The sequence below is a fragment of the Diadema antillarum genome, unplaced genomic scaffold, assembly GCF_040938485.1.
Source record: "Diadema antillarum isolate AM-2024a unplaced genomic scaffold, OU_Dant_1.0 seq00001208_RagTag, whole genome shotgun sequence".
Classification (NCBI taxonomy): domain Eukaryota; kingdom Metazoa; phylum Echinodermata; class Echinoidea; order Diadematoida; family Diadematidae; genus Diadema; species Diadema antillarum.
The window spans coordinates 292452-364540 of NW_027272001.1; the positions used below are offsets into that span (position 1 = coordinate 292452).

The window sequence follows — 72089 nt, forward strand, 5'->3', positions numbered from 1 at the left end:
CTTCTATAAAAAGTTACATGGCTTTTAAAAACAGGATGTTCTCTAAAAGCACTCAAATGTGTAGCTGTCTCAGAATCATGAGGAACATTTGGGGGTTACATCCTGACATGCAGAGTTGATGATCTTGAATGTTTGGAGACAACCTCATACTTCAACAAGTATTGAGGCTCGTTGCCAGTCGCTATCGACAAACGTAATGTCGGCGAAAAAGATGCAGACTGTCTGCGAGTTCTGTACCTTATACGCTACCAAGAGAGTTCCCGCTAACTTGCTGATTGGAGTGGACTCACGCCACCTCCTGTGAAGCCATGGAGGGCTCGGACCTGTCGACAGTGGTGCTGGTGCTGGTGCTGCTCCGACGGATGAATGTCTCCAGGAAGTTGACCAGACCCGCCATCCTCTCCCGACGCAGAAATTCCATGTACACGGTCTTGTGGGCGCTCTTGATCATACGGGGCTCCACCTGCTTGTCGGATGGCTGCGTCTGTAAGACAAAAACAAAACAAAACAAAGACTACCATAACTACCTCATTGGTTGAATCATTTAAGTCATTTTCTTAACTACACTGAAATGTCTGCTTAAAAGGAGGGTTTAGCTTTGGTTGAGATAGGGCTTCAGGTTCCAACTTTTTTGTGTGAGATAATGAGAAACCTCTTATGAAATATGAAAGAGCATATAACTCTAAGAAGAATTCAAAGTTTAATGAAAATTGGTTTTAAAAATGGCCGAGATATCCAAACACAAATAGATCCTACTAAAAGGAGGGACTCACCGTTAATCAGAACCACTTAGTTTTACTTTGTTTTGAATATCTAACCATTTTAAAAACCAATTTTCATCACATAAACTTTGAATTCCTCTTTGAAGTGGATGCTCTTTAATATGTTATAAGGGGTTTCTAAATAGCTTGCAAAGAGTTAAAATCTGAATCCCCCACCTCAACCAAAGCTATACCATCTCTCCAAACATCAACTCCCAGAAAACACATTATTGTGGTTGGGTGCAGTTACCTTCCTACTACAGTCAAACCTGTCTATAGTACGCCACGCAAGGGAGACAAAGAGTGGTCTTTGCAGAGAGGTGGTTGCTATAGACAGGTTCTCCAACATGTGTGTATCACATGCATGTAATATCATGGTACTTACATGTAAGGATGTATGTTGTACAGTGCACTCCCGTTACAACGAACACGGTTATAACGAAGTAAATCTTCTGGTCCCCAAATTATCACCTCTTTTCTTTTCTTTTCTTTTCTTTTATGTTCAACTACTCCCTGATGTGCTTCCTTAAGTTGGTTGGAGAGGCCCAAGGGTCATAGTGATTTTGATTGCTTTTTTCCAACCCGGCTCCTTGGGGAAGCTCAACAGGGAGAGTCCGACACTTTGTTTTCTTGTGTTTTGTTTGTTTATTTTGTTTCTCTGTTATCACTTGTATTGTTTTGCAAATGCCGAATAAATAATAATAATAATAATAATAATAACAACAAAATTCGCTTATAACGAACACGGTTATAGCGAAATTTCCGTTATAACGAAGTCTTTTCCGAGCGCCACAGACAAAGAAAAACAAAAGAAATGTGCTCCGTTATAACGAAATGCGAATTGCTTTCAAAAATAAGTAGCGGAACAAGCATTTATAGCGTCTCTGCACGGGTGAACGCTTCACACCACTGTGTGTGTTCGCTCCATGTGTCACGCACAGTTTCTGAGGGGAACTTGCGTTTATTATTGTAATACAGTTATCCCATCAAATTTCTCATAGCTTATCAGTGTATGATGAGTATTCAGCAAACAGAATATGATATATATACGTGGTTTCCTTGTTTTTGTTATATATTGTGTTTGTTCGGTTATAACGAAAGAAAACTGCCGGTCCCGAGCATTTCATTATAACGGGAGTGCACTGTATCTGTATAAGTATGCCCATGTTTCAAGCTGATTGAACAATGCCATCATTGATTACATTATTTTACACATTACAGTGCATAGCATACAGCACACAAACTATTCACAAGTACACACCTCCTCGAAGAACTTCTTGCAGAAGCCGACAGTTGCCAGACCCCCCTGCATGGAGAACATCTCCTGGGGGCGAGCTATGCCCGTCTCCTCTGCAGTCGCCAAGGCAACGCCGTGGTCGTTGCTGGGGTGGAACGCCTTGCTCCGCCAGAGACAGTTGCAGAGGGTGAGGATGATGCTGTTGAAAGGCACGATCTTCTTCTTGAATTTGTCCTGGTGAAGAGGATAACATGATTATGGTTATTGTAAAACTAGAAATGAAAATTTTTCTATTAGGACCACTTTGCTTTACTTTGTTCTTGGATATCTCGGCCAATTTAAAACCGATTCAGCAAATAAACTTTCAATTCCTCTTAATATTGTATGCTCTTTAATATTTCATAAGTGGTTTCTCATTATCTTGCAAAAAGTTTAAGTCTGAATCTCCACTCAACCATAACCATATCATCTCTTTCAGCTGATGGAGAGGACATAAAATGCACTTTATGCATACAGTAACTTCATACTATTCAAAGCATATCATTTTCACTGAATCGAGAGAGCTATGTAGATCAGCCCAGACTCATGATTTACATTAGAGCACAAACAAAGTAATGCACTTACCCACTGTTGGTGCTTGTCAGCACTTGCTTTCAATGCAGTGAATTCATGCTTATAGCTGCAGAATTATATTAGAAAGAAAAGTTTTAAAACAGAGTAAAAGTGAGAACAAGGAACAGAGAACAGGTCAGCTGGTTAGAATTTAACCATGCAATTACTTTGTTGTTTATTAACTCTTAATGTGTCAGACCCAAAACCCCTAACGTGCAAGACGTTTTTACCCAATGCCAGAAAGTTTACAAACTGGATTAACAATGTAATTTAAAACTGCCACATCTCTGAAACTACACATATCAACTGTTTTGAATTGAGTTCTACACAACAAATTTCAAGAAATGATTAGCCTTGTGTGTCATGTAGTCAGTACGCTGTAATATCTATCTGAACCTGAAATATTGCAGAAATAATCGATATCATTAAAAAATTATCATAAATTTTTGTGTAGTATGGAAAGAAAGAGTCAATCGTGATTTTTCTTCAATAGAACGCTCCCTTGACTCTGTGAGAATGTTATAGAGCTACATTTCCTCTTTCAAATGATAACAAATTTGTCTTCTAGAGTTGTATAATTCCAAAGGTATTGGCAGTTCATTTTGTCTTTTCAATTTCTTTTTTTGCCTCGGTAATTCATTCCCAAATCTGAGTCCTTTAGTCCCAGATCCTGTATTTGAAACTAAAGTAAATCCCAGGTCCTGGAAGAGTGTCTTTTGTCAACTTGAGAAGGAAGTACCTTCTAATCCTTCTTTTGTCTCTACCATACAGGCGGACATACTCTATTGAAATCGGCAGGCCTTTGTTCGTGAGGGGTTTGTGCTCGCACAATTCCTTGGTCTACTTTCCGTCCACTGTACATGTGCATAGACAAGAACAAAAGCATGTTGTTCTTATGTATATGCTAGAGTGGGGATGATTAGTGAAGTTCACCAAGACAAAAGGATGAAAGACTTGACCGATCTATGAAAGCTTGACCCTCTTTGAGGGACAAAATGAAAGCCGCTCCTGCAGGAGCACCCAAGCAGAACAGTGCGAGTGGAAATGCATGGACAACACACGCAGATTCAGTAGCATACACACGCATGGTTTATCAATGAGACTTTTGATCTATACACAGATTGCGGAGAGTGCACTCTCTGTGGATTTTCCCGACGCGAAAAAAATACATCTCGCTGAAAAATCATGTATTTACTCAAAATTTTCCTATGTAAGCATACTCACATTTTTAGTGGAAATGATGGCTATGCTAATCAGCTACCAGTACATATCAGTGGCAGTTTCTTGGTCTAATGCATTATGTTACAAAACAAAGCGATCTTAATAAAAAGTTGGACCCACCTTTTATTAGGATCATTCTTTTTTACTTTGCTTTTGGAAATCTCAAATATTTCAAAACCGATTTTCATCAAATAAACTTTAAATTCCTCTAAAATTATATGCTCTTAAACATACATGTATCATAAAATATTTTCTAATTATCTTGGAAAAAGTTAAAAGCTGAATCCACATCTCAACCAACACTATACCATCTCTTTAAAAAGGAAGGTGGATAATTTTTCTCACTTGCAAAGTATCTGGCAGAGTCTGGAGCAGGCTACGGGATCCAAGCCAAACACAGCCCTGTAGGCCAGGGACTTTGAGGGTACTACTAGGTAGGGCTGACTGTATCGAGTGTACAGGGAGGACACCTAGAACACACAGACACATAGAATGGAGCGTCATTAGTGGAGCTAGAAAATCTAAAGGGGAACCACGCTGCGACAAAGTTGAAGGGTTGGCTGAGTAAGATTGCTGTAGGAAGAAACTTAGAGTAAACAAAATACAAGTTTGATACAAATGTGAGACTATTGCAACAATATGTGTTGTACACACTGTACAACACAGGTATTGATTTCAATGACAGCAATCAATGAATACCTCATCATGTATTTTCTTAAATTATATCTCTGTAAAGGGCTTTTTACACTTGTAAATTTTTGCTTAGTCCGGTACCAACGGTGGGGCTAAGGGGGGCCTTAGCCCCACCGTTGGTACGGGACTATCCTTAGCCCACTTTCTGTTTACACTCGTTTTTGCCAAAGTGGGCTAGCCCCACCGATAGTACGGTACTATCTGGCCCTGCAAAATAACAGGGTTAGCACCGCAATTGCGGTGCCAAGCAAGTGAGTGTAAACAGAACGAAAAAATAATTCGGGGCTAAGCGACGGAGACGAAGTCCGACCCCCAGTGACCAATCAGAAACGAGGCAATCAAGTGCTGCCGGTGCGTGCGTGTACGTGTACAGTGCACAGCGTAATCATGAATATTCATGTGGTTTGGAAAGTCCGGGGCTAAGAAATACGAGTGTAAAAAGGTCAGTTTTCTCCTTAGCCCCGGACAAGAGATAGTACGGGACTAATTTGCCAGTGTAAAAAGCTGAAAAAATTGGTACGGGACTAACGATAGTCCTGGGTCAGAGAAAGTCCGGGGTTAAGAAACACAAGTGTAAAAAGGGCTTAAGTGTTGGCGGAGGCATTATGTTTTGGGATTGTCCAGCCGTCTCTCCGTCTGTAATCAATTTTGTGGACAGCATAACTTCCACAAGAGCATTTTGAGGTATCCAGATGAAATTGGCTCATGCATGTATGAGTGGACAAATTTGTATGCAATTGCTTTAGGTAAAAGGTCAAAGATCAAGGGCAAATTCTTCAAATTTCTCTATTTTTCCCATATCCCTGCAATGCCTGTAGGTATTTTCATGTACAGTAACTTAGTGTATACATGTATACCTGAGTAAAGATTCTCTAGGTAAAGTTTTGGTAATTGGGGTCAAAGTTCAAAGGTCAAATGAAAATGCTACTAAAAATTCATGATTTGCTCCATATCTTGGAAATGGCTCAGATATCTTCAAGAAAATTAGTATGTGATACATATATTGCCTGAATGCAAAGAGTGTGTCGCATACGTGCGTGTGTCGCATTCATGAGTGTTTACGGTACATGTGGTGATTTGGAAGTAGTCGCAAAGTAGTACAGAAGTACAGAGGGTGATATTGACTCCTTCAAACCCAGTTTGAGTACAGTTAAAGGGGGCGGATCACCTGAGCAGGCACTCACCACTTCGTAGAAGGCTAGGGTGTGGTGCATGATGAGGGTGTGGTTCTGATCCATCTGCAGCGCCACAGAACACATGCCTTCAACAAAGTCTACCAGCTTCTCCACTGTCTCCAGGGGGTCAAAGTAGTCCACGCGGGTGGAAAACATTCCCGCACTGTTTTGAACATTGCAAGATGAAGAAGAAGCAATGGGAACATTACAGAAAAGTTGACTCTTGGATGATTTTGTTGTTTTGAAACAAACAAAAATTATGTTTTCAACAAATTCTTTTATAGTTAAATGAAATAACAATTCATTGAAAATGTCTCTCTTCACAAAATAAGTGCTGTAAGAACATAGGACAAACTTCCAGCAACTTTTAATCAGGCCAACAAGATTATAACAATTGAGATGTCACAACCAGGTTTTCTGGTCTGGCATTCTATGATCCTTTGCAATAGCAGTCCATTCACTCAAAGAGTAATAGGTTAATTCTTATAATGCACTTTCTCTAATGTAGATATATATATACAAACAAAAAACTTTTGCTAGATATCTACTGCTCTGTTTTACTGCTTTGAATCATAATAATTTTCCTCTCTTTGTAAAGTCTTTTTTCTAATTTCATTTTGTCACAAACAGTGACAGAACATTTGCTCCTGCAACAGTTGCTCTGGACTAACTTTCTCCAAGGACCTAGGGTTAGGGTAAGGGTTGTGATAGGGTTTTACAATGTAGGTTCAGTTTGATGTGAGGAGTAGGATTAGGGTTAGGGTGATGTCTGTAGGTAGAATTTATGTTTGGCTTAGTGTACACATTTCTCATGGGAGCAAATTGTCGCAGGAGCAAATGTCATGGAACCGTCACAAACAAGTCTAAGTTTCTCCATCTCCCTGCTCCCATCCCCCCCCCCCCCCCCCTTACCTGGATCCAGAGGTGCTGCCCTCTATCTCCTTCTCCCCTCGTAGCACAGCCTCCTCCTCCTGTTCTCGTTGCCTGCGTGCCACTTCCCTGTAGCGGGGGATCTCCAGGGTGGCGTAGTTGCGCAGGAGCTCCGTCAGAGCGTGCAGGAGCTGGCACTTGAAGTAGGCCGAGGAGCAGAAGAAGAGGGTCCGCAGCGGTTCCAGGACCAAATCGTTCAGGACTGCAAAGTGGAGCGTGTTGGAGGTGATATTCAGACTTTGCTAGTGCACAAAGCATCAATGAGCATATCATACATCCTGTGTTCACATTGGACCCAGCATCACTGGGACAGTCACCAGATATCTTATCTTGTGTCCTGTGGTGTGGGGACTAATGTGAACGTGGGAATTGTCCATATAACATTTAATGTAAACAATGCACAGAAACATGCTTATGATCATGAAGGAAAGATTAGCATCAGTTTCTAATAATGCCATTGAGAATACTCAAACTATTCTAACATATTCTCATGCTAACATTCAAAAGAAAAGTTGGGATCTTCTTAAAGCAGATAAATCGTTAAACTTTGTATTCACCAGACGCTGCTAAACTTTGTCTTGGTCACTGCAACATCATGTACCAAACTCTTCTTCATTGTGTTGTGAATGAAATGTTACTAAAATAATGAATTTTTCTCCATCTTAGGAGTTGGAGATATCTTTAAGCCTTACTAAGCTCTAAATACTAATTGAACAGACCATGTGGAAAAACAAAATATTCATGAATCGAGCATCCCACCTGAGTATGTATGTTGATGACTTTTATCATGGTTCTTACTAACACATTGAATAATCAGTGTTTACTATGTTGATAAAGGGCAATTTCTTGATCATTTGCAACAAAACAACAACAACAAAAACTAAAACAAAACAGCTCGATGGAAGAATCCTTAATTGAGTAATGAATAGAGATTACTTAATCCATCTAATCGCAACTGTGCTACTATGGCTTTACCATCTCGGTTGAGACATTGGTATGCCTGCTTGGACTAACCTTGAGGATTTACAAATTGAAAAAGTTTAGCAAGTTATAGCTAGATGCATGGGCATATATAGACTGAAATTTGGACAGTTTACTGGCATAACACTGTTCTGGTTTTAAGATGAAGATGAGTTTATTCTCTCAGTACTGCTCTCACCTTGGAATGGATATATCCTAAACCTGCTGACCAGTCTGAGGATGTACGGCCTGTAGTCGGAACCATTCCAGGTCAGGAGATACTTGGTCAGGAACTGTTCGCAAACTGGAACACTCTCCTGAGGGAAAAAAAAAATGTATAGCGGCTGTTAATCAATGTTTCCCCTCACTCATCAGAGCACAGAAGAACGACACCTTGATAATCAGTTGAGGTGTCACATTTGCTGATTATGACTGAAAGTGGATTTGCACACCACATTCAAGTTGGCTGTCATAATAACACTAATAATAATAATGATATACAGTTGAACCTCTCTTATCCGGCCTCCCTTTATCCGGATCTCTCTATTATACGGACGCAATCTCGCCATGATTTTTTTTTTAATAATAATTACGGGAGGAAAGGAGGATTCCCAACTCCTTGAGAACTCCTACACAAACACACATGAATTACATATTACTTCCAACATGATTAACATACATTACATCAAATTTCCTTCCAAATTGCTTACCTTCAGACATTTTAACATTCCCAAACATCCCCAAATCATCGCAAGAACATGGACAGATTATATGCGCTCGAGTCCTCTCATATCGCATTGCCACATAGGTCCATACACAGCCGTCGATATGACTAGATAGACATGCATTGTTTCGAGATGCTGTTGTGTAGCGGATGTTTTGCTACTTGGGATCGGTTGATATTAATTCTGAGAGGTACACATCATAGTAAAAATGAGTGGCGACACAGTTCATTTGAGTTTCCATACGTGTGCTTTATTTGAGAGGCGTTTTGGAGGCGATCCTCTCTCTTCGAGCATCAGAATCCAAGTCTTCTTCTCTGCATGTTATACAACTTGTAATTCACTTCATACATTCAATCATGAGTATTACACTGTTATAACCATAGAGCTGTGTGTTGTAACACACTATGAATGGGTGAATGGGGGTGGAGTCTTCATGTTAAAGAGGGGTTTTAATTGGGCAAAACTTTGGTTGTTATAGTAACAAAGGCGGGACTAGTTTTATAAAGGAGGTAGTATTCTTGGATTTGGAATGAACAACAATTCTAAGTAATCAATGGGGGAACGGCAGGATGTTTAGGTTTGGCTTAGCCTGGTCGTAAATTAGATGGGGCTAGAAGTACCCAAGGGATGATGAAGGTCGATGACTCACTGGATGAGGTGGAGAGTATTGGTAGGGGTCATTTCGGACTGGTGGAGGTGAACTGGTGGTGTATATCCAGTCATCAATAGAATGGGAGGGGGTAGTGATAACTTTGTGTATCATTACACAACATCCCTTTTGTTTGGAAATTAAGACTCCTCTCTTATTTTTTTTTTTTTTTGAGGGGGAATGGGTTTACACACAATAAATCAGTATCAATACTGGGTGACAAAATTAAAGGCGATTGACCATGTACAAAACATGCTTGTGAAACCGTCTATCATAGTTCCAAACTCTTTCATACTTTCTCTCTTGCTCAAATCCCTACAATAATAATATACAGTTAAATCAATTAGACCAATTACTGTATATGAAATGCACGATGAAGACATTTAAGTTCTTCTTTAAGTTCTGCTTAAATGACTTAGTCGTGCCAAGGGGGTATGATACATGATTATATGAACTTATTTTACCACTGAGTGAACTTTCTTTGTCTGGTATGTATTGTTGGGAACTATTCAGGTTACCAAGTCAAAGTATACTTCATATTCAATAATGTCTACACCATTTTTAGGATATAGATTTAAAACAAGTCAAATTAAATTGTGCAGACTTATGCACTATAATAATACATGTATTTACAAAATGTTGTGCAGACTTATGCACTTGTAGACAAATCATTAATCTTGCCTATCATAAAACAATGGCAATTCATGTAACACAAAACAAAGTAAAAACAATTCGCTGGTCATTATTCTGTGCAGTGCGCTAAACAATCTGATCCAAATAACAACCTTGAGTGCTTGTATCTAATGCACTATCCATACATATGTCTTTGTAATAAAATCATTGGGAAGATAATAGGAACGCTCAAGGAATAAAAGTCAAGTCTATGATCCAGGCAAAATGTCATTCAATTTTGAAAGACTATCATAGAATATCATGGCTTACAAACCTTTCCTATTAAGAGGAAATCTTTCCATATGACTAAAATAATAAAATGTAATGAACGTGAACTCGCGCTTTCAATCGAGTTAAACATAAGACGAGTATTCCAAACTCGTAAAGCATTCATCAAGAAGATGGAATAGATAAATCGTCCATAGTAATTCCAAACTTGTACATTAAGAAGACATAACAAATATGTGACACACTGTGTATCACACAGAATCCATTTAAAGGTCCTCTAGACTTATAGAGGCACAAAATGATAGTACATGAAGTTAAAGTGTCGCATACATAATTTCTATTTACAGAGTCACACATACAATTGTCTCATGAATTTCTTGGGTGTTCCAGTTACAGGAATGTTCTTGTCTGCCAAGATACTTTGGACCAAGTCATGCATGTCGGGGTATAACCCGATGTTCCACCAAAAACGTATGCCTTGAGGGTCATTATCAGTAACATTCCTAACAAATGAAGTCAGAACTTGTAACTGTCCAGCCTTGAATCGCCCTCTGTGTAATGACATTTCATTGTCTGTGGGGGCACTCATGAGCAAATCAAATTGCCTTTCTAGGTCGGGCTGTTGTAGGGGGTTGGGGGCGGCTATGCCATCATTTGAGGGCAGGGAGTCAACATAATCTCTGTCATTGAATGGGTCAGTGGTTTGCATGCACATAATTTGGTCAGCAGTACACTCTGGTCTGATTTCGTCATGCTCATCCATGAACTGTACTGACGGCTTGTCAGATTTTTGACCAGTCTCGTTTTGTGCTGCTTTGCCTAGTCTTTCTTTCAGTCGCTGTATGTGCGTGATCGGTTTTCTGTCATCAGACGCTTTCATGAAGCAGGGTTTCAGCCTGTTAAAATTGAAAACATCTCGCAGGATTTCTCCCTTGAGAGTTGCCAAAATGTAGTGGGTCCTATCCAAAATCTCATGAATGACCAGGGGTCCAACCCATTCAGCTGCTATTTTTCGAGAGTTAGCAGTGAGGGAAGAGGATGTAGGCTTGTACAAGTAGACTAGCTGACCTACTGAGTAGATCGGTGATTTGTTCAGTCTATTGGCAATCTCTGCATTCTGCTTGTTCTGTTGTTTTCTTTGCAGTGAAAGCATGGTCTGAGAAATGTGGTCAAATTTCTTTTTGAGATGGACCACATATTCATCATACGTCTGAGAAAGTCCATTCATGGGGTTGAAGGTCAAGTTGGTTAGATTTGGAGCGTCTCGGCCAAAAACAAGTTCATAGGGGGAATGGTCCCCTAAATGTGGAGAGGAAAAGGAGTTGTAGGCATAGCATGTGGTCGAGATGTATCTTACCCAGTCATTTCCAAATTGGTTAAGGTTGATTTTGAGAAAGTCAGAGAGAGTTCTGATATGTCGTTCTACTTGTAGGCTACCGTGATTGGCAACACTAATTACTTTCTTGTCAATGTTCAGTGCGTCACACAGTAAGGTCAGTAATTTGCCGGTCAGTGAGGCAGCAGCGTCGGTCACGATACATGATGGTGGTCCAAAAATACATATCACTTTTTGGATCAGTGCTTCGCATATTGTTTCCGCGTCTAGCGTCTTTAAAGGCGCACAAACAACAAATCGAGTGATTTCATCACAAATCACCATCAAGTGTCTGAATCCTGTCTGTGAACTTGGCATTGTCTTGAAGTCTAGACTAATACGTTGGAATGGTCTGTAAGAGTCGGGTATTCGCGTGTGAAAGGGTCTGTCCTTGTCTGGTTTGCCCTTGAATTGCTGGCAGCGCAAGCAAGCTTTGACATAATTGTTAATTCTGTCAAACATGTTGGGCATGTAGTAGTTGCGTCTAATTGTCAAGTAAGTCCGTTGGGTCCCTTGGTGGTTGCTAAGGAGGTTGTCATGGTGTTGGGAGATGATAGTGTCAGTCAAAGATTCTGGGATAGCTAGTTGTAGTCTGAAGTCATCGTCCTTTGTGAAGAAAAGTCTGAACAGTAGGCCGTCACACAAAATGTACTCTTCAGCCTTTAATTTCACTGTTTTGGCTGCTCTTTTGTCACTAGGTAGAATGTCATGTGACAAATAGTCATAAACAGGCTTGAAGAAAGGCGAGGTTTGCTGTTCAGTCATTAGTTGTCGCATGTCAATGGGAAGGTTGTAGTCTCTGATTATTTTCCGTTTGATCAAGTCAGTAAACTTGTCTAGCTCATGTTGTTTTGGAATGTGTCCAGCTACAATGTTGTTTACCTTAGTGGTCAGTGGCTTAGGCGGGGTGTAGAGGTCAGGCGGTACTTCTCGGTATTGGTCGTTAGAGTTGTGCCTGTGTTGGTGTTGGTGGTCGTTATGTCTGTCAACTAATCTTGGTTCGTGAAGTTGAGGAGTAACAGGTGTATGTCGAGTAGGAGGTCGCGTGGAAGGGGCATGGTTGTCATGGGAACGTGTGTGGGAATGTGTAGTGACTGGAGTTGGGGCTGGGGGTGTGTCATGTTTTGGTTCTTGTCTCTGGTTGGTTGGTCGTGCATGTGTGTCATTTGTTTTGCCAAAGGTAGGTTTAGGGGGTGGACGTGGGGGAGGGGTTGTAGTAGTGGGAGATGCTTGAGGTGTTGGGTCACTGGCACGTGGAGGAAAAATGTCTGGGATTGTAACTCCCATCTGTTTTGCATATGCACGTGTCATGGGTCGTTCAACTGGCTGGACGGGGTGAAGAGTAAAGTCACTCTCGCTAAACAAGCTAAAGGAAAGGGGAATTACCTGATCTATTTCCGGGTGCTGTTCACTTGGAACACGGGAAAGAAAATCTGCTAAAACTAACTCTGTTCCTTTCTTGTAGCCAATCTTAAAGGAATATTCGGATAATTTGAGAAGAAGTTTCTGGAGACGTGTTGTGCATGGTTGTTCTTTTGACTTTAAAATTTGGACAATTGAACTATGGTCCACAAATGCATTGAATTCACATCCTTTCAATAGATGCTTAAATGCTGTCACATTGATCAAAAGGCCAAATAATTCCAATTCTGTAACACTGTATCTTTGACATGCGTCAGGTAAGACCTTTGAATAATATCCAATGATTCTCTCTTGTCCGTTTATGACTTGGGTCAAGTACGAACCGGTTGCAGTCCGTGAGGTATCACTATACAAAGTGAAGCGTCCTGTGCTCTGGGGCATATGTAGTACTGGGGGATTGGTCATTAGATCCTTAATCTTGTTGAAAGCTCTTTCATGTTCGTCAGTCCACATGAATTTGTTTTTCTTCCTTGTCAGTTGGTGCAGGGGTTTAAGTATGGCCTGAATTTGTGGAAAGAATCCTGCCACATAATTCACTGCTCCAACAAGTCTCCTTACTTGTCTGGGGGTCTTAGGTCTAGTCATGTTACGTATGGAGGCACATCTGTTATTCATAGGTTGAAAACATGCCTCACCGTCCCTATTGATAGTAATCCTGTGTCCCATGTATTCCTACGTCATTCCTGAACAGTTTGCACTTTTTCGGGCTGATTTTCAGTCCGTTGTCAGAAAGTGCTTTTAAGACTTGTGTCAAGTGTTGTTTATGAGTCGTCTTGTCGGGGCTAAATAAGATAATGTCGTCATGGTGGGCAATACAAAAGTCATGAGAGTAGGGAATTGTACCTAAAATGTCGTCAATCTTGGCTTGAAAGAGTCCGGGGGAAACGTTAAGTCCTTGTGCTAGGCGTTTGTAGTAGTAGTGTTTACCTCCATGGTATGAGGCAATTCCGGTGTATTTTTGCGCAGATTTTGAGAGGGGTATGCAGTGAAAGGCGGATTTCAGGTCAATAACACTCATTACTCTAGTCTCTGCTTGTCCGATTCGTTTAAGGGTCTCTGTCAGTAGGGGAAAAGGGTGGTTTATTCGTCTGATTTTGGAGTTCAGATGTCTAAAGTCAGTCACAACACGTTTTTCCGATTTGTCCTTTTTAGCTACCAGTAGTACTGGTGATGTGTATGATTGTGGTCCGATTTCTAGTATTCCTAGCTTCACAAGTTTTGTAAGTTCCTTTTCAATCTGTCGTTTGTCGGGTTCTGTGGCAAAGTAAGGGCGTATGAAAAATGGTGTGTCGTCAGTCAATTCAATGTCGACTTCAAAGTCGGGGCAGCTGGAAAGTTCGCCGTACAAGGAAAATGCAGGCCTATTGTCTCTTAGTAATTGTCTTAATTGGTCCTTCTCAGTAGGGGACAGTATGCTGCTGTTTAAGTCAATGTGTTCCTTAATTATCTGGTCTTCAGTCATGCTTGCAATTGGGTCGCAGGGGTCAAGGTGGGGGTATCTCTTGAGGTTGTCTTGTCTAGTCTGGTATCCATGGTTACCAGCTGGACGTGGGGTAGAGAGTTGGGTGCTGTAAATATTGTCTGTGTGCCGGTCAGTTAAGGTCACATTCACTTTGTCAGTGGGAAGGGGCTCAGACACAGTTATGGGGCATGCCATGTCGAGGTATGCAATTGGTCTGCCTTTTGCAAATTGGAGGGGTCGGTCAGAAGTATTAGTCACTAGTATTTGAGTCCTGCCCTTCATCAATGTTACGACCATGGTAGAGGGGCAATGTCTACCAAGGTAGTCGTTTGCAGTCAGTATGACGTCAGTGTTACGGAATTGTGGCGGTGCCTGTCCCTGTAAGGTCATGAGCGTGGAGTCTTTAGGGTTGATAGTCACTTTGTTTGTCGGGGAGAAAGGTACTCGTTTCTGTTTGATCTTGAACCTATTGTTCCTGAATGTCAAAGTCCCGTTTAAGTCCGATAGTGTATTCGTCCCTAAAATCAGGTCAACACCAACAAGATTCTCCACAATGAGGGCAGAAATTTCAAATTTGTGTCCCTGAATAGTGACCCTGAATGTAATTGCCGACTGTGATTGAAGGAACTGCCCGTTCCCTAATCTAAACCGTGTAGGGGCTACCTTTTGTCTTTTCAGGTTGGAGAGATGCGGGGTCGATTTCACGTACCTGTCTGAAATTAAAGTCTTAGTCGCGCCACTGTCAAACAGTATGAACATGTTCTTACCATTGTCTAGTCGTCCTTTAACAAAGTTTCGATCAGTTAATTGTAGATCTACATCGTCAGTCCCTAAGTAAGTCGATTTCAAGTTGGAGTCATGGTTGGGGTTTTGCCTGTGATTCTTACTACGGGAGGAGGAATAATGAGCGTTATTATTGTCCTCCCGCCCTAAAAATCCTGTGGGCGTGGTCCGTAGTATGGTTGTTGGTCGTAATGTTGTTGATGTTGATGTTGGTTGTGATAATAGTGTTGTTGTTGTTGTTGTTGTGCACGCATGTCAATGTCCCTTAGTCTTTTGCGACATTGTCGCCAAACATGTCCAGGTATGATACAATAGTCACAAATAATGGAGCGTCTGTCATTGCGCCTGGTATAGTGCGGCACGCGGTCATTGGGATGGGGGCTACGGGTATGGCTGCGATGGCGGTTGTTTGTATATTGGCGGTCGCTACGATATGGGCTTCTGCCCGCACTGTGCTCGCGCTTACGACCTCTGCTGGAGGACCTCGAGTGGGGCGGTCCCCGTCCTCTGTCACGAGTCCGTCCTCGGGTCTGGTCAAGTGTGTCAAGTTTAAGGGAGTTGAGGTCGTCCTTTAATCGGTCTATTTCGCTCTGAGTGGCGAAGGTCAAGTCTTTAGTCATAGGTTGTTTGTCTTTTTGTATGTCTAGGTACAACTGCGCTTTAGTAGCTATTTCGTCGCAGGTCTGAGTAGTAGTCGATGCCGACATGAGGACGGCGGCACGGCAGTCATGGGGTAATGAGTCCAAAAGTCTATGTTTAATTTGGGTTTCCCCATAGTCAATGTAGGAGGCTGCTACACGGAGTCGTTGTAGGAAAGCCTCAGTACTCTCGCCGTCAGTCAGGTGTAGAGTGTTAAAGTCGTGTACGTTGGCAAAGTCTGATTTAGCAGGGCTAAATCGTCGTACAAATGCTTCACGCAGGTCACTGAATGTCTTAAAGGTTTGTCCGTCAATCCAAAGTCGTGCTTGACCTTGGAGGGTTCGTTTGAATGTCTTGAGTATTTGGTCGAAAGAAGTGGGGATTGTTACGTCAATGTTATGGGCGTCAAGGTAGTCAAGAAATGTCAGCATGTGGGCTGTTGCATCGTCCCGGTCAAGTTTGTCCCCCGAGAAGCGGGCGGGTAGAAAGTCAGTTTGTCTGAGTGTGGTCGTGGTGGTGGTAGTCATTGTTGATATAGTTGTGTCAGAGTTGGTCTTACTTAAACAAAAAATTAGAAGGTAGGCGTACACGTTCCTTACTACTTGGTGAACAAATACAATATATACAATCTACAAATCTAACTTAATGTAACACAACTCTCATACGAATACAATGCACGCTCTCTCACACTGGAACAATGAAATGTGATTGGTTTCACTTACCGATCGGGTCAGGCCAGAGAAGAACAGATGAATTGAATGCACAAATAAAAACTTCACAATAGATGTCAATTTGAATATGTCAGTGCCAATCCGGGGCTTGTTATAAGGGAGTCAACATAACGTAGAATGTCAGTGTCAGAAAGTCATTGTTTGGTCCTTGTCCAGTGGTGTCCAGGGTTGTTAATGTGATGACAGCTTTCAAAGCGATGGTGATGATCAGGCGGTGATGTTGGCGGTGACTTCCACTGGTCCAGAGAGGGAAATGATTGTGATGATGGTGATTATGCTGGTTGCGATGACGTTTATTGATGATGGTGCGGAGATGAAGATGGCGGAGATGAAGATGGTGGCGATGTCGATGTTGATGCTGATGGTGATGATGGTGGCTGGTGTTGCGATGATGTTGTATTTCTTGAAGTCATGGAAGTGGCGCTCATCTCATTCTGGAGAGCAATGTCGTCGAAGTCAGTCGGGATAAGTCATCTTGGGTTCGGTCACGCCAGAGGAGAACACGTCATGCAGTCGAAACACGTGATCATGTTGAAGTCCACGGTCATGCTGTGCTGTCCGTTGTTGTCCGTTTTTCACATAAGGACAATGGTGGCAGATGATGTGATATATGCCATCATATATCAGATGTGGTACTTATAAGCTCTCAGTTCTGCTGCACAGACTTTCACAGCAAGGAGACAAGTTCTGGTCTCAGGAAGCTGAAACTTTCGTTGGCCACAGCAACAGATGTCAGTCTTATTTCTTATTCTCGGAGCACCGGGTTCTCAGGCAGTATAGTATCAAAAGTCATGAACAATATTGTGAACAGTCAATGTTCTGTCACAACTGCTGTACGTGTTGAATTGTTCAAATCAAGCCGGGTTCTCCACCATGTTGTGTAGCGGATGTTTTGCTACTTGGGATCGGTTGATATTAATTCTGAGAGGTACACATCATAGTAAAAATGAGTGGCGACACAGTTCATTTGAGTTTCCATACGTGTGCTTTATTTGAGAGGCGTTTTGGAGGCGATCCTCTCTCTTCGAGCATCAGAATCCAAGTCTTCTTCTCTGCATGTTATACAACTTGTAATTCACTTCATACATTCAATCATGAGTATTACACTGTTATAACCATAGAGCTGTGTGTTGTAACACACTATGAATGGGTGAATGGGGGTGGAGTCTTCATGTTAAAGAGGGGTTTTAATTGGGCAAAACTTTGGTTGTTATAGTAACAAAGGCGGGACTAGTTTTATAAAGGAGGTAGTATTCTTGGATTTGGAATGAACAACAATTCTAAGTAATCAATGGGGGAACGGCAGGATGTTTAGGTTTGGCTTAGCCTGGTCGTAAATTAGATGGGGCTAGAAGTACCCAAGGGATGATGAAGGTCGATGACTCACTGGATGAGGTGGAGAGTATTGGTAGGGGTCATTTCGGACTGGTGGAGGTGAACTGGTGGTGTATATCCAGTCATCAATAGAATGGGAGGGGGTAGTGATAACTTTGTGTATCATTACACAACAATGCATCGAATTTTGAAGCGTAGTTTCGTCGCCTCGTATTGTTTATTTTCAAGATCTACTTAATACATTTCTTAATAATTACTTAGGTAAATCATCCCAAGAATTTATAAAAGAAAATGATTTCATTATCTTGCAAACACGAACCTCTATTTTGGGGTCTGTTACTGAGTGTAACAATGAAAAGGTTGCAGTATACTCATAACTATATGTGGTACTACAATGGGCTACATCAGTACATGTGTATGTATATGTACATGTATAAAGCATTGAGTCTCCCGTATCTGGCCAAATCCCTTATCCGGATGAGCCCCGGTCCCGACTTGTCCGGATACGAGAGGTTCAACTGTAATTGCGTTTATACGGTGCTTTATATGGGTGTTTCTAAGCGCATTGGTGCTGTCATGAATAGAGTATATTCAGGTGAACAGAATGATACAGGTTTCATCAAAACTGGAACTAACATAAAAAAGTTACAACAATCTCGAGTTTCCCACGTTTTAACCAATCAGTGATATCAGTTGTCCCTTGCATAGGACATTAAATGGAGGCTCTGCCTGTGAGGGAGTCAGCACTCACACACATCAAAGATCCCACGCTATTCTTTCGTTCATCACAAAGAGCAGGGTGCTAACATGGTGAAGTGGTTTACCCCACATACCCACACCGAAAAAAAAATGAGCAATAACGCCGACCCCTCGTGGTTCTCACCCAGGTGATTATCAGCAATAGTCACAATATGGTATCAACCAGGCACATTGTAACATACGAAGAAAAAGTGGTAGTAGTTGCAACCACATACAATTAACAGAGGTTAGTCTCATAAAAATGCCTGTCCAGAAGGGAAGGCGGAGGAAAAAAGTTGAATGAAAACAAGATAGCTTGGGAAGTCACAACTTCTGTATATGGCATAATAACGTTTTGCGAGGTTTTTATTTTCACGAATTTTACAAGCCGGGTGCTATTCGCAAATTGAAGATCACACAAAATATTCACTCTAATCTTGACATGAATGCAACATTCCTGCATACATGTCTCTGTTCATTACTGCACTCCACAACCACAAATTTGATCACTCCTGAAATTGCCGGGAAGTCCCGATTGGCAAAAAATTAGACTTGCTAAATATGTGGTGAAAACGGTATGTGCTGGGGGCAAGCAAAGGGAAGTCACATCTTGGGAGTACGTGAAACTCCCTGAGCGATGATGGGCTCACCTGGATGAAGTCAGTGAAGTTGATGAGAAGCTGAAGAAGTTGCTCCGTGCGTGAACTGTCACCTTCCGAGTTCATCAGCTCTGTGGGATGGAGAAAAGAGAGGGGAAGAGGGAGAGAGTGGGAAGCATGATAATGACTGCATAAAATATCCTTGTAGGCAGACACAGTCCAGGGTTCCGATTCTCAAAGATTTTAGAGCTAGGTACTGTATACGCTGTATATTCAGCAAGCTTTTCATTTTCACAAATTTCGCAAGTATGGTGCCACTTGCGAATTCAAAAACAAGAGGAAAATATTAGGTCTGATCCTGACTTGAATGTGACGTACACGCATACATTTCTCTGCTCAGTACTATACTCCAAGATCGCGAATTTAACCACTTGCGAAATTATCAGGAAGCCCCGATTTATGAAATATTAGACTTGCTATTATGGGGTACACAATATGTCTAGTCAAGTTGTGTCACAACTTTGGGCCTTGGCAGTAGATGGCTCACTCTCCCCCTCTTCAAGAATCTTTAGCACGAACTGGCATTTGCATTTCAGATACAAGAAACTTTAGTCTTGTCCAGAAAATACATTTGATCAAGAAAATCTTAAAACACACACACTTATAATATACACATACACTCAATTTTTTTCGTAACAATTCATAGGTAAAGAGTTACTGACATTGAAGTCACATCCTGGATGCACCTAACACCCATTTCATCTCGTATATTATCCCCCATGTGAAGCTTTCTTGACAGCCAGAAGTTGAGTCGATGAATTGGTGGTGATTTCAATTCACAATTTATTGAGAAAATCTGAAAACAGACATACTTATCATATGCGCACATTAAATTTTACCTAAACAACTCATAGCCAAAGACTTGCAAACATTCAAGTCAAATCCTCTGTGCACCTAACGCTCATTTCATCGCGTTCATTCTCACCTATCTGAAGTTTCTGTGACAGCCAGAAGTTGAGTCTATGAATAGTGTGGTGATTTCTGTGACAGACGAGGAGGTGCTGTAAGACTGGAGAGCGCAGAACTGCGGCTGCTTGGCTTGGAAGCTTGGTTTGAATACAAACAAGAAAACACAAAACACATCTTTAGAGTCTCCTCAATAATTAAAGTTTTCACTGTGTCGATGTCAATAATTAAGGTTTAAAAGGGAAGATTACAAAAAAAAAAAGTTACCTGCTATCTTAATCATTAGTATCAGTATACATATTGATATTAATCCATTTGTATTTTTTCTTAAATTTGGATGAAAAAATCATCAAGAGTTGTAATCCTCAAATCTTAAGCCAAAATGCCCTTTAATTTCACTTTCAAACTAATTTTTTTTTCTTATTTTTTGACTGCTTAGGGCAGTTCTATTCCACCATTCACAGGACAAAAGCGGCTATTTTAAACATAAATGCTTCATCACCTTCCAAAGTATCATATCCTCTACAAAATACAACATATAAAAAAAACATGTTAGTGAACTAAAAGCTTCAGACAATAGAGTTGAGCCTGTTCTAAATTGGATTTTGACAACAGCTCCTTTCAAATTGGTGTACACTTATGTATTTATCTGTTTAAAAAAATGATTCCATACTTCCTAAGTTTACATGGTATTTCAACTTCTACTTTTTTTTTAAAAATGAAGAAAAAGAAGTCTCACCTCAAGCCGGTCAAAATTTGTCAGAAATTCATCAAAAGACTTGATCTGACCGATGGGAATCTTGGACATGACCTCCGCCTCCCGGTCAGTGGTCAATGGGGTGGATTGGAAGTCCGGAACTAGGTCAAGTTTCCTCCTCTTTCTCACCTGGACACCAAGGAAATGTACAGAGCCAAACATTGAGTGTAAGACCGGTGCAGTTTCAGGTAATCTAATTCAAAACTTGACATTTCATTTTAATGAAATTAATTTCACAAAATATGGATGGGGAGCTGGAGGGTGTAAGGGAGGAAATGTAAAAAGCAGAATCCCAATGAAGAGAACTGTGAGCACTTTGGTTGCATCATTCTTATGCTAGACATCTTACCTACATGATTATACTTCAGATAGAAGAAAAAACATGCAGAATACTTTCAAATGACAAAGCTAAGTAAATGACACCCATTCTCAGGCTACTGAAGAGCTATCATATTAGATGATATTTACTAACTGCAAAAGGGCACTCTTTTACACTGTAATATGCAAAGATGAAGAAGAAAAGAAATATATGCAAATGAATGTTTATCTTCTTGTTAACTTTTTGCAGTTATGAATATTGCTCAACAAACTTTTACACATTGAAGAAAAAAAAACCCAGCACATACAATTAAGTATCTGTCAGCAAATTGCACAATAAGTTACAGACATTTCTCTACCCCCCCCCCCCCCGTTCATTTTATAAGGAGTAACCACGACCCAGTGTTATGTGTATTGATGAGATTAACCATGTTGCGGACGGAGTGATTTTGATAGAACACGCATTTCCCATAGACACTTGCCTGTGCATACTTGGGACTCGTCCTCAATGGGTTAAGATGATGAAATTCACTTGAAATTTATCCCTATCATAATTATTATTTTACTTGTGCATAATTCTCCAAGGCTAATGGTGACAAGACCAGTGTAACAAGTTGACGCCTAGCACTCAGTTAGCTGCATATGCCATATATTTAGTGAGTCTATTTTTTTTTAATCCGGACTCCCTGACCATTTTGCCTGTTGTCAATTCCCAATCATAGAGTACAGTTATATTACACCCTTTCTTCCTGTATCCTGTACTGTGTATCAGTACGTGTGCGCATGCAAATCATACTCATGACGGGATCAGAGTATATATTTTTTAATGCTGTTAAATTCGAGAATGGCACCAGACACACAAAATGTGCAAATATAAAAACTGCAAGAAGTATATGACATATTCGTACAGTAGCTAAAAGCTTTGTAGACATGTGTCTCATGATGTTGCCTACCATTGCTGTCTCCGTGATGGTGCTGTGCCTCAAATCTGCATGAAACGACGAGCCCTCTTCCCCACCACTCCTGGCCCGGATGCGATCCCGTGCCCCATTGATCGCCGCCAGCCACGCCTTGTCCGCCAGCTTGAAGTACGCCCTCTGGGTGGCCGGGAGAGACAGCGAGACCAGGTGGGGAGCGAAGACTTTGTACACAGACAGCAGGCCCGTGATGTGAGGTTGGGTTCCCTGTAGGAGATGTGACAGATTGAGCTTCATGTTCAACAGATTAGTACTTCAAATATACATGAGGGTTAAAAAAACAAACAAACAAACATTTACTTTGTAAGGGTTTCTCATTTGCCAGCTACAGTAATACGCCAGATAACATCAACCAAATGATATCATCATTCATTTCATTTCATTTCATTTCATTTCATATCATTTCATTTCATTTCATTTCTTTATTTGTCCAAGTTATGTATAAAAACATGGTATGGAGATTTGGTTTCCTCACACGTTCACTATTGACATATAGAAGAAATTTACAAATCAATTCATGAGCAAACATTTATGAAAGATGCCACACACGAGTTAAAAGTTATCTAACAAAAAGAATCTAAGAAGAGGAAACTGGGGAGTAATACACTTGAAATTATTGAATTCTTGAACAGCTCAGTGTATCTAGCAGACAAGATGAGAGAGGAACAGAGGGCCCTACTCACCACTTTGCGCTGGACACCAAGCAACCGTCGGACCCTGTATGCCGTGACGTCCTCCCTCCTGGTCAGCAGGTACAACAGGTGGCAAGCATGGGGACACTGTCAATCAGAGACAGGAGAAAGTGGTTTACCCTCTGACCACACCTCTCTTTGATTCCTATGGTTATCTCTTTCCCAACTAGAGTCACATTTATTGGTGAGCACAGGTGCATAGTAAACCTCGCCTGCGTTGAATATAAAGGGTCCAGAAAAGATCCTGAAACTTGCTCAAATTTCGACTTACAAAATACAATTAGTACATGTCTACATCCATCAAGGGTGGATTTTTTTTTTTTTTTTTTCAATTAAGGGAGTTTTGGACTTGTGCAGGGTTGACTTGGGTGCATCCTTGTGAAGGGGTTTTAACTGCTGCACTTTCAACCAAAAACCATCATTTTTTTATGAACATTCTTGTGTATAAACTGATGAAACATGCGAACAGTTTTATACAATTGTCTCCCTATGAGATATTAATATGACCAAATGTTTCAAAGCAAATGATAAACATTAAAAGTGTTTAAAGATGATTGATGCACTATGATTTGAGAATGGAAGGGTTCACAAAGGGGGGGGGGGGGGGGGGTCTGATGGAACCTTAACCCGTTGAGGATGGGCTGATATTGCTACAATGCATATTTCCCGTAGACACTTGCCCGAGTATACTCGAGACTCGTCCTCACCGGGTTGATAGAGATAAAAAGAAAAATGTGCAAAAAAAAGATGAAACATATTTTAACTTTGCTGGTCTGTGTAAATGAACTCAGGTAAACTCACTATTGTGTCATTCTCAATGAAGTAGAATATGATGCCATACAGTGCGTGGAGCTGTTCTGTGTTGTCCAAGAGGTCAAAGGTCAGGATAATCCATTTCAGGAGCAAGGCCTTCAATGAGGAACAAAGATGCAATGAAAGAGATGACAGATGTGATTATTTTTGTTCCTTCACCAAATCAGATTCCAAGAGCATTTCTGGATCCAAACACTTCAAATTCTAGATGAAAATCAGATTCTTATTTTCAAGATGCACTCCTTGTTCAGTGGGGGATCCAGAGGGGGGCGCACTGGGTGCGCGCCCCCTCTTTACTTCTTTTTTTTTTTAATTAAGAAATAAAAAGATAAAAAATGGGGGATGGGCGCGAGCATCCCCCTTTAATTTTGTAAAGGTGCCTCCCCTTTACGGAATTCTTAGATCGGCCCCTGTTGTTATATATACTTCCCAATGCTTGGGATTTAGTTTGCATGCATTAGGCTAAAGTTATGCCCAGTAAGCCATAAGCAAGCATGTACTCATTGTCAGGTGCAACCTTTGTTTCAGAATCTAAATATCTCAGTATAGCTATGTGCTATTGGCCATTTGCAACCAAAGTGTAAATCAGCAATCAAGATGACCCCGAATATTATCTGGTAAGCAATAGGCCAGTTTGCTCGTGTATTCATATCCATGAATATTTTTCTACTAAAGGCCTAGTAACAAGACATTCCAACTGCCTGCATCTCAATATCTCAACATCTCAATGCACTTTGCATGTGATAGCCGTTGCCATGTCGGGCAAGCCTCGGAAAAATTTTCTGCATGTCAGGACAAAGCTTTGTTTTAAAGGTATGCTTACAATATCAATATGTAAGAAAACTAGTCTATTGACCAACTGGATGGAAGAATTCAAATCTAGACAGAAAAGATGTACTGTATACCGTAAGAGTAGATATTTTCGCGCAAGTAATTTTTTCATGCTCGGCCAGGTTAGATAGTTTCGCGTGTTTTTAATTCTACGGAATCATGACATAACTACTGGAACATATGGCAAGCAAAAATATTCGCACGCTTTTATTTTCACGCTAATTTCTGGTTGCGCGAAATGCGCTTAAATTTAAGTACTGCAAAAATTACAGCTGTAATGGAGTCAGTCGATGGTATGTCACCTGTAGGTCATGTGATGGCTTGTTGGTGCACATCCATGAGATGCACTGAACGGCCGCCTCCTCAGGGACGTAGACCGACGGGATGAGGCTCTTTACCAGACGTGAGCTGGTGGAGTCCGCTGTCAAGGACGCAGAGAGAGAGACGGAGGGGTCACTAATTTGAGGAATGTGTTTGTTGTCATGGCTACGTGCCATGTGACATTTGAAGATGATGACAACAACCTACAATGGCAACTACAAGCAATGATCTATACAGTAACAAAGAGACGATTTCATAGTCTTCTGTTACAGCTTTAAAAGTGCTGGTGCCAAACAAGATATTCCGACACAAAGGCTTCGGACAGTGGGTTGGAACCGGGTACTTGTAAGCATTGTTAGCACCCACTGTGTTCACAGATATTTGGGCTATATATAATGTCAGGTTGTATTAGAACCAGTTTCCATGGTTATGAATAGCTATGACACACTAATACTCTGCACTTTCTGGATTTGTGGAATCTGTTAAGGAAGTTACATGGTTGCTTGACAAACATGATACATTCTTTTTTTCCCCCTTTTTTTCATGCAAGGGCTCCATAACTAACACTAGGAATACTTGGTCTCCTGAAACAAATCAATCTCTGAAGAGAGGACTTCTCTGCATCTGAAGGTGTCTAGAGTATACTCACATGTACTTTGCAATCTCATTTACAAGTTCTATACAAAGTGTGGTTTATTCAAAAGGAGAGGTCAGTAAACTTTTTTGTATTTCATATTAGCTGCTTTTGAGGTGGTTATAAACTGGTGTCACAACCTTGTTTGAGGCCTCAGTATTGGTTTGGTAACTGCTCTTACTCTGAACAGAATTCCAATACTTGCAAATAAGAGGAACTTTTAACCCACCGTATGAAGCTACTCACCTAAACGCCCAGATGCAGCAACATCCGCCAACTGGATAATGTGCGTTTGATCGAGGCCATTCGCCTGAGACTCTTTGACGATGGTTTCAAGGGCAAGACTCAGCTTCACATTTCCACGAACTTTTAGGTTGCTTGATGCTAGAGCAGAAAATAAATTGACAAAACCCTTGGTCAGCAGACTTCAACTCCGAAAGTGTGGCTGCTCACTGAATGTACTACTACAGTTATCACAATACAAGCACTCACTAACACAGCATTGAAAAAATAAAACACCCAAAAACATTATTCAAACACATTTACCTCATCATCACTGACTGCAGAGAGAAAGTAGGTGAACACACAACTTCAATCCACTGTGATGGTCAGAAGTGATAGCATACATAATGGGTTCATTTTCAATGGCTCACACATGCTAAACTTCTCATATAATATAACTGCTTCATACAATGTAGTAGAGAACTTATAATTTGAGTACTCTCATGATGCTTGGTTACAGACTGCAAGACAAAGACATTGAAGCCCCATTCCACTTTTTGTTCTTCTCTTGTTCTTTTCTTTTGTGCATAATACCAAAGAAATGTAAACTTCATGCCTTTCTGCCAAAAGGTCAGTTCATCGGGTTGGGCTAACAATTTTGCATGATGTCCATGTAACGGGGGTATCAACTTTTCATTTCACAATGAAGATCATTGCAAATGTGCCAATAGGCGCGTTCAGACTGGCAAAATATCGAGAAGTTTAAGATCGTGAAGTTTGGGCCATTGGTACGCGCGCAAGCAAGAGTGCGCCGTCCGATGGCTGGTGATTGTGACGTAACAATGCACATCTATACATGACAGTGGCCTCGCGTTTCGGAGGCACTGAACGCGAACAGATCGATAAGTTTCGTGGGAAGTTTCGCAGGAAGTTTGCTGTCACACTGGCAAAACTTTGAGATCTTACAGATCGCAATCTTAAACTTCGCGATCTTTTGCCAGTCTGACCGCGCCTAATATGAACTTTACCCCTTGCTATAGTGATGCATGTTTAAATCAGAAATCTTTCATGGATTTGCTGCACTGCCATTTTCTCTCCTTTGTTACATGGACAACACATTTATACAACACTCTCAACAATAAATTCTCTGGTCTAACTTTTACAATACCCATGATGCTTGAGCTACAAAACTAAATGGGATACCGTTTTCTTTCTGAAGTCATTACTGGCAGATATTTGCTTGGTTTTAAGGCCTAGTTTTGAGGCCTAGATTTTGAGTTCAAGTCTGTCACAAGAGATGACTGAACCCCATGGACTGATCCCAACCTCAGCGATATTGTGAATCTTGAACTTACCATCTGTGAAGAAATGGACAGCCTTCTGTAGCTTCTTCCTGGATTGTGGAGTCTCCTTGCCTGCCAAAGTCGGCGTACTTTCTTGAACAGAAGAAGCAGCTGCCATCGGGTGAGGACGACCTTTGAACTTCTAGATCATGTCAAATCGCATGCTGCTGAATCTTCTGACAACAATCTGAACCTGTACGGAAGCAAAAGAGTTTTACGAAAGTTTATTAAGGCAACAGTGGATGAACAGTTTTCTTTGTCTTTTTACATCTGTGGGATATGTCACACAGTATTCACACTTTATTGCAAAAATGAAGAATTAACCCGCTGAGGACAGTTTGATTTTGCTACATTATATATTTCCCATAGACACTTGCCCGAGTATACTCGGGACTTGTCCTCAACGGGTTAAAGAAAAAACATATTCTGAAAATGAAATTTCATAAAAACTGCAGAGTGGCACAACAACTACTGTGTTTGTTTGTTTGTTTGTTTGTTTGTTTGTTTGTTTGTTTTTGTTTTTGTTTTTGTTTTCCATCATTGGTCTTGAAACTGACAAACTCACCATGCATTTTGACCAGTATGTCCTCATCACCATTTCTACACAGGATACTCATGTTGTGCAATTATAGTTACCGGCATACAAAATTGGTTGTGGAGCAGTTAAAAGCAGACTAACAGATTACGATGAAAAAAACATGAATCATAGTCCAGCAGCAGACAGTCCAATGTGCCAACTGGTAACCCATGGCATCGGAGAAGAGAGAAGATACAAATTTAGCTTCTATGACTGACTACCATTTGTAATGCCTGGAAGATTTGAAAGAAGTAATAAAGCTATCAAAAGAACAGAAAAGCTTATGGGAAATTCCGCAATTAGGTGGACACGACATGGATAAAAAGAAATGTGCCTCTTTATCTTACTCTTTAATTTAGGCATCAACTTATGCCATGGATGTTCACCAATCATTATGGTCTTTCAAATTTAGTAGATTTTATTTTTCGTATTCATTGGTTTTGCGAGATCTTAAACCATCATTTAAAATGTACATGTGGGACTGGGGACATTGAAATTCACTTATATTACAGTGGGTTCCTTTGAAAATTTTTCCTCAAAGTTTTGCTAAGGGGTAAAAGATGAATACAATTACATACTCCAGAAGTCATGTGACATTTTGTCAATATTACAAAAGCGTCAAATGACCTGCGGAATTATTTCGGACAAATGTAACGTTACTAACCATAATGTTACTAACCATGCTTTTGGGGGTCTAGCTAATAAATTTTCAGTCAAACTGCTGAAAATATTTGCGTGAACATTTGTCATGATGCAATAATTGAAATTAATGCAGCACTTTGTTTGAAGTAATTTGCATTTTTGCACACTTTTTGTTACCAGACATTGACTTTTTTGTCATGTCCTTTTTTCTTAACGTTACTAACCAGCCCTTTTAGTTGCCATAGCAATTCTAATATTTATTGGATTGTATTCATTCTTTTTTATTTCATAAACCTGGGAAGGATGAACATGTTTTTAACATGATTTTGACTTGAAATGAATAATGGTGACTTAGTAGTAAAAACAAATATCTAAATTTGTTTAAATGTAACGTTACTAACCGCGGAATTGCCCTTATGGTCTTGCTTGATTGATCAAGGTATAGGCCCAGCATCTATACTGCATTCTATTAAAATTTCTAAAAAACACTAAGTTAGTATTTTACTCGTCAAATGAAGGTTTAAAATTCATGATGTGGTTTGGACTCTACCTGCCAAAATGTCGAAAATCCTTCGTTAAATCCATAGAAATTTCTGGATCACTACCAAGGTCAAAATGTAATCATCTAGCTGTTCCTTGTGTCATTCTCTGCCTTTTCTGCAAGTTTCATCCAAATCTGTGCCCAACTTTTTTAGTTATTTTGCACACTGACAAACAAACAAACAAACCAACAGTAATGAAAATATAACCTCCTCCCTTGGCAGAGGTAACTAGAAAAGTAGACCTCAGCCAAGCAGCTATTTCCACCCATACACGCATGCTGAAAATCGCCGATGGTTCCCAACATCTGAATAAAATATATCACTAATAGCTAGAGAACTCTCGTTTGTAAAAACGTCATCAGCTTCCAGCTGCACGGCTCTCTCCTAAATACAGCATGCTCTGTAGCTGTAATAATATGCAAACCTCAAATACGCACAGCTTGAACGCCCAAGTTCATTAATCATGACATTGAACCTGTCAGTGTCACAGGGTGCGTTCGAGCGCTCTAAAGTGAACAAAAGCGTACCGCACCGAACTGTGCCAGATTTGAAGCGTACCTCACGAGTTATTTTGAGAAAAGGTCATGCATTTTTGTAGCAAGAATGTCATCCACCTGGCGCTTGAACTAAAATTACTTACAGCTGTCCCAAACAAAGAGAATGATGTTTTTGCATTGTGACGTATGTGCATGATACGCGCATGCTTTACAGCGAACTTTTGGTACACTTTTGGAGCACATCGGGAAGTGGTCCACTTTTGGCTCGGTACAGTACCGTACGGTACACTTTAGGAGCGTTCGAGCGCTCCTCTGGCGCGGGTATGGTACGGTACTGTTCGCCTTAGGAGAGCGCTCGAACGCACCCACACTGTACTGTAGTGTAGGGTCTACTGCCAAAAGAACAAAAATCCCTCAAAATATTCATAAAAATTTCCAGATCACTACCAAAATTTAACCGTCTATTCCTTGCGTTATCATCAACTTTTACTGCAAGTTTCAGTAATCCTTTCACAACTTTTTAAGTTATTCGGCAAACAGACAAACAAACCAACCAACGCCAATGAAAACCATGAACACAAACCTCCTCCCTTGGTGGTGGAGGTATAAATCAATACTTAGCATGCAATTTACAGAGTACACACTAAATTAGGCTGGGCATTTCATAATACCTGGATCTGATTCTCTACGAAGTAGTAGTATCTTATTTGTCTGTTATCTTCTAACGTTTTCAGGCTACTGCCAGATGCTGGGCTGGGTCGGTCGATCCGGCTTTCCTCCACCTCTCTGGCCTGGGCTGGCTGCTCTGTCTCAGTGTCTGGACTCTGGTTCATGAATCATGGTTTGCTTTAACCCCGTCGCGGGGCGCTGTAACACAGTAACAGCCCTTTACGGTACGTATTTGTCCGTATGGGGTCGCTGCTGCGGTTAGGTTAACCCCGGGACGCTCCGTATACAGTTACACACTGTGGGAGCAGTTACAACACTGCGTGTTGGGGCTGGTCGCAGTTACGGTTAGGTTTGCTTTTGATTGTTGTCACTACACTACAGTACACAATTCAATCAACTCGGTCAAATCTTTAGATCATCATCTTACCTTTGTCCAGCATATACGCTCTTCCACTTGATTCAAACATAGAACTGAGATTAGGGGTCAATTTGCGACTTGTATTGTCAACTTGCAGCAGCTCAGCCGAATGTACCCTGTCCCAACGGCCTAGCGTTTGAACTCCCCGCTTATCCGCCGGCGCGATCATCGGGTGTATGAATGCACAGCTACGGCAGCAGCACTGCACACAATTTGTGCGTAAAACCGCCGTTGAGTTACAGTAGTTGGCCCCAGAGTAAAATCTCGCGAGATAATCTCGTTTACCTCCACATAACGTGAGCGAGAACAAGAGAGCGAGATTGTAGTTTTCCTCGACGTTTCCACGGTGACATCAGTAAACCATCAACTTTCAAGCAAAAATGTCAGAGAAAGAACCATAGCTATCAGGAAGCCATGACATCTAAAGGACTGGCAAACATGACGGTGAGATTTATATCCTTATTCTGTTTTTTTTCGATGAGAGTGAATTAATATTTGCGCATAAGATGCAAAGTTGTTGCGCGGTTCCGAGTGATGAACGCTTAGTCCCGTACATGTTGATCCATGTGAGAGTTTTGTTGTAATTCGATCTCGTCTCGCGATCAAAGAACAGTCAGGCCTCAGCTCAGTATTAAAAAGTGAGGTCTCAGTCAGGATTTATTCGGAATCTCATCTGGGCATTGCTGTACAGCATCGTCATCCAGAGATGTGCTGCTAGTGTGCGACATGGCTATAGACTTGAACTACGAACTACCAATTTGTTAAATCTTGAGAGAAAAATGCTGTTTTCCATTTTGGAAAGAGTTCCTTTTGTCCCCCCCCCCCCCCCCCCCACTAAATAACTTTTTTAAAAAAAACAAATAATGAACTAAATAAAGGTTATGCCATTTATGGGAAGACTTCTTTTGAGACATAACCCTAGCTTAACCTTTATTTAGTTTATTATTAGTAAAAAAAAAGTAATTTATTTATTTTGTGCAAATTTAGTGGGGGGACATACGGATAAAAAATTTCCATTTCGGAAAGAGTTCCTTTGATGACTTAGTCATAGGGAACTCTTTCCGAAATGGAAATTTTTTATTTGCGTGGATGGGTACAGGTAGACCTACCGCTACTTAGGCGCTAACGTTAGTAGTTACTAGTACAGTAGTAGGTTCTTCCATTTGCATGATTTGGCACTTTATAAACATTAATTATATTATGCTATGTCCAGTATGTGATTATGGGTTATGCCTAACTTGTAAGTTGTTAGCATTGACATGGTTTGAACAAACAGGGAACTGCACCAGCAGCCCAAACGCGTCGTGTTTGGTTTTGGGCCTCGGGCAGGGCAGGGCAACCCTATCCCACCTGAAACTATCTTTGTCTTGATAATATCATCGATGATCATGGGGGACCAGAGACCAAAATACAGGGTTTTGTAGCTAATCTATGAAGTGTTATTTTGGGAGGAATTGGTAGTAAAAATAAAATATAATCCGCCAGTGCCATGATGTCCAATGAATGATTTTGTCTGAGACTTTAGTCCTCGCTGTGCACTTCAGAATTCAGTGCCCAATTCATTGCACTGCATTATATAAATGTGTTCTTAATACTAGAATAGACTCTCTAGCTCATGTGCTGTTTGTAAGCTGTATAACAATACTATCAGCGGTGAATACTGTCTGTAAAGGAGGCTATAGATTGGAGACTATCTATGCAAACCACCCAACTTACATGTATTACAACTACCATGTGTATTCTATATTTCTAGTGACAAAAGTGACATATTTTCAGATAAAAAGCCACTTTGAAATATGTTTCCTGCAAAAATTTATTGGTAAATTGTGTTATCTTTTGCAGAAGAAACCCAAGAACACCGCACCTGTGCTGCTGAGGAGACCCATTGCTCAGCCTCCTCCAGCCAAACCGGAGCCATCAGCGTACAAGACCACTTCATACCAGCTCTATCAGAGTCAGAGTGTACCATCCCTCTTAGAACTCAGTCAAGAGTTCAGTGAGCATCACCAGTTCTTGGCCCCCTCTCTGCCAAGCGATGCTCAGTCTGTCACGTCTGACATCAACGAAGATGTTTACGCACCTCAGAATACCCCTCGAACAAAGGACATGGCACTGCAGTCGGCAAGCAGTCAGTCATTTTCGTCGCCGGAAGCACCTCCTGACTGGAAGTTTATCATTGAATCCAGATATAACATGAACAACAGGGCCAACAAAGCAGCGGGCAAGGCCCTGGAATCGGACTCCCTGGTAAAACCATACAAACCCAGGGGACCCGATCCGTTTCCCTTGCGACAGCCCAAACAACCTCCCGAAGTCAAACACGAGATTCTGTATGCCAACGTTGATGATCCGAGGTACTATGAGATCCCTGCCTTCTCTCTGAATGATTTCTGCTACGATCTGTCACGAGTGTATGAAATGCCAAGAGAGCAAGTGAAGAATATTGTCTTCTCCAAACAGAACTTTAAAAAGATGACGACATTGTTTGCTAGTTTCACAAACACCCCGAGACAGGAGAAAGTGAACACGCTTGAATTGAAAGGTGAGTACTCATGAGATGCATTTGACTTCTACCAAAGGTAGTGGTCAGAAGTGCTGAGGATATGTGACATTTTATGCTTTGTTCTTATCTTTAGCTCCAGTTTGTTGTGTAATGAGAACAAAGTGGACCCAATTTGGTATAGTGTGTAAGAATTCTTCTTTCTTGTTTAGTTAATCTTGAGCTGTCTCCACCATAATCTTCCAGTTTTTTAAAATAAAAATACAAGAAAATATTGTTACAATTGTATTACTACTTTATACTGAATTCCATACTGTATTGATTGATTAAACAGACATCAAGCTTGAATTTATTCACATTTCTGAATGAGTCACCCACCCCATGTCTAAAAAACATGTTGCACTTGAAGACCTTGTATCTTCCTGACTTTGAATGTCCCCCCCCCCCCCCCACCAGGTGAAGACATTCCTACCGTTAATCCCCGCGTGCCCCAGCATCAGCTCCTGATCGAGATGGCGTGTGAGATCGAGCAGCAGATGCGGCAGTTGGTGCTGGAGGACGTGCAGAGCCAGATGCACAGTGACCAGACGGGGAAGGCGCTTCAGTCGGCGGGTTCGATGAGCGTCAACGGAAAGTCGCTTCCACCGCTGAGACGGTACGCACAAGTCTCTCTTCCTCTTTCATGTCACATGTTCTCTTGTTTTGTTTGTGAATGTGGAAATTCTTGATAAATGTACATGTATTACTAGGCATGTTGCATCTCACAAAAGGCTAGTGAAATTTTATGGAATGGACTGATGGTTGAAAGACAACAATGACAGAATCTGGTACAACTTTCATGACAGCAATTAAGATTCAGGCATACATGCAATGCATTTTTAGTTCCAGCAATCTGCAACTTACAAACAGCAGAACTCTTGCTACAAGTCCAGTACAATCTTCATTCTAAAAAAACAAAACAACAACAACAAAGCAGAACAAAACAAAACTTTTGGAGAACTAGAAAACATGTATGAAAATTCCTGCAACAATCAAATTCCACTGGACTGAAACAGTGGTAATGGTAATTTGTTTACTGGCTCATATTCTGACTGACTTTTTTTAATCAATTTACAAATTCTATGAACAAAACTAAAGTGTTGCTTTTAAGCAATGACCACCATCATACTAGGTATATGAAAGCCTTTGGCCTTTTGTAAAATGGTCATTATTGTAAGCATAACATTATCAGTCAATCGCTTTACATTCTGTTTATGTAATGTAAATGTTCTAAAACTGAAATCTTAAAAAAATGAATAAATAAATAGATACACCTTTGTAAATGCTTGGAGAAATGGTTGATGATGTAAGTTTATCTTTTTTTTAATCATTTCTTACAGAGACAAGGAATCCCTGTTCAGTGCACCAGTCTCAAAGTACTTCCAGGGTTCAAGAAGGTCAGGAGAGCCATTTGGTAAGTCAGTAGCCCTGTACTTCATTTACTTATAAAATGCATATATGGTGCGATTGTTTGTTTGTTTTTTGTTTGTTTATATTTGCCATCATCTTAATGTATCTGCCTTTACAAGTGTCGAAGGTATTGCTGAAAAAGGATTTGATTTGTTTAATGAATGCTGTCTACGGGAGTAGCATCTCTTTTCAAACTGGCTGGGGTGAGTCTCAAGTAGGTACAAATGTAGTACCAAAATATTGTATCTGAGAAGCCTAGAGGCATCAAAATATATCCATATATTGGCAGAGTACATGAAAAATGTGACAAATTGGACCAATTATCTAAATCAGGGCGACTAAAAGCTCAGGGTTTCAGTGAACATTTTTGCAAAAACCCAGCATACTCCCATGTTCTCTCCTATGATGCAATTTGCCATCTTCACATCAAATTGTGTGTGGGAAATGTTAGGGCTTGCTTCATATCCTGGATATGGCAAGCTGTACTTCCAAAATTGTGAAATTTATGTTATATCTTTTCTGTCGTGCTCTCTTTCCAGACTCTCCCAACCCCGAGTCTCAGATCAACCCAGCTGAACTGGCAATTCTAGAGTGCCTTGTTAATGGAGGTGTGGCCCTCAGTTTGAAGGTAAGACTATTGCCTGGGAGCTTGAAATTCAGTTACATACATTCTTGTGATGAGATAAAAAAAAAGAAAGAAAAGAAAAGAAGCAGTACATGTAGCAAGAACTAGAAGTAAGATCCTGACAGTAAAGAGTCAGTTTTCTCACTTGTTGCATTCAAACTTCAAGGTTTAATCATGGAGAAAAATGGACAGGAGTCTATGTTTGAAGACTTCCTTCATCGTTCCCTCTATGAGGGACTGATGTGGAGTGTCATTTTGACTTGTTACATCTGCTTGAATTCTTCTTTGATAGTAATTTGGCAGACACACAGATGCGGCACTTGTTAAAACTCTAGCCGGAATAAGAACAGAATATAGACCATAGTAATTCACTTTTTATCTTCATTCTCTGTTTTTCTGCTTTGTTAGTTGATTACCCCTGTCTTCTGTAAGTGGCTTGTTTTTGTTTAACTTTGATAATAATGTGCACATGTTTGTAATTACCAAAGGATTGCCTTTTGACATCATCTTCGTCTTGTTTTATTTTGCAGGCTCATTTTGTCTCAGCACTGCCTCAGATGAATCCAGTTTTGAAGACACTGACGTATCTCAACCTGTCCTTCAATGATTTCAAGGTGAGATGTTGTAGTCATTTGGGCAAGTTTGTCATATCGTAGCATTGCCTCAAATTTATTTAATCATATCCCTAAACTTTTATTCCAGTTATTGTTGTCCCCGCCGAACGAGTTCGAGCAGGGGACTATGAAACGGGCTCCGTACGTGTGTGTGTCCGTGCGTCTGTCTGTCTGTGTGTGCGTCCGTGTGTGATCAAAATGTTCAATTTGCTACTTCTCTGTCATTTATGAGCCAATTTTGATTCTGTTTGCTTTATATGATAGCACTACATGGAAGCTTTGAAACTTCTACACAGAATTTCAGTTGTGACCTTTGACCTTGACCTACATTGCACATTTGCTACAAAATGCTACTCCTTCGCCATTTCTAACCCGATTTCGATTCCGTTTGCTTTATGTGATGGCACTAGGTGAGGGCTTCAAAACTTCTACACAGAATTTTGACCTTTGACTTCTTTGACCTTTGACCTTGATTTTTGACCAATATTGTGTATTTTGCTACAAAATGCTACTCCTACGCAGAGACTCCAACTCTCCCGTTTTCGACGGGAGATCTCCCGCCGAAAGCCCATTTTTGCACAATCTCCCGTTCTCCCGTTTGAGATTTGATTTCTCCCGCCCTGGCTTTGTGTCTCCCGGTGGGAAGGATTTCTTACTTATTTCTATCGTATATTGAAGAAATAAGCCTTAGATAGCACCAGAGAACATCAAGAATCCTAGGAACTTCGCGCTTCGCACACATCAACTTGGAGTCTCCCGTTTGCTAGGGGTTTCGGGCGGGAGAATCTCCAGATCAGAAGGTGCTTGGGGTTGGAGTCTCTGCTACGCCATTTCTAACCCGATTTCGATTCCGTTTGCTTTATGTGATGGCACTAGGTGAGGGCTTCAAAATTTCTACACAGAATTTTGACCTTTGACTTCTTTGACCTTTGACCTTGATTTTTGACCTATATTGTACATTGGCTACAAAATGCTACTCCTTCGCCATTTCTAACCCGATTTCGATTCTGTTTACTTTATGTGATGGCGCTAGGTGAGGGCTTCAAAACTTCTACACAGAATTTTGACCTTTGACTTCTTTGACCTTTGACCTTGATTTTTTACCAATATTGTACATTTTGCTACAAAATGCTACTCCTACGCCATTTCTAATCCGATTTCGATTCTGTTTGCTTTATGTGATGGCACTAGGTGAGGGCTTCAAAACTTTTACACAGAATTTTGACCTTTGACTTCTTTGACCTTTGACCTTGATTTTTGACCTATATTGTACATTTTGCTATAAAATGCTACTTCCGGCGGGGACATATGTATTATGCACCGCGTAATTTCTAGTTTTCCTTGTATTTCAGCTGTGTTACTTTTGGCTCTGGAGCACATTCCCTTGTGTGAAATACTTTGTTGAGAATAGTATCTATAGATGCAGTTTTTTTGCTGCTCTCAAAATGAGATTCTACAACCTTTTACTGCTAATGATTTGTTTCCTTGTTATGCTTTGAATGCAAAAAAAAAAAAGTTTATGTATCTGATTCTGAGTTAGCCAGTCATATTGAAAACAGCAATAGTCAGAAGATGTTTGCTAGGGCAGTTACTATTGCAGTCTTTTGTGGGAATCTTTTCTCAATTCCATCTAGGATTCTTTAGACTACAAGCCCTGACCTTAGTTTTGCAAAGCAATTTCTCTGCATGATATACAAGAAGACATCATCCGATATTCCTGTTATGGTAAAGTTATTTCTTTTACCATGGGTAGAATGAATAGGGAGGTAAGCTATTTGATGTTATCCCTCAAATTGCAGATCATTCCATCCATAGTCTTTGAGATTGAGAACCTGCTGGTGCTGAAGCTGAGGAACAACCCAATCCGTGAGGTGCCCTACGAGGTCGGCAACCTGACTCGCCTCCGCACCCTGGTCCTCTCCTTCTGTATCCTCTCCGACCTGCCTCCAAGGTGAGGACCGCATCCCAGGCGGGAGGGGATGGGGGAAGTCACATCCCTCATCAAACCCCCCCCCCCCAAAAAAAAAAACCAACCCAACAACAACAACAACAAACAAACAAACAAACAACAACCAACCAACCAAACAATGAATAAAAATAAAAATACTCCATTCCCATCTTGGCTAAGAGTAGCTCATGTAACCTTGATCCTCCCTCATGAAAAAAAAATTACATTAATGGCTTGGCCAGGAAAAGCTTACATAATCAACCCCCAGCCCCCTAAATAAAAAAAGAACTAAAAGTTTTTTTTTTAAAGAACTTTGGGGGTAGGACATAACTGGCCATGGTGTGTTATCAGTCTATTGTCTAATGTCTGAGACAGGTGATAACATTGATAACACCAAGTGGTTCCATAAAAGCATGTGCATATTATCTTCTTGTGTTGAGAGTGAATGTTATCCCAACAGGTTAATCAAAAACAGTTGAGTTCTTTTACCATGGCAGCATTAGCTGAAAATCAGATTCTTCTGGAATGCTGATATTTAGGGTGTCTGGTTGGAAACTTAAAGGGGAAGTCCGGACGATTATCAGCCGTTTCCCGTGTAAAGAACAATATTTCATGAACCTATTACCCTTTTCCCGACGAGAAAAGACCATCAGATACATTTACTATGATTTTTTTGAAAAATAAGGTAATTCTTCATGTTCGAATCCGTCGCGAGCAGCCCTTCGTACTATCTGTCCCAGTATGCATTGCGCGTGACGTCACAGACTCACTTTCCCAAGCGGAGCACCGCGAGCGCTGCCCAGCTACGCATCGATCTCCCATTGCACTGCTGACTGTGGCGCGGTATCGGCATGCCTGCTGAGGTCTGCCTTGTTGGCGCTACCGCAAAAGTCCGTACACTGTTTCAGGAGTGCTGTTGCCAAATGCTGTATTCCTTTATTCAAATTATCTTCGGTATATATCTATATAAAATTCGTCAAAGATTAATGTAAAATAGTTGCAATGTTATTACATTTTCATTTTATTGAAATATTATATGTATTGTAATACTGCCGTACTTATTAGTGTCCACCCCATCATTTACAATTCATTGGCTATTGTTGTCATCAGAGCAATCAGGCATACATTTACGTCTGCTGCTACCAAATGCTATCACAATCCGCGATCGTTTTTTTCAACTTCTGAGTGTAAACAGTCTGAAATCAGTCTGTCAATTTCAGAATTATTGCCTCTCTTGTTGTCCGAGACTGTTGAGTATGTCTGACGGTGGTAAATTACGACAGTATAACTTGAACCGCGGAAGAAACGCCAGCGCCAGCTTCATCATAGTACCGCCGCCGGTAACTGCAACCAGCAGCCCCATAAACATAGCGTAATGGGACTGCGTACTGTAGTATTCAGGATCATGATCGGGTAGCATCGCGGATAAATATCAACTTAAAATCGAAATATTTCTTCAATTTGAAGACTTAACAGTAAAGTTAAAGTATTGACAACAGGCTTTGGGTAACGTTTGGTTCTGCCAATAGTCCTTTTCTGTTCAAATTGATGACTTAATGTGACTCGGTCGAGAGGAACCTTGGAGAGCTACACTGAATTATTGACGGCCAGCACAGGCGCACACACAAAGAGACATCTCTGTGCGCACACATCTCCGGTTATGCGCTGGCCGTCAATTCAGTGTAGCTCTCCCAGGTTCCTCTCGACCGAGTCACATTAAGTCATTAATTCGAACAGAAAGGGACTATTGGCAGAACCAAGCGTTGCCCGAAGCCTGTTGTCAATACTTCAACTTCACTGGTAAGTCTTCAAATTGAAGACATTTTTTTTTATTTTAAGTTGATATTTATCGGCGATACTACCTTATCATGATCCTGAATGCTACAGTGCGCAGCCCCATTACGCTATGCGTATGGGGCTGCTGGTTGCAGTTACGCCGCCGATGGGGAGTATGACGAGGCTGCATCGAGTATAGTTGTAAGTTTTGACGACAAACTTGTCAATTAGAATATTGGAAAGCCATCTTGCACACCTTTCCCGCTCATTTTCTGGGTTCGGAATGGCAAAAAAAAAACTCTTCTTCTGGCCATCGCCCGGTTTATTAGAACACCCAAACGCTCACACATCGGCATTTTTGAAGTGAAGCAATAGATCATGCCGCGTGCATCCGCTGCGTGGCCAGAACCACGCGGAACGCTACCGCTTGCTCGGCCCGTGTCTCCGTTGCTCAAGCAGGGCTCCCCGAGCCAGCTGACGCTCCAAACAAAAAGCAATGTGATGCTAATACGTCACGCCGTCACGTGATCTTTCTCGCCGGCGTACAGAAATTGAACAGTTACGATTCAAAATTAGTGATGCTAAAAAATCGATTGTGACGAATTGGGAGGGTATTTTTCAATGAAAATTAGTCATTATGGTCCTTGATTTATGTAGATTACGGTGAAATTTATTCAAAATCGTCCGGACTTCTTTAACTTTAATATGGCTCAATTTAGTTTTTTATGTGCCAGAGAGTAGCTTCTTGACTAAAAAGCTACCAAGGGAGTGGAGTAAACATATTATTGGGCTGGTGCTGATTTGATTAAAACGCTAGTAATATTTTTGTTAAGCATTGTAAATGTAGCAGATGTAATTCTTGCTTTCTCCAGGATGTTAGAGAAAAGTAGCGCCAGCAATCTTTGCATATAATTTACATGGCATTTTGTCACAACACTTTAACTTTTCATATCACTTTCAGTTTATGATATCTGATGTAAGTCAGTTATCTATTGTATCACTTTATTTTGCTTGTTTTATCTTGTTTTGCAGTTTGTTCACATTACCCATCAAGTTCCTGGATCTGTCCTACAATAAGCTGACATTCTTGCCAAATGAAATCAGTCATCTCAAGTAAGAAAAACATCTCAGTGATTTCCATTTGTGGTAGATGATGGTAAAGGGACCATTATACATTTTTGTCACCAAAGGCCAGTTGAGTGAGTTGCCAAGCATTTTGGTCTAATAGGAAAGGGCACAAGGGAATCATCAGCACTTCTTGTGTGCATATTTTATATAGCTTAATTTTAGATTGTTTTGTTTTGTTTTGTTTTTTCGTTTTGTTTTTCTCTTTTTGTCACTAGACTGTATAGTCCCTTTCTGCTCAATCTGCTCTGGACCTTCCATTCTTCACTGAATCACTCCTACCATTTTTTATCCGTTCATTTACTGAGCAAACGCAAAATATGCATTCATTTACTCTCAACAATAGGTCCTATATGTGAAATTGATGTTCATCAAGTGATTGGATACAAGTAGCAGTATGGCAGAGTTTTGCTTTTTTTTTTTTTTTTTTTTTTTTTTTGCATCTGCAAAGACAAAGTCCAGACCTTTACCTAACATCGAAACAAAGATGTTGATGTTCATATCATTTTTAGAATGACTCTGTTTAAAGAAAAGAAGAAACACCTATAATATTTTGGACCACACTACCATAATTTAATAAAGATAAGGATTCAGACAGTTTGTCATTATTTGTTTACTCTATCTCAGTCCATATGCTTCTGAAGTGAGTGCAAGTTACATATACATGTACCTTGTGATACGCAAAATTTGTGAGTTACTGGCTGCTTTCTTCCAGAACATGTTCCTCTCATAAATACTTGCCATATAACCTGTCACCATTGATGAATAATCTTTCTTGTGATGTCATAACCAGCTGTTAATTGATTGGTTAATTTCAGGCGACTGCGTGAGCTGAACCTGGAGGGGAACCAGATCGCTGCCCTTCCCAGCGGGATGCTCAAACTCCGGGAACTCAAGTACCTGAGGGTCATCAACAACTTCATGCATCCGCTCTTCTGGAAGGAGAACAGCCAGAACAATCCACAAGTATGTAGCAGGTCACTAGGTCATCAGGTCACCTGTAGCAATGACACACTTCTCTATGCAGCATACCCTGTTCTATTTTCTTACCCCATTTTATATTGTATTGATCACTCTTTGCCTTTTCCTTTATTGTGTTTTGCTGCAGTTCTACTTCTTGTGAAAGTGTTTGAATTTGTTATGAAAATGTGTGTGAGCGTTTCTCCCTTTGATGTTATATTCCCAAAACATGCACAATGTATCTTGCGTTACAGCTTCGCTTTAAAGTCCATGGCAAGCAACATATAGAACTTCTAGTGTAGTAAAACAGTGTGCGATATATACAGAAATAGTTGGATAGATATACAGACAGACGAACAGACAGATTAATAGAGAGGGAGAGAGAGAGAGAGAGAAAGAGAAAATGAACAAAACAGAACCAAAAAGTTGGATAGATACTGGTAGACAGGTAATAGAAAGAGAAAAAAGAGAGATGGATAGAGAGGGGAGAGAGTTAATTGGAGTTATGGATAGAGATAGATTGATTGATTGCGACAGACAGGTAAATTGATGAAAAGAGGAAAGAGAAAATGAAGGAAAGTGAGAGAGAAACTCCAAATGAATCTTGTCTTGATTATAGCATCTACTGCTTTACAATCCTTTGCAGAGATTGTCGGACATGGCAGCATTGGTATGCAAACAGGAAGGTCTGGATGCTCTCGATGGACTTCAGGAATCCATAAGGGTTTACCTCAACAGGTGCGTTATGATTTGCTCCAGGCTGTGAATTTGTTCTACACGATTCACTTGAAATTGCCTTCTCCTATCACCCTAAACCCTTCTGAAACTTTGCATAGACCATACTTCTCAATCATTTTGTTCTCTTGTAATTGATGTAGCTTTGACGCTCATAATGTGACATTGAAAAGTTCATTGTATGACCTATGCTCTAAAGCTGAAGTTTGGTTTTTCGGAATAAACATCACGACTATTTTAGTGCTCTGCTTTCTCTCATATTTCAGGAAGTTCTATGTCAAACATCCTGTATGCAAGTGAAATTTGGACAGGATAATAATTCTTGAATTAAAGTGTGAAAATAAATTTTGTAGGTATCAGTTTTTAAAGTTTTCACGATCTTGTACTGTCCCATTTATCTCCTGGTACTTCTTGCGTACATAATATGTGGGCACTACAAAGTCTTTGTAGTGTTAAACTGAGTTTGCTAACTATGATGAATATAAATACAAAGATTAGGGTATACAACCATTCAGAGCAAATATTAGCCAGTCTCCTTTCAAATTAGATTTTTATTGCCCAAAATTTCCATATGCAGACATTCTGCTAGAAATGAACACTGTTAAACAAGGAATGTTCGCGTGCATTTTAATTTCGCGAATTTCGCGAGCGCCAAGATTCGCGAAATTAAAATGCACATGAAAGTTCTTGTCTACACTATATGCATTGAATGCCGGTGGCAGTTCGCGAAAATATCATGCCGCAAAAAAAGGCCGTCAGCTCCAATTTGCGAAAATTTCATGCCGCGAATATATCATGTTTTGTAGTATGTGTTTAAAGGAAAAAGAACATATCGCCAGATTACAATGTAAATTCATGTACGTATTGTCATTGACTACCAGCTACACAACCTGTGACTGCTGCGGTGGACCTCTCTATGGCCCGGGCCTGCGGCTCATTCGGCCCTGTCGTAAGATCTACGGTGTGCGCCAGGTGCCCTTTTTCTTCATAGCTTGCTCACCGTCGTGTCGAGACTACTTCCTGGAGAACACGCGGTCGCTGACCGACCTCATCTACGAGGATGACGAGTTTGATTCAGATGAACTCGAGGACTGATGAGCTTGATGTGGATAAACTCAATTATGCTAGTGAATGGAGTGGCAGAATTGTGTAGTGTGTTAAATGTGGTACCCTGGGGTGTGAATACCTTGCCTTGCTTGAAGGCTTGTGGTTATTTAATTCCACTTGCTCATTTCCAGTCTTCAGTGAATGCTGTGGTGAAAGGCTGTGATTCTCAGTTTGCTTTGGCGGATGAGCAGGGGGAGTAGACTGTAGGAGTGATTTATACAACAGAAAGAGAGAAGGCAAAGATGAGATTCCAACGAGCCACCAGCTTGTGATTCTTAGGCTGCAGATTCATTTTCTGCATATTAATAACAGGCAATTGTAATTTGTAAAGTGTATTTGTGGTGCATTGTAGCAATTAAACAGAGATGCCATCATTGCAATGGCAGAAGCAAAGAACCTGGTAAACCGAATACTCCTGAATGAGAGGTTTAAGTTATGTCTGTGTCTGTGACTAAAACTTTGGTGTGGCAGTTGTGGTCATGCTCATCCTTTGCACAAATTGTGGTGAAAGAATCTTCCCTACAATGTTGACTCTACTTATTTGTGTGAGGCATTCAGTGAAAGTATCTATAGACTAATTTGTTGCTAGGTCAATCACCGATCAGTTGTTCCTCTACAAAAGTTGTGGACATCTTCAGAAGGCTTTCTCAGATATAAACAGTCTTATCACACCACAGGTATTTGATACCAGAGCAGCATGTTTAAAACTTAATTGACAATACAAAGTACTGTAATACATGACATACTTGCGGCATGAATTTTTCGCGAATTGGAGTCAACTGCCTTTTTTGGTGGCATGAAATTTTCGCGAACTGCCACTGGCATTCAGTGCATATAGTGTAGACAAGAACTTTCGCGTGCATTTTAATTTCACGAATCTTGGCACTTGCGAAATTCGCGAAATTCAAATGCAGCGAACGTTCCTCGTTTTACAGTATGTACCAACAAGTTTTGCAGTGTAAAAGGACCGTCTTTAACCTTTGCTGATGTTTAAGCCAATATGCTGTTCTGGTTGCCGTCAGTAAAAAAAAAAAAAAAAGGTATCGCACATTGTGCATCGCACGCATATTTGCATTACAGGGAGACCCTGCTACAAGGAACTTGCTTGCAATGGGGCACAGCTTTTACGTGGTAAATTCAGCAGTCCACATTTCAGTTCTCTTGTAGTACCGGCTGCGAGATAAAATCGGCAGTCGCAGCGACCTTTTTATAACAGGGTATGATCCCTGTAGTTGCCCTTTTGAGAAATACAAGTGGTACACAGTTTGTTACTCTATATGCCAAATATTTTGCTAGGTATGTTTTTATTCTTGCAAATTTCTTGAGTCGGGTGCTGTTTATAAATTAGAAAACAGGAGAAAATATTAACTCTGATCCCAATATGAATAGTAGCGTGCATGCATACATTTATGTGATCAGTAATGTACTCCATAATCGCGAATGTAATCACTCGCCAAATTGTCATGAAGTCCCGCTTCACAAAAATTTAGACTCGCTAAATATATGGGGTATACAGCATTTAACATTCCTAACCCCAAAAGTGGTTGTGTCCTTTATCAAAACTGATGAAAAGCAACCTTTGTTTATGGCACAACAGTGCTACTAGAAATCCCTGTAGCAAGTGCTACAGGAACGTACCCTGTCATTTCTATCCATGTCTGTTGTCACATTAGAGAACAATGCTATCAGAATTAGTGTATAAAGTGCCACTGGAATATAACCTATTTTTATCATTGTCTGTTGCCATACAAAAACAGTGCTTCTAGAATCACTCTATCTAGTGACACAGGAATACAAGGTTTTTTATTTTCATTATTTTGTGTTGCCATTGGCAGATTTTTTGCAGGAGGGAAAGATACCATAAAACAACAAAATTCTCAGCCTTGGACCAGATAGTGCTTGACACTGACTTAATTATTTGTGACATGTTGGTGCTTGTAGCAGTTAAGTCAGTTTGGGCCTCTTATTCTTGCATGGGTTTCTGCAGTTTGCATTTGCACCAAATGAGTTATTTGTTAACAACAATAATATGGCACCATAAAACGGAGAAAATGATATGGCTTCAAATTTACGATGTACAAATGTATTTGATATAATGAAGAGCTTGCAACCATGTATTTGGCCCACCTAAATCAATCTCATGTCAGTGTGAATGGTCAAGATTTCACAATGCTATTTCAAGGGGGTGTTTCATCAAGTTAGTCAGCGCTGACAAGTTGTCAGTCTCTGACAATAACCATAGTAACAGTCAGTGACCAGACCATCTCAGCCAATCAAAACCAAGGATTTTGCTGAAATTGTCAGAGACTGACAACTTGTCAGCGCTGACTAAATTGATGACACACCCCCACGAAAGTCTGAAAATCCATGATGCACTCGTGTAAATTCTAAACACGCATTCCGTCCATTACAGTCAGTGTCAATGTAGTCAAGAACAGAGTGACAAAGGACACTCATTGTTTTCTTGTTTTTAGAAAATATTTATTCAATTTGTACAAAGGTAATATATTATATGTCAATGATAATCACACACTTGAAGATTTGAAAAAAATATATATCTAGTATCTCATACTTTTTTCCTCAAATTTTTAGAATGATATGATTATATTTATCAGAATAAAACTGCAATAATGTACTAAGCTGCCTATGTGCTATGACTGAGTGTCGTAGTTCCTCCTCAGAATCATTTCTTATCTTATACAAAGTATGACATCTTTTCCAGTTGTATAAGCAGTAATTTGATTTCATGGAAGATACATATATGTCCAGTTTTCCTCAAATCAAAATATTTGAAAATGCAATTTTGAAATTGAGAAGATATGGATATAAATACACCAATATGGAAACAGGTTTATTGCACATCATGTCTGTGTTACAGTGCACTCCTGTTGTAACAAAGCTCTTTTTACAACAAAGTAAAAATGAATGTCCAAGAATCATTGTACATATATCTTAACATACCCTAACATATCTTTATTGTTTGGATATGACACAATTCTGTTATAACCAGCACTGCACTCTGGTACTGGTCTGACGGACCCTGACTAGTACAAATCATTGTCGGACCAGTAACTTTTTAAGGAATGGACAAGTAAAAGATAGAAAAACTGGGTAGAAAATATGGGTTAATGTGCAGCCCCAATGTAACAAAACAAAACAGCTAGTCCCGAGGACTTTGTTATGATGGGACTCGCCTGTGTCTCGCTATGTTTTATCTGAAAACTGGCAAATGATTTAGCAGAACTACCAATTATTGCTCCTTGAAGAAAAACAGAACATCATTTGTATGGTGAGTTTATTGCCAGAGTTATGTACTGTAGCTATTACATTTTTTTTTTTAAATTAATGAATGTGAATACTGTATTGTACAGAACACACTATTTTGTACAGTGTATATATGAAAGATGTATATTTTCTTCATTTTGTAAATATCTGATTCAATGTACAAATACACACTCAATTTCCACATGTATGGCAGGTGTAAGACTGTTATTTGTCATGTGTTGTGTTTGCACAATATGTAACTGCATAATAGATTCAAGATCAATTTAGTGAATCATAAAGGACTCTAGTGTCAACTGACAGAAATATATTCAAAATGATATACAAATACTGCTGACAAAAGAAAAGAAAATATCAGTGGAACCTCATTATAAAGAGGTTAAATATAACAACACCATACAATAATCACTTTCATTGCTTTAATTATACTTGTACCCTGATACAGTGAGCAACCTTACATAACAAGGTTATTGCCATGGTTTGTACATCATTTTAAAGAGGTTCCTCTGTATTATGCATAATGACATTAATTGCACTCCAATGTTCCTCTATCCTAAAATACTGGCATAGTTTTGTATTATGCTGGTTTTAGAGAAGCTAAACACACAACACACACCTAAATACAGTGTATCCATATTGATATTCACCTTCACTTCTGTCAAACTGATTTCAAATGGCTTACTTAAACATGCACTCCTTCAAAAGCTCTGATAAACACTCAACATTTACTCTTCTCTTGAATACATCATGAATCTTCATGATGCAGAGAATGCCACTAAAATGCTGTTCAGCATCATGGTCAGCAATTTGTTAAAGTTTTATGTTGCGAATGATCTTGGTTTACAGTTTACGGTACACTTCGGTACCGCAAGTCACTCATCGAAATCGGTTCAATTCCAAGGAGCAATCAGGAAGATACTTGTGTGCTACATTTTACTTTATACAGCCTAATTTATTAGGAATCATGTCTGGGTTGGTACACCTTCCACTGATCAGAAATCATTGCACATTCAAAGCATAGTATTGTTCATTCAGATGCACATGAGTAGGCGGGTCTAGGGCAATTACCCCCTGGACAATTACCCCGGACCCTTCCCTGGCCCTCATCCTAATCCTAATCCTGAACCTAATCCTAACCCTAACCCAAACTCCTAAACCCTAAACCTAACCCTAACCCTAATCTTTACTCTAACCTTACCACTAACTAGTATTTAACCGGAGGGGGGTAATTGCCCTCTGGGGGTATATCAAGACAAATTGATAATGAGTTCATCCAGTCTTTAAATAGAACATACAGGTACAATTGTATGTATAATAATGTTAACACGATGCGCTATCGCTTGCCTGTGGGAGCCGCGCTTGCCATCATGCAGAAAAAAATGCGTCGCGCAAAAAATTACTGATTTTGTCTCCAAATTACTGATTTTTAGCCTTATGATTACTGATTTGTGCTCTGGAAGGTTGGCATCTCTGGGTAAATGCCCGGATACGTAAGTAGGCTACCTGTTCTGGCAGTGTATAAGCGGTCTGCTTGTGTCCGTACATGTCAGTGTACATTTTGTGGCCGATCGGAAGAATCATGGAAGACCTGCAAGAGGATATTCAGCGGCTGCTCAACCAACCGTGTACTCCTATACCAGACGAAATAGAGCTGGCTAGCGAGAACTCTGCTAGATACCCAAGCCCCTCCCACACCAGCAGAATGACCTATCCATGATGAAGACATTGACATGGAAATCGAACACCTGGCCCAGCAGGACAGCAGGGGTTTCTGGTGAATTCTCAGATACGGTGAAACATCAAAGTGTGATCCTAGGAATAAGTTGGAAATTGTCCTCCATTTTTTATTACTTACTTTAAAGGGTTAAAGCACATGCTTGCTGTACACACTTTGACAATATCGAGGCACCATCTCTCAGATTACATAACCCCTCCCCATTGAAGAATGGAAGAGTCTAATAAGTTTGGGTGAGGAGAGGCAGTGGTAGGAAATGATGGCAGCTTCTGTGCCATACCATGCATAGATGCTGCTACCACAACCAACGACTTGTTTCTCCTCATTCTTTCATCATTCTAGCCTCTATACTCTTTTAAGGGTGTTACATTTTCTGGAGGCACTGCCCAGATGATGCATTTACAGGTAAAGTCTGCCACTGAGCAGCCTTGCTAGCCGATGTGTCATACAACCTAAATGAATCGGACGACAACCTGGTTGTATCCGCCACGAGGAGGCAGTGATCCTTGCTACTACCCAGTCTATAAAGCACAGAGAAGGATGGCTGAACAGATGGGGGAGCTGATGGTCGATGTGGCTGATGGCCGATGGATGAAACGCCAAATACCATGGAAGAGGAACGCATAGCCCTACTAGACGAAGTGAAGAAAGTGAACAATGGCAACATTGTCGCTGAAAAAATGGCAAAAACTTTTCCACTGCGAAGAAAGGAAATAATAGTTGATCGACCGTTAGTGAGCGCAGTGAAAGAAAGATGGCCAGGGCTCTTTGGAGAAAGTTAGGTATACATAATACTTTGTGTCTCTAAAAAAACTTTGCACTGTTGAAGTGGCTGCCAAATTAAAAGAATGGAGTGCCCAAATCAGTCTCATCCCGAACATCAATGAAGCAGGAAATAGATAGAAAGTAGCCAGCTTGGTGGGTGAAAAATGTACCATATCGTGCCACGATAGAGGGGTGAAGACAGACGTGTTGTGGGACACTGGAGCACAAGTCTCTGTCCTCCCAACGAGATGGCTATAGAGGCACCATTTGCAGGAAAGGATATGACAGATCGCTGACTTATTCCCTGATGGATCAGAGGTGTCATCAGCTTTTTTTTTTCAAGGGGGTGAGGTTTGACACTAAATGTACCTGCGAGACTCTATTTTTTTTTTATTTGATTTGTTGGTGCCTGAATCATCATGTACATTTGCATAATACCCTGTACATCATGTATATACATACATTGTTAGTGGCACGTATTCATAAGCATATAAGTTAAACATAGTGGAAAAATCACTGTAAAGAACTGATTATAACATATGGGGGGGGGGGGAGGTAGTGACGGTGTGAGATTTTCGGCGACGCAGCGAAGCGACCACACGGGGGAGGGGTATAGCCCCTCCCACAGTAGGGACTTTTTGTAAAAACAGAGTATAAAAGTCGCGTTTATAGGGCATTTCAAATTAAATTTCTAGGGAATTAAACATCATAAAAACAATCACTGTAAAGGACTATGATTATAACATGCGGGGGTACATTATGTGACGGTGTGAGATCATCGGTGTGGGACGGGGATACCCCCTCCCACGGTAGGGACTTTTTTGTAAAAGCAGAGTATTTTTTTTAGAGTAATGAAATTTTAAAAAAAAGTATTTATAGGCGATACACTACTCTCCAAAACCGGAATACGCCATATCATATCAATACATAAGAATATGCAATTCGAATTTCCTGCATAACCAATGACAGATTTCTGATTTAGTTACTTGTAAGTCTTTGAAGGACACCTTTTCATTATCATATTAAAGCAACCATGAATACAGTGCATCATACATGTACATAACTACTAGTGTGTTGTGACAAGAGCCAACTTATTACAACTTTTTCAAGAAACTTACGCACGGAGAATAAAATCGCAGTACAGTTTAGCGTATTAGTTAGTCTATACATTTTAGGGCCTTCTGGCTTACTTACAGGTTCCATACGCACTCTTGAAAATCTTTAAAGTGAAAACAAAGTTCTGGTAAAGGGTTGAGAACCCGTCTGACACCATTTCAGTTTTGCTTGCAATACATCGAAAGGATATGCTTAAGTGACCTGATTGCCGCGATTTGCCCAGAAAATGTCTTATTTTGGAGTATTTTGAGATCAAAAGAGTGAAAAAATAAAAGTCGGTAGACCGACTTTTATTCCGCGATGAATGATTTAATTAGCGCCCTCTCTGTTCAGCAGCTTGCAGGTTGATCGTTTCTGGGTGATTGATAGTGAGCACGGAGAGATGCCACTCAAATGCATGTTACACAATGCGACACAGCGCTCATTAGAGCGTGCGATATTGCTTGCATCACATGCATGCAGCGTGGCCATCATAGCAACGACACATCGGCTTTGTGTTTTTTGACAACCTGCATGTTGTTGCTGTTTTCCAAGTTAAATAGTAAAAATGGACCAAAAAGAGAACACAAAAAAGAAACCCGGTTGCCGAGTTTCTCCCTGTCCACGAAGGCATTCAGTTGGAAGATGACCGTTTCTAAATACGAAGAGAAGAGGAAGCCGAGGGGGGGTATCCAAGTTTCATGCGACAATTTCGAGAGGTTTTCGAGTATAAGGCACGAAGGCGGGTGGATGTCAGACACACTAATTGAATATCTACAGTTATGATAATATATTATAATATACAGTTATGATAAACTCTATTGCTTGAAATAACTTTTTAAATATGTGGGTATTATACATAACTTCCATATAAATCACTAACGTTATAACTTCCGGAAGTGTTTACATGATCGGATAGGTAATTACTAAGATTAGGATTCATGGGCCGTACCCTACACTATTCAGTAAACTTAGTCTAACGGCTAAACTCGAAACAGTCGATCATAAAGTTTGGTTTATGTAACAATAACATTTACACTTGATCTAACTTTAGCACTTTCCGGTCAGGAAAAAAGAAAAAATTATATTAGTTCCTATTCCAGTCTAGATCATATTCTTAGATGGTTGGACTTTAGACCTAGAAACTAGTATAAGTATAACATTATAACATTTTTAGATGATAGAACCATCTGTAACAGTTAGACCAGCTAAGAAAAGATGCTTCCAGGGCCCTGTTTTATCATTTTCGTATTTACCCGACTAAAATCGTGTTATCACAGCGTCAGTTCACATCTTTCTTGCGTCTGTGTATACATTTTAGGGTAAAACTCCAAAACTTTTACCGCCGTGCAAGTGCTTTGTTTGGGCTTTAACCCTAACCCACACAATAAATATTTGGGGAACTTCAAACAGATATGTCTTTTCAATTCTATTTTGTTTAAATTTGAAAAATCATTTGACTCTAAAATAAATGTGGATTTTATTCTGAAATTTGAGATTTCCAAGGCATGATCAAATCCTCCTCAAGAAATGGCCGGAGAACATGAGGGTACCAGACCACTGGACACCAAGCAAATATTCAACCTTATGTTCTGATCACTTCGTAGAATAGGTACCATCCAAAACATAATCATACATACACTGTACTCAATCCAAGAAAGCCCCCGAAGTGTAAAGCGAAAGCTTGAAAAGGCGTATGATCAGCTGTCATTCATGAAGAAAAGACTCAAGACATCTCAAGCCAAAGCTCAGAAATTGAAGAAAAAGGTTGATTCTCTGCAGAAAGTACTGTGAAAACACTGAAAGGGAAGAATTATCTATCATAGCAGGGGCTGGAAATGCTGGAATAGACTTGTGATGTATCAGCAGAAATTCTGAAGAGATGCGTCATGTCTAGGAGCAAAGGTTCAACGTCCAAAGAAAAATATTACCCTGTTCTGAGAGCATTTGCCCTGACTCTCAGTTTCTACTCGGCTAAGGCGTACAGATGTGTCCGCAAGACCTTTGACCTTCAATTACCCCACCCGTCTGTCATCCGTAAATGGTACAGCACTGTCGATAGTAAACCTGGCTTTACAGAGGAGGCATTTCGTACACTTGAAGTTAAGGCCAAGGAGGCAAAGGAAAATGGAAGTGAACTTGAATAAGCCTTGATGTTGGATGAGATGTCCATAAGAAAACAAATCCAGTGGGATGGTACCAGATTTCACGGGTATGTTGATGTAGGCACGGAATGTGAGGATGACACAAATCCTATGGCATCAGAGGCTCTTGTGTTCATGGTAGTACCTCTGAATTCAAACTGGAAACTGCCTGTGGGGCACTTTTTAATACAGAGTATGACGGGTGAGGACCGTACATATCTTGTCCAACAGTGCCTGAGTAAGCTGGTAGATGTAGGAATAATGATTGAGTCTCTGACCTGTGACGGACCGTCTTGCCACATAAAGATGCTAGAGACGTTAGGGGCATGCATGAAAGCACCTGACAGGATTCCTTCTTTCCCCCACCCACTCAACCCAGATCAACATGTCAGTGTCTTTTTAGACGTGTGCCACATGTTCAAGTTAATGAGAAACACTCTTGGTTCATACGGAACCCTAAGAGATGATGTCGGAGAGTTGATTAAGTGGGAGTATCTCAAGGAGCTCCATAAGTTGCAGGAAGATGAAGGATTAAGGTTAGGCAACAAACTGCGCAACCCCCACATTCAGTGGCAGAAGCAGAAGATGAAAGTCAACATCCCTGCACAAACTTTGAGCGCAAGCTTCACTGACGCGTTAGAGTTCCTCTAAGACGAGGGCCTTCCTCAACTGAAAGGCGCATTTCATTCGTAAGATCAACAAACTATTTAATTTGCTCAATTCAAGAAACCCTCCTGCACGTAGCTCCAAGGCTCCTCTTCATCCTGAACATAAACATCACTGAAGACCATTCATGACTGAATCATACACATACCAAAGTTCAATCACAGATGTTGATGGAAAGCCCATGTTCCTCACACCTCGGAAGACTCCATTCCTTGGTTTTTAGGTCGGTATCAAGAGCGCAATTTCCATGTACGACAAATGAATAGCTTCAGAAAATCCCAAGCTGAAATACTTGCTCACATATAAGATGAGCCAAGACCACCTAGAACTTTTCTTCTGTGGCATGAGAGCTTCGCTTGGAAGTAACAACAATCTAACAGCTCTCAAATTCACCAACCTTTACAAGAAAATAATCTGCTGCCATCAAATAGAGGGGTTTGGAGGAAACTGCACGGCACAGGATAGTACATCTGTTCTGCATGTAAGCAGTGGAGATAACAATCATATTACAGACTGTAGCCATGAAGATACCGACTTGCACCTAATCAGAAAATATGACCTGACATTTCGAAATCCTTCTACCTCAGACCACGATTATGCTGATATTCCTAATTTCAGTTCACTTACTTTCTACAAGAAATTAATAGTCCATTACATAGCAGGATACACAGTCAAGATGGTCAGGAAGCAAAAGAAGAAGATGATGTAGAGATGCCTGCAGCGACTCATGACTGCAACTGGTGGTAATCTTCCACAATCACGTCACCTTCTGTGTGTTTTTGCATTGCAGTCCTTCAAGAAGTCGATCATGGCTCTATCTTTTCTTCCTGACAGCAACCATGGCTTTCATGAAAGCAGCTGATGAATTGCTCAAGACAAAGACAACCAACTATTCATGGGTATTGAAAGTAGTCTCCATACCACCATTCCTATTGGAGTTGCTTGCTTCGGGATTTCTGCCAGACACAATCATGGCATAGACTTCAATAGCCCAGACAGCAACTCACGCACATTTGATATGAATACTGAGTGGATGATCTTCAGGACCGTTCAGAGAGGCTCTAGGTAAAAGGTACACAGACCAACCTTCTTCTAAACACTATGCAACAATCTACGCATGTACGGACCAGGAAAATAATCATGTAGATGGCATCGAAGTACTGGGTTTCAAGAGAGCATAAGATGAACCTGCAAATGTGTTAAACAAGGGATGAAATTCTGGCTCAGCATTCACAGACTCCAAAGGGAGAAGTTCCGAGGAAGTGGCCACATTTGGCATCAATGGCAGATGAGTCGATGCCATACAACCCAGTCAATGAAGTGTCCCTGTTGATGGGCAAAGTTGTGCTGGAACCATCTGTCCTCATGAGGTAGTATGTGGAGAAGACTACCCTTATGCTATGCTCAGATGGGTTGCCATTAGAACAGCAAGCAGACACTACCTGTAAGAAGATTCACTTCACCAATAACTACCTTCACTTTGCCTTTACCAACAAGGTCAAGGAAATTATCACCATAGAAAAAGGTAATCAAGGCCTTGGAGAGAGAGTTTATTGATAAGTGCCAAAGGTGTACCATATTCTGTTAAAGAAAAGCAGTTCCTCGATCTTCTAGAGAATGATATAACTAAGGGTGCGTTTATAAGATTTTTTTTCTGGCCAGAAACAGTGTTTTGAAGCACTGTTTATGGCAAAACAGTGTTTCTAGCAAGAAAAAATCTTAGGCCCTATACAGTGCACTCCCAGTATAACGAAATGCTCTGGACCGGCAGTGTTCTTTAGTTATAACGAAATTTCGTTATAACTGAAGAAATACAATATATAACAAAAACAATGAAACCACGCATAGTATTATATTCTGTTTGTTGAATACTCATCATACACTGGAAAGCAATGCGAAATGGGATGGTACCTTTTTTAAATTCCTTATATTACAATCAAAACTGTGCATGACACACAAAGCCTTCTCCCATGCAGAGACACTATAAAAATGCTTGCTCCGCTACGTATTTTCGAAAGCGATCCGCATTTCTTTTGTTTTTCTTTGTCAGTGGGGCTCAGAAAAGACTTTGTGACAACGAAAATTTCGCTATCACCGTGTTCGTCATAAGCGAATTTTGTACCATAGACTTTAATGGCAGTAATTTTGGGACCAGAAGCTTTACTTCGTTATAACGAAATTTCGTTATAACCGTGTTCGTTGTAACGGGAGTGCACTGTATATGATATGCTACCTATAGCTTGAAACACTGTTTTGAAATGCACAAAATAGTGTGTTTCAGAGCAGTGTTTCTGTACAAACAGAGTTTTAAAAATGTTACAAACGCGACCGCGATCTCAAACACTGTTTAAATGACATCATAATTGTTTTGCGTTGAATGTGCTTCCGGGTCGGCCAAAAAACGGCACGGCATGTGATGTGGATATGCGACGCAACGCACAAGACATAATTAGTGCACTGCAGAGTCAAAACTTAACTTTGCCATGTACGTATACATTGCACTCCCGTTATAACGAAATGCTCGGGACCGGCAGTTTTCTTTCGTTACAACGAAATTTTGTTATAACCGAACAATACATTGTATAACGAAAACAAGGAAACCGCGCATGTTATGTCATATTTTGTTTGTTGAATACTCATCATACACTGGATAGCTATGTGACATGGGATGGTACCTTTTTAATTTTGTTTAAATATTACATTTAAAAGAGAGCATAAAGTTGTTTGTATTGTCACATATAAATAGACAATGATAATTTAGAATGCGGTTCAACTGGCTATTACAAAGATTCGTTTCTTATTTAAGTTCGTTACTCCGAAGGCTTCTTATTTCGAAGTTTCGCCATTCCCGAGATTCCGAAGGTTTGTTCATCTGAAGCTTCACTCTACCACAGATTCGTTATTCCTGAAGTTCATAATTTAGATTCAAATACATCGTTCGTTGTCCGAAGATTCGTTGATCGGAAAATGAAAGGAGGTTCGTCATACCGGAGGTTTGTACATTAAAAAATGAGAAAGGTTCACTATTCCAAAGGTTCGTTGTTCCAAAGGTTTTTTTATTCGAAATAATTTCAATAACGCAAGTTCCCCTAGGAAACGGTGCGTGACACACGGAGCGAACACACAGTGATGTGATGCGTTCGCCCATACAAAGACGCTAGTAATGCTTGTGCCGCTATACGTATTTTCAAAAGCGACCCACATTTCGTTATAACGGAGCACATTTCTTTTGTTTTTCTTTGTCAGTGAAGCTCGGAAAAGACTTCGTTAAAACGGAAATTTCGCTATAACCGTGTTCTTTATAAGCGAATTTTGTACCACAGACATTAATGGGGATAATTTTGGGACCAGAAGTTTTACTTCGTTGTAACGAAATTTCGTTATAATCGTGTTCGTTGTAACGGGAGTGCACTGTATAGCATATTAAAACAGGACACTGTAAGTGCGTGCAATGTATATACTGCACTGCACTTGCATGCTCATACGTGGCCGGCTACTGACAAAAGACCAGAAAAAATTGCCCCTCCTCGTTTATTATTCCGCTGTTTGAAAACACAGAGCAAATGACTTGCTGTACTAAAGGCACCAACTGGGGCGACCCAGAATTGAAGAATCTTCTTACAATGTGGGCTCAGCCTGAAGTCCAAGAAGAATTAGATGGACTAACGAGGAAATGTCCGTTTATGAAAGAATTAATGAGCTTGTCACCAATGGTCTCCCCCGAAGGACAGGGCAGTCTTGCAAAGAAAAGGTGAATCAAATTAAAGGCAGTTACAGAATCAGGATAGGCATTACAAAATGCCCTTAATACCTGTAGCAGCAGAACAGTATGGGTACGTTGATGTAGGCATGGAATGTGAGGATGACACAAATCCTATGGCATCAGAGGCTCTTGTGTTCATGGTAATACCTCTGAATTCAAACTGGAAACTGCTTGTGAGGTACTTTTTAATACAGAGTATGACAGGTGAGGACCGTACATATCTTGTCCAACAGTGCCTGAGTAAGCTGGCAGATGTAGGAATAATGATTGAGTCTCTGACCTGTGACGTAAGGTCTTGCCACATAAAGATGCTAGAGACGTTAGGAGCATGCATGAAAGCACCTGACATGATTCCCTCTTTCCCCCACCCACTCAACCCAGATCATCATGTGTCTTTTTAGACGTGTGCCACATGCTCAAGTTAATGAGAAACACCCTTGGTTCATACGGATTCCTACGAGATGATGTCGGAGAGTTGCTCCATAAGTTGCAGGAAGATGAAGGTTTAAGGTTAGGCAACAAACTGCGCAACGCCCACATTCAGTGGCAGAAGCAGAAAATGAAAGTCAACATCGCTGCACAAACTTTGAGCGTAAGCGTCGCTGATGCGTTAGAGTTCCTTGAAGACCAGGGCCGCCCTCAATTCAAAGGCTGCGGCGCCACAGTGCGTTTCATTCATAATATCGACAAACTATTTGATCTGCTCAATTCAAGAAACGCTCTTGCACATAGCTCCAAGGGTCCTCTTCGTCCTGAAAATGAACATCACTGGAGACGGTTCATGACTGAATCATACACATACCTAAGTTCAATCTCAGATGTTGATGGAAAGCCCATGTTCCTCATACCTCGGAAGACTCCATTCCTTGGTTTTTAGGTCGGTATCAAGAGCGCAATTTCCATGTACGACAAATGAATAGCTTCAGAAAATCCCAAGCTGAAATACTTGCTCACATATAAGATGAGCCAAGACCACCTAGAACTTTTCTTCTGTGGCATGAGAGCTTCGCTTGGAAGTAACAACAATCCAACAGCTCTCGAATTCACCAACCTTTACAAGAAAATAATCTGCTGCCATCAAATAGAGGGGTTTGGAGGAAACTGCACGGCACAGGGTAGTACATCTGTTCTGCATGTAAGCAGTGGAGATAACAATCATATTACAGACTGTAGCCATGAAGATACCGACTTGCACCTAATCAGAAAATATGACCTGACATTTTGAATTCCTTCTACCTCAGACCACGATTATGCTGATATTCCTAATTTCAGTTCACTTACTTTCTACAAGAAATTAATAGTCCATTACATAGCAGGATACACAGTCAAGATGGTCAGGAAGCAAAAGAAGAAGATGAGGCAGAGATGCCTGCAGCGACTTATGACTGCAACTGGTGGTAATCTTCCACAATCCCGTCACCTTCTGCGTGTTTTTGCATTGCAGTCCTTCAAGAAGTCGATCATGGTTCTATCTTTTCTGCCTGACAGCAACCATGCCTTTCATGAGAGCAGCTGATGAACTGCTCAAGACAAAGACGACCAACTATTCATGGGTATTGATAGTAGTCTCCATGCCACCATCCCTATTGGAGTTGCTTGCTTCGAGCTGAACACAAAGTGCAGAGAACTCATCCAGCTCGAGTTGAAAGTTAGCACTTTGCTCTCTGTAATCCAAGGAGATCGCACAAAAACCCTTGGACTTTCTGTTTGGGGATGACCTCCCACAGAAGTGCAAAGAGCTCCAGGACACCAAAAGACTTGAGCCGAGGAGGATGGTCAGTAAAGGAGAGCTATGGCAGTTCAAGGGCAGATTCCTGCACCATCCGGAGGCTGGAAGGACAAGGCTGTGTACATCCCTTTTGTGCCTAGTCATGTAGATGGTGACACAACCAACAAGGAGATAGCAGAGCTTGCAACACAACTTCAAGAGCTATCTGTTAGGACACATCATCCAAGTTTGTTCTGGCCTGGCACAAAAGATTCCTGTATGTAAAGGAAGAGCATCAGAGGTAGATGATTTTATCACTGGTATCAAAGGGGCCTTCTCCAGATATGGCATTTCAGAGGAAGAGAAGACATCTTATCTCCTCGATTTTGTATGGGGACTTCCCGAGGCCAAGGTTAAAGCCTTTATCAAGGATGGGAAGAGTGCCGAGGAAAGCCTTCAATTCCTGCAGGATTCGTACTCAAGAGTCCAGGATCTTGGGGATGATTTAGAGATTGTTCCTACAAAGAAAGAAGCGAAGAGGAGAACCTCTTTCATGTTATTGATTTAGAGCAAAGATTCAACAACATCTGTCGACGAGAGAAGTTGTATTCTGAGCCAAATTTGTTTGTTTGTTTGTTTTATTTATTTCAATACGGTTTACAAAAAAACCCACTATCAGCCTCAGGGCTGTTTTTCAGTGAGTCCGTATATATCAATATACATGGTATGTTGGTACTACAGTTCAGCAGTACCAACAATAACAAACTTCAAGATAGAAAAACTGAAACTACCAAAATTCAAAGGTGATGTTAGGGAATACAACATTTTCAAGGTGGATTTTCTGCATCTTTCCAAATCGTACTCAGAGATGTTATCACCCTATTCCGCAGTTGTTTAGAAGGCAAACCAGCAGAAATACTGAGGGGAATAAGCGACCACAAAGCAGCATGGGAGCTCCTTGATGCTGTGTATGGGGACCAGCGTTTTTTAAGTGATGCAGTAATAAATGACATTAGTGCATTTCGTCCACTACGAGAAGGAGAAGATGCCTGGTTCTGTGAGTTAACTCAGCTAGTCCTACATAGCTACAACACGCTGAAAGATGTTGGCCACGTAGGTGACATAGACAATGCTCAAATGCTGGCAGTAATTGAAAAGAAGCTCCATATGGAGGACAAGAAAGTTTGGTTTAGACACCTTAATTCACTGGAAGATCCAGGACTAACAGTTTCAACGCTCATAAACTGGATGACAGGAGAGATGACTGCAAGAATCCGAGCAACGGCACCTGTCAGATCAAAGTCAAGTCACCAAATATAGCTATTATACAATCCAAAAGCGGCGTCTGTCTTCCTTTGACGGTGATCCAACAATAAAAAAAAAATAACATTCTTGTAGAACAGTTTATCAAGGATTGAGCAATCAGATCCCCCCGCAACGCCTGTCTGGATCATTACGAGAAGGATGACGCTATTAAATTTCTAGATCCGAGGGAGTTTGCGATTAAGAGATCTGGTCAGGAGGAGTCAAGGATTCAGGGTCAAGAGAGTACACGACAAGCTGCTCTACAGGCCAAGCAGGTTGGACATCAAGCCCCTTCATCCAACATCTTGGTGGCAATCAAGAAGATGGGGGAGACGGATCTGAAATAAGGCTATAGGAAAAGTATTGAGTATGTGGGAATAGTGTTAAACATTCTATCCCCAACCTTTTCTGTTATACAAAATGCATTAATTGTGTGTGCATACTATTTGATCACATGTTTATGTGCAGCTTCACGCACATTATTTGTAAACGGTAGGTGTACCCCCCCCCCCCCCCAGCCATATGAGTATTTAAGCTTTCCAGTCTCATCAAGTAGGTTGCATCATTACCAAGAATGACCTCCAACCATAAATGTTGGAATGTAAGGGTGAGGCTCAGCCTAGCAGCTGTTCCTATAAACCAGTGGTTTCGCCTGTTTTTGGGGAAGAGATTACTCTCACACTCACTGCGCACATTCTGACACCAGCGAGTGTAGACACCTTTTCACATGCTGTCAAAAATCCCTAATTTTATGAACAGTGAATAGCTCTCATAGTTGGTGTATTATCTTCCTGAAACAGGTAAGATTGAATTATCCTTGTTTCATTGTTACGGTTGTCCACTTTGCATTAGTTTACCATCTTGTATAGAGTGTATACATTTGGAAATATTCGTATAGATCTTTTTAGCGAGTATTGAAATTGCTAAAACAGTTGAACATATCTTACCTCTTAGTAACAGTAGAGCTGTTCTGCCATTATCCCTTATTGAAAATCTAGTGTCATATTCAGTTGCCAGAAGTCAAACAGCATGCGAAATTACTTCTGCTAATTCCCCATCTGGAAGTTACCCCTATCTGACATCCTGGCTGTCGAAGCAGTCATCGGAACCGCCTCCCTTGCCCGTCGGTGACATTCTGATATCCTTTGACAATGACCAAGTAATAGGGAAATCATACCATGTAAGATACAATACGCGGCTGAAAACTAGTATTATTACGAGTGTTTGTGTAGCAGAAGTTGATAGAAAGGGAAATCTTCAAAACGATGCATCCTTGAAGCCCAATCTCTGGCTAACACCTGAAAATCTGTGTAGCCAAGTGGACAAAGTTATCTCGAAAGAGAGCGAGCTGAACAAAGCTGTGGACCATACCCATTATAAAGAGCTCTCTCAAACTCTAGCAGTGAAGATAGAGAAGGTTCGAACAGAACAATGTGTTGTTGATGGAGTTATGAAAGACCTAGTAGATGATGAAGTCAAACTATTGAAAGAAAGAAGGGACTGGAGAACATGCAACCAGGGCAAAACAAAAAATTTGTAGAACAAAAGAATTTGTATCTCATGTGGAAGTAGACTCCGATCAATTCTAGAAAGTAACAAGCCATCCGCAAGGGAATATGTCCGTGGAGAGCAGCCATTCACATATATACGTGATATGTATTCACGTATATCTTGGAGATGAACAGAAAGAGAACTGGTGCCGGCACGTTTGTCACCTTGTACATGCATATAATTGTACAAGACACAGTGCTACAGGAATGACCCCATACTACTTGCTGTTTGGTCGTGAACCTCGCCTGCCAATAGATGTCCAGTTTGGCCTTCCCCACTGAGCCGCAGGAGGTAAGAACCATGACAAGTATGCTGAGGAGCTGAGAGACCGACTTCGCCATGCCCATGAGCTCGCTGAAGCTGCATCCAAGAAGGCGTTGGCGAACGCTAAGCGCCGCTACGATAGATCAGTCTGGGAGCATGCCCTAGAGCCTGGCGACCTGTAAATGTTGGACTCAAAGGACCTCACAAGCTAGCAGACCGATGGAGCAGGGAGGTATATGAAGTAGTATGGCGGATCACCACAGACATGCCGATGTTTAATGCATTTTGTATAACAGAAAAGGTTGGGGGTAGAATGTTTAACACTATTCCTACAATATACTCAATATCAACAAGATGAATAAAGTCAATCCATATTCCTGAACCATGTTTGTCAACAGTGAGGGAACAGGGTCTGACACAAGTAATGAGAGATATCACCAACCCAGAGTCATGGTTCTTTGTGGCAATGAATGCAAATGCTGCAGATGACATATCAAGAGGGTTGACCCCCAAGGATCTGACCGAGAGGAGTCCCTGGTTGAATGGACCAGACTTCCTGTGGGAGGATGAGGTGTTCACCCCAAATCAAGAGGCAGTTCTCAAGAAACTACAGCTAGATGAGGGAGATCTTGAAGTGAAAAATGTTATGGTCATGGCTTCAAGTGGAGAAAAGACGACCCTTTCTAGACAAGGCGGACAGACTCAACAGATTTTCCAGCTTGCAAACGAGCACTAAGGGCAGTTGCTCATGGTCTGCAGGTAGAGGGACGTCTGCAAAGAAAGGAAGTCAAAACTTCTGCACTTTCCCAAGACAATGCAATCAAGAGGTCACTAGCACAACTGACTTTGTCATCGCTGGGAGAAGCTGTACTTACAGTAAGATGAAGTAATTTGTAATGGCTAAAATGTTTTGCAATCTCATTTGCACTCTTATGTACTCATGAAATGATTTTTGATGTCAATTTGTATGGCGGTAACAACAATTGTGTTGGCGAAAAGATTTTAAGGAAAAATGTCTGAATGGAGTGACTGGATATTGTCCACATACCTACATTGATACGTAGTGGTAGTACATCTAATATTATACTTAGGTTACACTCTAAGAAAGGGCTGAAAATTAGACTAGTTAGGAAATATCAACTCTCCCTCCCTCTCACAGGATTTGTTTCCATTGCCCAGATCTCTCTCCCTCTTGTGGTCAAGACAATAATTTTTTGTCTTAATGTTCCCACTTCAGGTATTCCATGCCAAGTAGTACATACAGAAGTGAGAGGAGTCATTGTAGCAACTGTGATTTTGCAGACAAGTTCCGATACACTTTCATCAAAAAGGTTTCTGATTTTGTGATGGGAGAAGACCCAATCACTTGCTACTGGTGCTGCCTCAGTATGCACTGTACAACTGAGTTGTTTCGGAAAAATTTGTGAGACAACACGACTTCAGTGTTTGTTATTTGGAAGAACAGAAGCACGAAGTCGGGTCACTGGAGATGATGCACTGAGACCAATGTTGGTAGAGACAAACTAAATCAAATTAAACATCAGCAACTGATCTTCAACATTTCATGCTTCTGTCTCTTCAAAATAGTGAACATTGAAGTCGTGTTGTCTAAAAAAAAGTTTCAGAAACTCAATTGTGCAGTGCGTACTGAGGCAGCCATAACTCTTAATGCTGTATTATACGAACCATCTACGAACAACTACAGTGCACTCCCGTTACAACGAACACAGTTAAAAAAATTCCAGTTACAACAAAGGCAAAAAATCAGGCCGCAACATTATCCACACCTGTATGTATTTCTATTGTTTATTTGTTAGGTTATAACAAAATTTTGATATAAAGAAAAAAAAGTGTCAGCCCTGTGGACTTTATTATAACTGGAGTTCACTGTATACGCACTGCAATGTTTGACTTGTTTGAGAGAGCTGACAGAAGCTGATATTGATAACTTTTATCTCAGTCAGCACATCTATGAACCTACTCGCCTTGACAACACCCTCGACATCTTATTATCATCCTATCCAGCAAGTGTCACTAGCACCCGGGTAATCCCAGGAATGAGTGATCACTGCTGTAACGGATATCAATCTAGGCGTTAAATTTGTCCAGAAGAAACCCAGACAAATCTATTTGTGACCCGCTACAACAAAAGGATCCTAAAGTCGCTGACACGCGAGCCAAGCATGGCCCAGAAAAATGCTATTTTCAGGCCTTTCCTTTGATCATTTAGCTTCGAAATTTCGGCAGATGATAGAAGACACATTAGACAACAAAATTATGTAAAAACAGAAATTCGAACGTTTTGACAGACTTTGGTGATCTGACTTCAAACTCGATTTTCTCGGCTCACCTGTCAGCGACTTTAGGATCCTTTTGTTGTAGCGGGTCACATTTGTTTAAGAAAGGTGATTCTACTGGGCTTAGGGAAAGCCTACAAAGCAGTATAGACCCCCCGCTAGAAGGTTTTGACAATAGATCACTAATAAAAAGAAAACTGGGACGTCACAAAGGAAGCTATCACAAGAGCTATCCAGAAACATGTCCCATGTAAGGAACTACGAAACAAGGATATTCCATGGATCAATGTCAGGATAAAACGGAATATCAGGAAACGAAAGAGATAATACAATCGAGCCAAGAGAACAGGCAACGCAAAAGACTGGGAGAACTATCGCACACTACGCAATAGCATTAATAGAACAATTGACCAAGCCCAAAATAAGAATGTCCAGGGTATCCTGAAAACAGATAACCTCCGTACAGCACAAAAACGCTTCTGGTCCTTTGTCGCTCATAAGAAGAAAGATTATAGTGGAATCCCACCGTTACAGACACCTCACAGAATCACTGGTTGTAGCTTCCAAAAGGCTGAAGTATTGAACGCCCACTACAAATCCATCTTTACAGTAAATGATCCCGCTATTGAATCATCTCTCCCCTCAACTCCCTATCCGTCTATGGGCAACATCTCAATTCATGAGCAGGGGGTCCTCAAGCTTCTCAAAGGCCTTTGATGCTCACAAGGCAAGAGGCCCAGACGAGATTCCTGCTTACATACTGAACGTATATATGCCGAAACTCTCTCCCCACTCCTTACTAGGATCTTCAATCAGTCACTCATTGATAGTTATCTCCCTGATGATTGGCTAACAGCTAGTGTATGCCCCATCTACAAGAAAGGAGATCAATCTTTACCCATAAATTATCGACCAATATCACTCACATCCATCCCCTGCAAGCTGCTCGAACATATAGTTTTTCACCATATCATGGATCATCTTGAGGATCAACAAATACTCAAGTATTATCAACATGGATTTCTCAAGGCCCACTCCTGTGAAACCCAGCTTATAAATACTATCGAAGAAATCATGAACTATCTTGATGAAAACAGTGGAGGACAGATTGATATGCAGATACTTGACTTCAGCAAAGCTTTCGACACTGTGTCACATCCAAAGCTTCTACGCAAAATCAAGCACTATGGAATTGATGGTGACCCCCTGAAGTGGATTGACACCTGGCTCACAAAACGCACTCAGCATGTTCTTGTGGATGGTGAGATGTCACAACAAATCCTTGTGACGTCCAGCGTGCCCCAAGGGACAGTCCTAGGACCCCTGATGTTCCTCTTGTATATTAACGATATTGGTGATCACTTGAGCTCGGGGACGAGCATCAAGCTCTTTGCAGATGATTGCCTCCTGTTTCGTCCTATTCATGACCAAGATGACCAAACCCAACTCCAGAAGGGCCTAGATGCTGTAAAGGACTGGGCCCTCTCGTGGCAGATGAGCTTCAACCCTTTAAAGTGCCAAACAATGCATGTAACCAGAAGCAAAAACCCAATACTAGGAACTTAAAGGACAAGTTCACCTTCATAAACATAAGGATTGAGAAAATGCAACAATATTAGTAGAACACATCAGTGAAAGTTTGAGGAAAATTGGACAATCGATGCAAAAGTTATGAACTTTTTAATTTTTTGTGTTGGAACCGCTGGATGAGGAGACTACTACAGCTTGTGAGTCATATGCGTACAACAGTATAAAGAAAATGTAAAAGAAAATTCAACATATTTTCATTTTTTTCGCATAATAAAAGAGCACTTGACTTGCCTCTTTCTGAAGGCAGGGAGAACAATATTACCCATAACATTTGTCGGTAACGAGTCAGAGGAATGTGTACTTTTTTCAAAAGATGGAATTTTGTGAAATTCTCTTTATATTTTCCTTATATTGTTGTACGCATGTGACATCTAAGTTATTCATACACTGCAGTAGTCTTCTCATCCAGCGAGTACTGCACAAAAACTTCAAAAATTCATAACTTTTGAACGGATTGTCTGATTTTCCTCAAAATTTCAATGATGTGTTCTACTAATATTGCTACATTCTCTCAATCCTTATGTTTATGAAGGTGAACTTGTCCTTTAAAACATGCTAGGCATTGACCTGAAAGTTGTGAATAAGTGTACCTACCTAGGAATACAGCTGTCTAATGATATGTCATGGGCTAACTACATCAATCACACTGCAAATAATGCCAGCAAGACATTAGGATTCATACATAGGAATCTGTGATGGTGTGACACCAAGGTTAAGGTAGCTGCCTACAAGGCTCTAGTTCGCCCTAAATTAGAATACGCTGCATCTGTCTGGGATCCCCATCAATCCACCCTTATAAACAAACTAGAAATGGTTCAGAGACGAGCAGCTCACTTTGTCTGCAATGACTTCCGCCAAGTCACAAGGGTTTCAGAATACATGGACTCTCTAGATTGGTCCCCCCTACAGAAAAGAAAAGACAATGAACGCTTCATTCCACTGCCATGCAGAACAAAAGCATACCTAACCAGCTTCCTCCCAAACACTATTAAGGACTGGAATTACCTAACCCCTGAAATTAAAAATGCAAACTCCTTATCAGTCTTTACAAAACAAACTGAAAAGCATTTTAAACTCAGGTAAAACAATACGCCGCGCAGCAGTCGCAACCAACTCTGGATGCTAGTGCTGTCATCGGCGATGTACGGATTCCGATTCAGAGATTCAGAGAAGTGGGCAATTTATCTTCGAGAATATGCATGAAAAAAGAGTAACACATTTGTGAAATCAGTATTCTAGGACCTTCGTTCTTTCCAGCGGCCCAAAATACTGTAAGATGCTAAAATTAGTAAATTGCAGATACTGTATGCAGTACATCACAGGTTTTCACTAAGGAATGTGTAGAACTTCTTCCGAGCTTCATGTCCCCACTTAAACTGGGGGAAGAACATGAGGCCATGGAGCGCCCCCACATAGTTTTCCAGGACCGCTTCCACCCCAGCCTTGCGAAGACGGGCGGCATACATAGTCCCATCATCCCGAAGAACATCGAAGTCGCATGTGACGATGTAAGCCGGTGGCAGCCCCCCAAGTTCCTCCGTGAACAGTGGGTTGATTCGGTGATCCTGGACGGATGACCTGAGCTTTTCCCACGATTCCTTGCCTTCGTCATCGACCAAGGCTTCGTCAAGAGGCTTGTATCCCGGATACTTCAGCGCCATGGGAACGAGGTTGTGGTTGAGGACCTCTCTCAGCACTGGGCTCTCCCTGGCAGCCACTGCACGAGCAGAGCCTTTCAGCAAGGCTTTGGTGATGGCACCATCTTTGGCCCCAGTGAGGTATCGTGGCAGCATCCAAGCGACGGAGGATGTGGGAAGGAACCCTCCGGTGACCCCAAAGGCTGCATTGTGCTTTTGGTAGGATGGAGTCTCAAGGTCAAACATTTGGAGCACTGGATATAGCAGGACCTATTGACAGAATCATGTATATGGCATTCTTCTTTTTAAGTAGTGGAAAAAATATATAGAATTGCAAACTACTCAAAACCCAGCCTCGTGCCATGAAGTGACATTTTGTCTATTCGTAATTATGACCTTTCCCAGTCACACTATATATTCCATTGAAGCAAAGAGTGAAGAATTACAAGTAATATAAATCATTCATTTTCACTGAGCTAAGTGAAATTTTATAGAATCATTTCAGCATCATCAAAGTGCCCTTGCAATTGGTTGGATTCACTAGTACTCAGTTTGAGGATCTACACGAATAAAACTTGCAAGGGCTAATCTATATCATCTTGTGTGTCTTCATTATCATCACTCATCATATTTGTTTGATATAATTTCATAAACAACAACCACCATATGTGACATACATCATGCACACCGTCATCACCTGTACATAGAAACAATTTTTTTCACATAAAAGAGAAAATATATCAAGTGATGTTATTGATGTTTATACCTGCAGTTTAGGCCTGATCAGATTTGGACTGTTCTTGGTCTCACTGCAAAGTTCCTGAACGAGGCCAGCAGCAAGGTTAGCTCCTGCACTATCCCCACATACTGCAATCCGTGCTGGGTCCACACCAAACTGGGCTAGGTTCTTGCCAAAGTGCCTGATCGCTGTCATGCAGTCATCAAACCCTGCTGGAAAGGGATTCTCGGGGGCCAAGCGATAGCTGCAAAATATACATTGTATGGATGCTATCATAGAGAAAAGAACATTTTGTGACTATGCAGCATGTGTTATTAAGATATCAATGTTCAGCAGTATCGTATTGGCGGTTGCCATGCACGGCAAAGACAGACTTCGTAAACATAGCAATTTACATGAATGGGCTTTGTACGGAATGCCTTGGATCTGGTATGTGCAGTGTACTGTTTATAGTGTGGGTTTAGGAGAGATGGAATCTGTCTTCACTACAATGACCTTTGGCCCAACACAGCATGAACTTTGACCTTCCAGTAGGCTGTACATATTGTACAGAGGATGATGGGAGCTTGATATCATTGCATGTTTATGTTTACAACGATATCAGCACTGACACTGACACTCCATATCTTTATCTTTTGCTTAGTTGTTCATGTTTTTCTTCATTATTCTTGTCACTTTGCAGATCACTCACAATGGTTGTGAATTCCTGGTCAATTTCTGATATTATCCATGTTCTAGCTGCAAGCAAACTTACTCAATTGAGATCACAATTCCTTTGATCGTCTCAGCCATCTTTCTAGTTACAGGGTCGTACATATCTGTACGGGTTGAAAGATAAAAAAATCAACACATCGAGGATGTCAGCACATCACATTCACATTAACCCACTGAAAACAGATTGATTTTCCTATAATAAGCATTTTCAATTCATACCATCACGAGAATACTCGAGACTAATCTTCAACAGGTTAAACATGATATCCTTCAAAGATCACTTTCAAATTAACACACACTTAGACAGCTACCAGGATATACTAACAGCCATGTATGCTCTCATGTCTTCAGATTTTTTTTTTTTTCAGATTTTTGTGAATGAAGATTAGAAATCCAGCATGCCAAAGTGGGCATTTGATCAAATGATACTAAAATACCCCCAGATTTTGCATCGCATATTTCATCAAAATAACTGAAATCTTATTCTGCTAAATAAGAGTAAGATATTTGGGTATTGTGATGACATAACAGGGTAAATCAACCTAAGAAACTTACTTTCAAACAGAGTACATTCAACATACGCAAGATTCTTATCCTAGACATTGCAATTTCTCTTTTAAAGGAGACCTCCATATATGATTTTCATACTTTTATGTACGCACCCCCCCAAATTCTGAAAGGTCCACTTTTTCATAATAACGGTTTTTAGCAATTCTCAAGATAACAATCCAAATAAATATAAAGACACATTATATGCTACGTAAATGTGGAAGAGTACGTTTAACAATGTTAAAAATAATTGTACGAAACCCTTTTGTTGTATGAACCATCGGATCGTCCCCATGCACACAAACACAAATGTTATGTGTCAATTTGTGCGAGCTATTACATATTGAAAACTTTCGGTCGTCTGCGAAGCCAAACTGTTTAAGAAGCAAACTTGGGGCGCCCGGATTCTGGAAGTGGACACTTTAGGGATTATTTATGTGTATATATCTTTATTGTAACATTTGTAGCAGTGACGCAAATTAGATCAGAAAAGTACCTTATGAGTAGAATTGTCTACGGCGAACAGTCCAAATTTGATGAATTTGAGCATATTTTGCCGTCTTGCAATTCTCCCAGACGGGATATCTCGAGAACGGAAGATCGCACAAACTTGGGGCGCACGGTTTCAGAAAGTAGAGGTTCTGCCCATTTTTGTGACATAAGAAGCTTGTCCATTGGTTGAGCAGTCCTGACGCAAATTTGCAGTAAAGCTAGACTACCCATTCACAATTGCTGTCATAGGGAACGTGTACAATCCATACAGAACTATCACGTGACGAGACTATCAACGAAAATTTGAGCCGTTGACCTTCACTGTCTGCCGTTGTCAGCAGTGTGACAGTTCTATTGGTTCTCATTTTAAAGTGAGCCAAAACCTAAGAACATTCTCACTTATAATTTCCAAAGAGTATTATGCAGGCACGCAAACTCATTTTAGTTGTATTTCATTTATATGTAATGGGTAAGAGGGTATGAGAGAGAATGGAAAGTGCTGAGCTATGAAGTAAAATGGTAAAGTAAAAAGTTTGTCAGATAGTATCACAAAAGCCTGAATATTGCAAGAGCTCCGGAGTAAAAACAGTCAGTGAAAAACCCTATGTATGATAGCATTGTGAGAGCGTTAGACTGCATTGTGACGCATCGTTATTCAATTTACATTCTTTATTGATATATTTTCATAAATATCTCAGGTAATGAGTCGGATTGGATTACAATTCTCACTTACAGCTTTGTAGAAGTCTGAGTCAACAGTATCACACAGTACTTCAAGACGAATTATAGTACAAACGATTTCTTGAGCCTGCACCGTTTCAGGCTCTGTTCTGGAGACGGCGGTAGAAACTCATTCTTTTTTGTTGTTTATTTTATCATCATTTACTAATCTCTTTTCTAACTTACAGGTAGCGGATTTCTTTGCAGGCCAAATTTGGAAATGTAGTGTTGATTATTACTTATACATTTTCTCATGTTGTGACAGTTCTATTGGTTCTCATTTTAAAGTGAGCCAAAACCTAAGAACATTTTCACTTATAATTTCCAAAGAGTATTATGCAGGCACGCAAACTCATTTTAGTTGTATTTCATTTGAATGTAATGGGTAAGAGGGTATGAGAGAGAATGGAAAGTGCTGAGCTATGAAGTAAAATGGTAAAGTAAAAAGTTTGTCAGATAGTATTACAAAAGAAACTCATTCTTTTTTGTTTGTTTATTTTATCATTATTTACTTATCTCTCTTCTAACTTAAAGGTAGTGGATCTCTTTGCAGCCCAAATTCGAAAATGCCTAGAGACAGCTAGTAACCAAATATGCTACTATAATTTAATAAATAAGAAATAACCATTCCAGTATGTATCTTAGTGTGCACAGTAAGACAGATCAAATCAAATAGGAAAACATCTGAGCACTAAGCCTGAGGTCTGAATTTGCATTCAACTTCTTCCAATGGCTAACGGATGTTTAATTTTTGAATTTCACTGACCTCCAAATTTCACAAAGAAAACCTTCTTAGCATGATGGTTAATATGACATTTGACTGATATTGGAGATGTTTGCGAATCAGATCTACTACCTTTAATATTATTAAATCTAAAATTATTATTTGAAAGTTCGGAAATGCTGGAAATATCCTACCACAAGGAGGCAAAATATAAATGGTTCACATTTACAATTCATTTTGTTTTAAAAATTTTCTTATTTATTTTCGTTTTTGACAAACTCGCATACCAACGGCTGATATACTGTAGAGTAAAGTGAATGTTTCATCTTCCAAACAGCATCCAATGGGATGGAAAACTCCAACTGAAAGGTGGACACCGTGACCATACTCGCTAAAGAAAACGCGTAATAGGGGTCGTTTTTTCTCACGGATTAGATGGAAAGTGTGATGTACGAGCGTATATAATCAAAGGGTATCAAAAAGGCCGAAATTTGGGAAAATGGTAAATTGTTCAATCATGATGAAGTACTTCTTTAGGGTGCAGGAAACATTTAAGGAATACTTGTTTTTAAAGGCAGCCGATCGCCATCCCTAATGGTACGTAAACTCCGAAAGACCGAAGTTTGTGCATGCAATTGCGCAATGCTACCACTGAGACAAGTGTGTGTGTGTGCGTGTGTGTGTACGCATCATACACAAACATTATCACCGCGAGCTGCGGTGATTGGAGGAGAGAGGCCAGAAGACGCTGCGGCGTGTGTGTGTGTGTGTGTACGTGTGTGTGTACGCATCATACACAAATATTGTCACCGCGAGCTGCGGAGATTGGAGGAGAGAGGCCAGAAGACGCGTGGCTCTTTTGGCCTCTCTTCATACGCATGCGCACTGAGAGTGGGCGTCCATTCGGAAGCTCTCGTGGCTCGCTGGGACAGCCATTTTGGGTTAGGAGATAAGCACAGGGAGCTTTCTTGTAGCCTATCGTATTTTCGCTGACCCATTGAGCCAGCGCTATTCTCATTCGGGGGTCACTACATTTGATACAGAATGGGGGAGGCAGCGTGTTGCGTTCGTCTCCGTGCCGTACAAACCACTCGCCACGACTGAGTGTCTTTAAGGCCCGAAAAAAATCATATGATCATTACTCGTTTAGGGGCCATTTTGAAAGTCCATGTATGAGCATGGTGTCCACCTTTTAATTGTCGCTACCCCTCCCGGGACAGTATCAAAGGACCGTTTTGTTAATTAACGCAATCCCCCCTTCCTCTAAAAATCCTAGCTTCAGGCCTGCTAACGCGGGTATACAATAGGAAAAATAAAAGTTAAAACAACACCAGGAAAATCACT

General features: G+C 40.6%; 5 protein-coding genes across 5 annotated transcripts in view; 2 read left to right on the forward strand and 3 right to left on the reverse strand.

Moving 5' to 3' along the window:
* Positions 1-237: 237 nt before the first annotated feature.
* LOC139744765 (centromere protein I-like) lies at positions 238-30315 on the reverse strand. The gene is made up of 17 exons (XM_071655187.1): positions 30176-30315; positions 26834-27014; positions 25503-25640; positions 24604-24722; positions 23459-23566; positions 22649-22744; positions 21942-22172; positions 20653-20799; positions 19933-20053; positions 18999-19078; positions 7789-7906; positions 6612-6831; positions 5709-5862; positions 4177-4301; positions 2623-2677; positions 2023-2232; positions 238-484 (listed from the first exon to the last, which is right to left on the reverse strand). The coding sequence occupies exons 2-17, from the start codon at positions 26937-26939 to the stop codon at positions 287-289; spliced, it is 2226 nt and encodes a 741-aa protein (XP_071511288.1). The 5' UTR covers positions 26940-27014; positions 30176-30315; the 3' UTR covers positions 238-286.
* Positions 15052-16071, reverse strand: LOC139744760 (uncharacterized). Its single transcript, XM_071655182.1, has one exon. It carries the CDS (start codon positions 16069-16071, stop codon positions 15052-15054), a length of 1020 nt encoding a protein of 339 aa, XP_071511283.1.
* A 289-nt stretch (positions 30316-30604) lies between the features above and the next one.
* Positions 30605-43057, forward strand: LOC139744769 (uncharacterized). Its single transcript, XM_071655190.1, has 11 exons — positions 30605-30610; positions 32009-32708; positions 33123-33321; positions 34046-34119; positions 34655-34743; positions 35271-35354; positions 37154-37305; positions 40111-40191; positions 41022-41169; positions 41810-41901; positions 42780-43057. The coding sequence occupies exons 1-11, from the start codon at positions 30605-30607 to the stop codon at positions 42991-42993; spliced, it is 1839 nt and encodes a 612-aa protein (XP_071511291.1). The 3' UTR covers positions 42994-43057.
* Positions 43058-53973: 10916 nt separating this feature from the next.
* Positions 53974-57971, forward strand: LOC139744770 (uncharacterized). Its single transcript, XM_071655192.1, has 3 exons — positions 53974-54062; positions 56837-57119; positions 57900-57971. Exons 1-3 carry the CDS (start codon positions 53974-53976, stop codon positions 57969-57971), a joined length of 444 nt encoding a protein of 147 aa, XP_071511293.1.
* An 8326-nt stretch (positions 57972-66297) lies between these two features.
* LOC139744767 (arylacetamide deacetylase-like) overlaps positions 66298-72089 on the reverse strand; it is a 9548-nt gene continuing 3756 nt past the window's right edge. The window contains exons 3-5 of the mRNA XM_071655188.1: positions 68301-68364; positions 67574-67790; positions 66298-67077 (exon numbers count right to left, since the gene is read on the reverse strand). Coding sequence (XP_071511289.1) covers positions 66487-67077; positions 67574-67790; positions 68301-68364 — 872 coding nt within the window. The 3' untranslated portion in view covers positions 66298-66486. The remainder of the gene's footprint in view (positions 67078-67573; positions 67791-68300; positions 68365-72089) is intronic.

Coding starts and splice junctions, on each gene's coding strand:
- LOC139744770 (XM_071655192.1), top strand. CDS start 53,974: ATGGCAGATGAGTCGATGCCATACAACCCAGTCAATGAAGTGTCCCTG. Junction 54,063..56,836: donor GAACCATCTGTCCTCATGAG/GTAGTATGTGGA, acceptor CACTCAACCCAG/ATCATCATGTGTCTTTTTAG. Junction 57,120..57,899: donor TCAAAGGCTGCGGCGCCACA/GTGCGTTTCATT, acceptor TTTGCATTGCAG/TCCTTCAAGAAGTCGATCAT.
- LOC139744769 (XM_071655190.1), top strand. Junction 32,709..33,122: donor GAACACGCTTGAATTGAAAG/GTGAGTACTCAT, acceptor CCCCCCCACCAG/GTGAAGACATTCCTACCGTT. Junction 35,355..37,153: donor TGTCCTTCAATGATTTCAAG/GTGAGATGTTGT, acceptor CTCAAATTGCAG/ATCATTCCATCCATAGTCTT.
- LOC139744765 (XM_071655187.1), bottom strand. CDS start 26,939: ATGGCAGCTGCTTCTTCTGTTCAAGAAAGTACGCCGACTTTGGCAGGC. Junction 22,173..22,648: donor TTGGTGTCCAGCGCAAAGTG/GTGAGTAGGGCC, acceptor CATCTCCTACAG/GGAACCCAACCTCACATCAC. Junction 2,233..2,622: donor CTGACAAGCACCAACAGTGG/GTAAGTGCATTA, acceptor CCTCTTCACCAG/GACAAATTCAAGAAGAAGAT.
- LOC139744760 (XM_071655182.1), bottom strand. CDS start 16,071: ATGACTACCACCACCACGACCACACTCAGACAAACTGACTTTCTACCC.